This window comes from Bos taurus, chromosome 19, assembly GCF_002263795.3.
Source record: "Bos taurus isolate L1 Dominette 01449 registration number 42190680 breed Hereford chromosome 19, ARS-UCD2.0, whole genome shotgun sequence".
NCBI lineage: Eukaryota > Metazoa > Chordata > Mammalia > Artiodactyla > Bovidae > Bos > Bos taurus.
In genome coordinates, this window is record NC_037346.1 from 27013673 (window position 1) to 27067130 (window position 53458).

The 53458-nt window shown below is 55.6% G+C and overlaps 8 protein-coding genes across 28 annotated transcripts in view; 6 read left to right on the top strand and 2 right to left on the bottom strand.

Annotated features, from left to right (window-relative positions):
- The first annotated feature begins 1665 nt into the window (after nt 1-1665).
- On the top strand, nt 1666-6806 carry EIF5A (eukaryotic translation initiation factor 5A). 5 transcript variants are annotated; one of them, XM_015458612.3, is made up of 6 exons: nt 1666-1736; nt 4022-4207; nt 5380-5484; nt 5708-5839; nt 5935-6008; nt 6166-6806. In XM_015458612.3, exons 2-5 carry the CDS (start codon nt 4043-4045, stop codon nt 5995-5997), a joined length of 465 nt encoding a protein of 154 aa, XP_015314098.1. In that variant the 5' UTR covers nt 1666-1736; nt 4022-4042; the 3' UTR covers nt 5998-6008; nt 6166-6806.
- On the bottom strand, nt 6454-9622 carry GPS2 (G protein pathway suppressor 2). 2 transcript variants are annotated; one of them, XM_005220227.5, is made up of 11 exons: nt 9596-9622; nt 9238-9400; nt 8809-8918; nt 8622-8734; nt 8391-8470; nt 8229-8311; nt 7884-8037; nt 7702-7791; nt 7524-7603; nt 7344-7439; nt 6454-7170 (listed from the first exon to the last, which is right to left on the bottom strand). In XM_005220227.5, exons 2-11 carry the CDS (start codon nt 9329-9331, stop codon nt 7087-7089), a joined length of 984 nt encoding a protein of 327 aa, XP_005220284.1. In that variant the 5' UTR covers nt 9332-9400; nt 9596-9622; the 3' UTR covers nt 6454-7086.
- Nucleotides 9623-9875: 253 nt separating this feature from the next.
- NEURL4 (neuralized E3 ubiquitin protein ligase 4) lies at nt 9876-22499 on the bottom strand. 6 transcript variants are annotated; one of them, NM_001192661.3, is made up of 29 exons: nt 21422-21703; nt 20065-20509; nt 19805-19870; nt 19362-19660; nt 19078-19189; nt 18901-18989; nt 18093-18165; nt 17679-17943; nt 17279-17460; nt 16904-16989; nt 16619-16781; nt 16334-16532; nt 16167-16243; nt 15976-16054; nt 15495-15664; nt 15270-15401; nt 14695-14840; nt 14367-14591; nt 14171-14269; nt 13928-14089; nt 13568-13732; nt 12857-13015; nt 12326-12505; nt 12099-12186; nt 11899-12006; nt 11645-11789; nt 11382-11494; nt 11134-11299; nt 9876-10574 (listed from the first exon to the last, which is right to left on the bottom strand). In NM_001192661.3, the coding sequence occupies exons 1-29, from the start codon at nt 21701-21703 to the stop codon at nt 10370-10372; spliced, it is 4680 nt and encodes a 1559-aa protein (NP_001179590.1). In that variant the 3' UTR covers nt 9876-10369. The 6 variants fall into 6 exon arrangements, with proteins under 6 accessions (NP_001179590.1, XP_015314116.1, XP_015314115.1 ...); XM_015458630.3 differs by having other exon boundaries at nt 9878-10574; nt 15270-15398; nt 21422-22499; XM_015458629.3 differs by having other exon boundaries at nt 9878-10574; nt 15270-15398; nt 15489-15664; nt 21422-22499.
- Nucleotides 22500-22782: 283 nt separating this feature from the next.
- LOC132343038 (uncharacterized) lies at nt 22783-26042 on the top strand. 3 transcript variants are annotated; one of them, XM_059878483.1, is made up of 9 exons: nt 22783-23324; nt 23617-23724; nt 23831-23902; nt 24132-24217; nt 24313-24564; nt 24927-25127; nt 25219-25452; nt 25610-25762; nt 25899-26042. In XM_059878483.1, exons 1-9 carry the CDS (start codon nt 22831-22833, stop codon nt 25955-25957), a joined length of 1659 nt encoding a protein of 552 aa, XP_059734466.1. In that variant the 5' UTR covers nt 22783-22830; the 3' UTR covers nt 25958-26042. The 3 variants fall into 3 exon arrangements, with proteins under 3 accessions (XP_059734466.1, XP_059734467.1, XP_059734469.1); XM_059878484.1 differs by having other exon boundaries at nt 25219-25356; XM_059878486.1 differs by lacking the exon at nt 25610-25762 and having other exon boundaries at nt 25219-25356.
- A 472-nt stretch (nt 26043-26514) lies between these two features.
- ACAP1 (ArfGAP with coiled-coil, ankyrin repeat and PH domains 1) lies at nt 26515-41686 on the top strand. Of its 3 annotated transcripts, XR_009491510.1 has the most exons (23): nt 26515-26792; nt 27327-27384; nt 30824-30943; nt 31108-31161; nt 31244-31302; nt 31536-31719; nt 31849-31893; nt 31997-32092; nt 32194-32268; nt 32361-32470; nt 33633-33684; nt 33770-33870; nt 34157-34280; nt 34371-34582; nt 35166-35235; nt 35359-35453; nt 35553-35725; nt 36302-36474; nt 37004-37113; nt 37196-37306; nt 37656-37705; nt 38016-38234; nt 38881-41686. XR_009491510.1 is itself a non-coding variant. In XM_005220204.5 (22 exons), exons 1-22 carry the CDS (start codon nt 26740-26742, stop codon nt 38114-38116), a joined length of 2226 nt encoding a protein of 741 aa, XP_005220261.1. In that variant the 5' UTR covers nt 26515-26739; the 3' UTR covers nt 38117-41686.
- Nucleotides 38928-41686, top strand: KCTD11 (potassium channel tetramerization domain containing 11). Its single transcript, NM_001035421.2, is given in 1 exon segment — nt 38928-41686. A coding segment is annotated over 1 exon segment (699 nt). The 5' UTR covers nt 38928-39647; the 3' UTR covers nt 40347-41686.
- TMEM95 (transmembrane protein 95) lies at nt 41297-45376 on the top strand. 5 transcript variants are annotated; one of them, NM_001367291.1, is made up of 8 exons: nt 41300-41386; nt 41903-42116; nt 42343-42399; nt 42594-42674; nt 42776-42796; nt 42929-43009; nt 43125-43212; nt 43340-43928. In NM_001367291.1, exons 2-8 carry the CDS (start codon nt 41948-41950, stop codon nt 43365-43367), a joined length of 525 nt encoding a protein of 174 aa, NP_001354220.1. In that variant the 5' UTR covers nt 41300-41386; nt 41903-41947; the 3' UTR covers nt 43368-43928. The 5 variants fall into 5 exon arrangements, with proteins under 5 accessions (XP_059734208.1, XP_010814272.2, XP_002695846.3 ...); XM_059878225.1 differs by lacking the exon at nt 42343-42399 and having other exon boundaries at nt 41297-41386; nt 41903-42302; nt 43314-45376; XM_010815970.4 differs by having other exon boundaries at nt 41297-41386; nt 42776-42800; nt 43125-45376.
- Nucleotides 45377-49038: 3662 nt separating this feature from the next.
- The window catches only part of TNK1 (tyrosine kinase non receptor 1), a 10938-nt gene continuing 6518 nt past the window's right edge, over nt 49039-53458 (top strand). Inside the window, exon 1 of one of the 3 annotated variants that reach the window (XM_002695801.7) lies at nt 49039-51758. In XM_002695801.7, the coding sequence (XP_002695847.4) occupies nt 51728-51758 (31 nt within the window). In that variant the 5' untranslated portion in view covers nt 49039-51727. The other 2 variants (XM_010815974.4, XM_010815973.4) reach the window with 2 other exon arrangements.

Here is a 53458-nt window from a genome sequence, read left to right on the forward strand (position 1 = left end):
AACATCTTCAAAATTCATGTGGTTATAGCATACATTTATACTTCATTCTTTTGTGTGATTAATATTCTATTACATGTATGCACCACAGTTTATTCATTCATCTGTTGACGGATATTTGCGTTGTTTCCACCTTTTTACTACTACTGAATAGCGCTAAGTACTTTTCTGCAATGATTTGAGTACCTGTTCTTAATTTGGGGGTAATATACCTAGGAGTGGAATTCTTGGGTCATATGGACATCTTTGAGAAGAGCAGGAATTGGACTTTTAAACAATGCCTCCAGGAAATTTGTTTTTTTTCCCCAAAGGAAATGGCAGAAATTTCAGAAAATTGAGTGGGAGGATTTGGGGGTGATAGTACAATGTGCTACGTAAATGTATTAATTCAAGCTAGTGTTCGTAGTGGAGAACCCCACTCCAGTACTCTTGCCTGGAAAATCGCATGGACAGAGGAGCCTGGTGGGCTGCAGTCCATGGGGTCGCTAAGAGACACGACTGAGCGACTTCACTTTCATGCATTGGAGAAGGAAATGGCAACTCACTCCAGTTGTTCTTGTCTGGAGAATCCCAGGGACGGGGGAGCCTGGTGGGCTGCCGTTTGTGGGGTCGCACAGAGTCGGACACGACTGAAGCGACGCAGCAGCAGCAGCAGTGTTCGTAGTGCACATCTACCGTGTCACATCTTAAATAAGAACCAGATTCAGGATTTTGGATTCCAAGCCCAGCTATTTAGTTGCTTGTCTTGTTCCACAATATTGTCCACCAGTCTACGGAAGCAAGCAAGGTAGCCACGAAGGTAGTGCTGAAAACCTAGAAACTAGAGGTAGACGACTACAAATTTTCGGGAAAAGCAGCACCTTTCTTCCCTAGAACGAAGACCAGAGAAATTCATTGCGAGTTTCTGGTTTCATGGTCACCTCTTATGAAAGGGAACATCAGTGGAATTCGATATACCACACTTTATAGAGAATTCTTTTCTAAGGGTGTGTGCGTGCGTGTGAGAGTCGCTCAGTCGTGTCCGACTCTTTGCGACCCCATGAACTATAGCCTGCCAGGCTCCTCTGTCCATGGAATTCTCCAGGCAACAATACTGGAGTGGGTTACCATTTCTTTCTCCATTTTCTTAGGGTGCTCGTAGACAATTGTTTGGAGACCGCAAAGGACAGCTAAGGGAAAAGAGAAATGCCATGTAAATCTTATTCCAGGATTCAGGAGAATTGCCTCTATGGAAGCCAAAGGGACCAATACGGTCTAAGAATTTTAACAAGATGGTGGCTGGGACGGGGCCGCTCTATCTTTCCGGGTGAAACTCTATGGCAGAGTAGAGGCGCACAGTTTTAGAGAAGTGAAGCTGAGATGGGTGGTAACTCGACCACACTAGCGCGCGGGGAAGAGTGAAGCGGAAAGAGCTCTCTCGCGCATGTCTGGAACGGGGGAGCAGGGGGAGAGGGATGGGTTTTGCGACAAGGGGCCCACCCCACAGTACAAGTTTTCTGAAACGTGTGAGTCTTTCAAGTCCAGCTAAAGTCGAGGTGGGGCGTTTCCTAAGACGCATGCGTTCTAGACAAGACCAGCGATACAGTGGCGTGGTCTTTTCAACGCCTGGCGTACAGACGACGTCTGAGGTGGAAGGGGCGTTCAGCATTCCCAACACGCATGCGCCTTGAGGACGAGGCGTTTCCTTCAGAGGGTGTGGAGTGTAGGACTCTTTATCGCGCAGGCGCAAGGATTGTCCGGTAGGGCTGGTGGTCTAACACGGGGAGGGCAGAGGAGGTAGAAGGGATTAAAAAACCGGATGCGCCTGCGCGTTGCCTACTGGTGGGACGAACTTAGGATTTGTGAGGGGCGGGTTCACGTATGCGCGTCATTGGATGGGTAGGTGGGAGGGAGGGTGGAGAGCAGGGAGTATCTGTGCGCTTGCGCAGTGCGGGGGTGGAGGGCGGAGGAGATAGATAGCACGCTTGCGCGGCTGTCACAGGGCTGCTTGGTTGGTCAGTGGGGAGTCGGCGCCTGCGTACTAAGACCCGTGTGCAGCAGCGGCGGCGGCGGTAGAGGCGGCGGCGGCGGCGGCGGCAGCGGCAGCGGCAGTGGGCTCGGAGGCAGCGGTTGGGCTCGCGGCGAGCGGACGGGGTCGAGTCAGTGCGTTCGCGCGAGGTGAGAGCGGGCAGCGCGCGCGTGCGCGGAACCTTGACTTGGGCCTGGGAGTAGAGATGGAACTGCGCGAGGGTCGGGGAGGGGGCAGAGGGGAGCTGCGGCTCCGCCGCACGGGGTTCCGTCTGCGAGCCGCGCGAGGTACGGAGATACTTAGGCGCGCGACCCGGTTGGCGCGCGAGGTGACGGTTGGGGCTGGTCGGGTGACGTTGGAGCGACGCAGGGCGGGGGACGGCGAGCCGCGAGGCCGCCACGCGGGAGAGGCCGCCGGGCGGCCACGCCAGGGCGAGAGCCGGGGGCCAAATCGGCCCGCCGGGGTAAGGGTACCTGCGCCGTTGTGAACCGGGAGCCGCGAGGCCACGTGAGGTGGGGGAGGGGGCTGTTCGGTGAGAGGGCATGGGGGGGGGGTTGGCGGCTGGCGGGGGGGGGGGGGAGGGGAGGCGGCGTGGCTCCGGCCTGGCGCGGCCTTTGAGGAGGGGGCAGGCTGCAGTACCGGAAATGCCCCCTACGGGAGGCTGTCCTCGGGGTCGGAGGCCGCATGGCCGAAGGTGGACGGGGGCCGCATGGCAGCGCGGGGACCCCTCCCCCCAGGTCCCGGCCACCGGAAGCCCCGGGCGGCCACATGGTGGGCGGGAGCCGGCAACCCACGGCGCGGAGAGAGCTGGTCTTCGCAGGCGCCTAAGGGAGCTTGGAATTTTGAGGAGTGGGAGAGGCCGGAGGCCCGGATCAGGATCACCTCGGAGAGCCCGCTGTGGGCATATGTTACGGCTCCCCCCACCTCATGGATCTTTGGAGCTTTCCCCCTAGCCCTCCTGTGAAGTGAGGCGGCCAGCCAGGTGTAAGTGGCGCTCGTCCGTGCTGGGAGGCCAGAGAAATGGGGAAACGGAGGGCAATTGGACGGGAGCCCAACTCTTCTCGGACGTGCCGACGGCGCCTTAAAGTCCCAGGCAGATGAGTTACCCGCTGTGATAGGTGCTCTTCACCTTGTCACTGTTCTGTCGTGGTGTCTGACCTGAGAGTGCCTGGTTTTAGGGTCTTTAACTCTGCTAGCCTAGTATAATTCATACTACTCACTACTACCAGCCTTTTGCTTTCATTTTATTGTCATTCACCACTCCCCACTCCCCCACTTTGTACTGACTGTACAGGCCGGGCCTGAAAAGCCGACAGGACTGATGCATCCTGGGAAAAGTGGGAGGGCCCTTGAGAGGCTGGGTTCCTGGGTTCCCTTTGGGAAACCAGAGGTGTTTGGCAGGGAGATCAGTTAGAAAACAACTTTGCTTTCTCCCTCTCGGCTGCATCTGCAAATGCATGTTGGAGAGGCGGGAATCCCCCAAAGCGGCCTTGTGGTTTCCTGTACCAATGACGGGCTCTTGTGTGGATAGAGTGGGGGGGGTGTAACAGAGACGGGTGGGGCTCCCAGTCCTCCGGTCTCCACCCCCTCCCCCCCTACATTAGCCCCGCCTTTTTGCTGGCTCATAGCTGCTCACCTAATTATAGCCCTGGTTATGTGTGGGGAACAGGGGTGGTTGGTTTCAGTGGCAAGTAACACCTGAGTCCTCCCTCGACCAAGAATTAGGCCTTTGCCCATATCAGAGATTTGGGATCCTAAATTCCTGGAGCTTTTGGTATTTCAAGCCACTCTTTTAGTTTTCATATGGGGTGGGGATCCAGCTTATCTCCACTGCCATACACACCAGTTCTTCGTATTTTTGATCTAATCAGCATTTAGTCTAGAAGCTATTTTACGTGGGTAAAGGGATAAAGTGCTGGGGGAAAAAATGAAGCAATGTTTCTAGAGTGGAGTGGGATGGATTGGAGACCGTATTAATTCTTTCGTCACTGACCCTAGTTCTCTTCTTGACTCTAGTTGGAATCGTAGCCTCTTAAAATGGCAGATGATTTGGACTTCGAGACAGGAGATGCAGGGGCCTCAGCCACCTTCCCGATGCAGTGCTCAGCATTACGTAAGAATGGCTTCGTGGTGCTCAAAGGCCGGCCATGTAAGATTGTGGAGATGTCAACTTCTAAGACCGGCAAGCACGGCCATGCCAAGGTTAGAATTTCATTTCTGTACCTTGCTTTCCCCACCTGCTGTCGTCAGTGCTAGCCCTCTATCTTATTTAGCTCTTGTATTACTTATTACCATCTGGCTCCTGGTGGTCAGTACTCAGCCTTGGACACCTTTTTCAACTATTGCACCAGCCTTCAGCTTCCTCCTCGGTTACCCTCCTGTGCCCCAACATCCTTGGAGCCCCTTCCTTTCTCCATTTTTGTGTGTCTCCAATTTTTCTTCGTGGTCCTCTATGCTCTGGCTGTTCAGTTGCTCTGTTCTTTTTCCTGGCCTTTGCTTTTTGTATTTGTCTGTCTGAGTCTTTGTAGGTGCTCTTGTTTCCATTAGTTTGTCCATGTTTTCTCCAGTCCTAACATAAAATGCACCCCTCCCCTGGCAGGGCACCAGTGCACATCTCTGCACCTCTGTACATCACTGCTCCACTCTCCAGGTCCAGCTTTCCCATCACATCTCTGATGCAAGGTCAGAGTGCCTCTACCTGCCCCCTCTTCTTGGAGCCCGCTTGCTTACTTGGTCAGCATTTTCCTTACAGCTTTCCTTGTAACTTCAGACTCCCCACTTCCCCCCCACCCAAAACTTCAACCTGATTCATCTTTGAATTTCCTCTGCTTTTGTTCCTTAATCATTTTTTCTGTTTTCTATTGACTTGGCATTTGTCATGGGTTACCTCCAAATGTCTAGATCATTCTTTCTGGTTTCCTTATTTCCTATATGTATAATTCTGCTTTCTCCCAACTCCTTTTTATTTTCAGCTCTTATTCCTTCCTGTTTTTGAACTCTTTTCTTCCTACCTTCCAAGTTCTCGGCCTTTTATGCTGATGTCAATAAAAGGTCTTGTAAACTTTTACCTAGGTTCCTCCTACTCCCCTAGAATCTTGGTCTCTTGTTAACGTTTTGATAGCTTGAGGTAACTGACTGCTCCAAGGCTGCCCTACAACCTCACCTGTGTGGTCAGCTGCAATTTCAGTGGTGGTCTTTTGGCCTCAGGCTCTTTTTAGAGCCCTTTAGTGAGCCTTTTAGTGTTTTCCTTTTTGAGTTGATTGGTTCAATTCCAACTCTTCTTTGTCCTGACAACCTAGTGTGACTTCCCCCCACCCAGCCAGGGATCTCCTCCATCCTCGAGTATAATTGGATTTCTCTTTGATGTGATGTAGGTCCATCTGGTTGGTATTGACATCTTCACTGGGAAGAAATACGAAGATATCTGCCCATCAACTCATAATATGGATGTCCCCAACATCAAAAGGAACGATTTTCAGGTATGTAGGTGCCATGATTGTAGGTGGGTTAGTAGTAGCAGTTGGCAGGGGTGGGGGCGGGCAGTAGAAGTTGATACTGACCAAAGACCTTGTGCTGAGAGAAGGGAGATGGGCAAGAGAGGGTATTCGGTGTTAGCTGTTTGCCACCCTAGTTTGCCCATCACACCCTTCATCCTCAGGCTACTTGGGCCTATCTTCAGCTTTCTTCTCTGTCTGCCCCTAGCTGATTGGCATCCAGGATGGATACCTATCACTCCTCCAAGACAGCGGGGAGGTGCGAGAGGACCTCCGTCTGCCTGAGGGAGACCTTGGCAAGGAGATTGAGCAGAAATACGACTGTGGAGAAGAGATTCTGGTATGGTGCTCCCAAGTTTGTACCCAGCTTTGTTCTTTGTGCTTCTTCCCCTGCTTTGCACTCAGACATGACTCCCCTTCCCTGTGCTTTCCCAGATCACGGTGCTGTCCGCCATGACAGAGGAGGCGGCTGTTGCAATCAAGGCCATGGCAAAATAACTGGCTCCCAGGTGAGTGTGACTCCCCCCTTTCACATACTTTATCTCCATCAAACAGCTAGATTAGCCTTAATGGCTTATTTTCTGCCTCCTAGCATGGTCCTGCCCCCTCACCCTTTTCCCCTGTGAAGGTTTACCCTGTCTTACCTGGTTTCTCTCTCTTACCCAGGGTGGCTGTGGTGGCAGCAGTGATCCTCCAGCCTGCAGAGGCGCCCCCCCCCCCCCCCCCCCAGCCTGGCCCAGCTCTGGCCTGGCCCTTGGCTGGACTCCTCCTACACGATTTATTTGACGTTTTATTTTGGTTTCCCCTACCCCTTCAATCTGTCGGGGAGCCCCTGCCCTTCACCCTGCTCCCTTGGCCAGGAGTGAGTGCACCATGGCCTTGGTGAAGCTGCCCTCCTCTTCTCCCCTCGCACTACAACCCTGGTGGGGGAGACGGGGTGGGTGCTGCTTGTGGTTTAGTTTTTTTTTTTTTTTTTTTTTTAATTCAATCTGGAATCAGAAAGCTGTGGATTCTGGCAAATGGTCCTTGTGCCCTTCCCCAATTCTTACCTAATCTGACCCCTTATTTCCTCCATAGCCCTCTATCCCAAGCACCACCCCCACAGACTGGGGACCAGCCCCCTCCCCTGCCTATGTCTCTCCCCATCTAAAGATGGGGAGGGAAGAGGAGGAGAGGGGAGGGGACATGCCCCCTCCTCAGGCATCTGGGAGGGCCCTGCTCCCATGGGCTTCATCCTTTCCTGCGGGCTCTCTCCCCGACACATTTGTTAAAATCAAACCTGAATAAAACTACAAGTTTAATATGAAGTCCCCAACTCAGCTGCTTTTTCTAATTAAATGGGTATTTATTTGGAAATCTGAAGAGTACAGGTTGAATGAACTCTGCTGCTGAGTTCATTACAACCAACCCTGCTGTCACTCTGTGATTCCTGCCAGCCACTGCCCACCCTCTAAACAGTCCAGTGGGAGGCAACACAGACAGCAGCCAGGGGCAGTGGCAGGTAGATTTTATTGGCCTGGTACTGGGACACGGGGGATCCTCCCCAAGGGCAGAGGTTGGGGCCAAGGCTGAAGATAAATTTGATGGTCACTTGTGGTAGAATCGTGGGTTCTGGCTGTGCTGGATGAAGGGGAGCCGAGGGCCAGGCTGGCTGGTGGTTGCAAAGCCCGACTGGCAGCAGTGATGAAAGGAGGGCTTTGTCAGTGTGCACACCCTCCTGTCTACTCCACACCAGAGAGCCACCCCAGGGAGGGGAAGGGAAAACAGGGTGGGGGTCGTCTATCCCACCCAATGCTGTTTCCCTGCAATGCAGGGATTCTGAGGGGCTTGATCACCACCCTTACCTTTCCTGCTGGTTGCATCTGCACAGGGAGCTGGGGTGAGGCCAGGAGTCCAGGGGCGGGATGCAGAGCTTGGGGATGCATGGGACGCAGGGAGGACTGCAGAGAACAGTGTCAGCAACTGAGGCAGCCTGAGGCTCCCCTTAGCATAGGCAGCCCTTGACTTTTCAAGGCTCTACTCACTGAGTCAGAGAAGCCAGTCTGCTGGTTAGCATGTTCCATCTGCTTTTGTAAGGACAGGGCACCACCAGGCTGGAGAAACCCTAGGTGGGGAAGGAGGAGTGTGAAGTGAGTAGAGAATGGGGAAAGGAGAAAGGCAGGACGCATGGAACTGGGCCCCAGCACGGGGTGTTCCCATCACCTGTCTGGGTGGGCTGAAAGTGGCTGTGCACGGCGTAGGGCTGTGGCTGTGGCTGAGACAGGTACTGCACTGCAGGAAACGCGGAAGGTGCTGAGGAAGGCAGGAGACCATTAGAACCTCCTTGTAGCCTGTTCAACACTCCTCGCTTTGGGTCTTGAGGAAAATTCCTCTTCCCACCTCACCTCTGAGCTGCTGACTAGGACTGTAGGCAGGCTGCGTGGGTCCATAGTGAGGTGGGGGTTGAGCAGTCCCATAGGCACCACCTGGGCTACCTTGGAATTGCCCATGTTCCGGGGTCCCTGCGAAAGCAGCTGCTGAGCCGACGTAGTGCCGGGTCTAAGAAGGAAGGATGAGAACTCACTGCCTGTAAACTCCATGAAGCAGAAATTCAAGTGACTGCACCCCCATTCCCCCTATTCAGGATGTAGACACACTCAAAACTTGAGTGCTGGCTGGTGAAGATGCTAGGGTCTGGGTGGAAGTAGGAAAAAAAATTCAGCCTAGACACCCAATCTTCCTGCTCTTACCGTAAGCACCTGGGGTCCAAACATCTGTTTGGCTCTGTCAGCTGCCATGAGGGTGCCTGGGCGATTGTGTCCTCCAGGGCTCCCTAGAAAGGGAGAGGGGTGCTTCACGATGTTGCAACTCCCAGGAGGGCCCATTCTGACCAGTAGTTTCTTAACCCTCACCCTGCATGCTAAGGAGGTGAGTTCCGGTGTGAACTGTCAGGCCTTGCTGGTATGCTGCTGATGTCAGAGTGGTCAGGTCACTGGAGCGAAAGGAAAGCAGGTCAAAGACAAGTCTGTCGTGTCCCCACCCCCACACACTCCCCTTCCCATATGCCATTAAACACTGATCTTTTGTTACCTGATCCCTGTTACACTTTGGCCTCGATTTTATTTTTAGCTCTTTAATCTCACCTCTGCTCTTTTCGCCTCCGTTTTTCTTCCTCATGTAAAACTTTCTTGAGCTGCAGGAAAAGCTGATGCTTCTCTTCCTGTAGAGCTAAAAGCTTCTCCTGCAACTTCAAGATCTGGGGAGGGGGAGAGAAGATGAAAGCAGGAGAGCCAAGAGACGAAAGAAGGGAGAGATGGAGGAACTGCTTACTTGTTCCTTGGTCTCCTCTAGTGACATTCTTTCTTCCATCTCCTTTTTCTTTCTTCTCTCTTGCTCTTCCTTCATCTTCTGTTCCATCATCTTGTCCACTTCTTCCTCCTCTGGAATAAGAGGCAGAATGGGCAAGCAGGGTGTTAAAATATTAGAACATTAAGAACTGAAGACCAGCAAAAACTGGTTATTCCAGTGCTCTGGAACAGGCTTCATCACTGTTGGGGGCTGGAACGGGGAGGTTTATTAGGTGCTCTCCAAGGTCCTTCCCAGCTCCAGGCGTGGCCTGTTTAATTCCCACCACCATCACCACGGGGCTAGCTATCCCTCTGGCTTCGGCCGCCATGCACTGGTCTGCTCATGGGTGGGGGTCACCGTGGACCGCGGTGCGCCCGAACCGTGCGTCCTCCCGTTTTGGGCCCGGCTCACCCTGCCGCTTGCGTTCTCGCTCCATCATGATGTGTCGGTGCAACGCCCTGGCCATGGCGTTGGACAGCTTCGGACGCTCCAGAAGCGCAGGCATGGTGCTGCTGGGGACGCTCGGGCCGTGAGCGCCCGGCTCTGTCGCTGGCTGCCAGACCTCCGGCCGGGCCTGCGGGGAGGCGGCAGCTCAGTGGGAGCGCGCCGGGTCCAGGCGGAAGCCGCCGCCCGCCGCCCGCCGCCCCAGTCACGTGTCGGCCGCCCGGCCGGGCCCGCAGCGCGGCACTTTCGCGTGCGCGGGCCTGGGTCTCGGCATCCGCGCTCCCGCCCCTGCCCGCCACCCGGGCTCCTGCCCCACCCTACCCGCCTTATCGTCGCTTTCTCTGTGGCCTCCCGAGCGGCAGGGCCGCGGCGTCACATCCGGCCGCTGGGCCGAATCCTTCCGGAGTCGGGCCGCCGCGAGCTCGCTGGTTGGGCGGAGCGGCGCAGACGGAAGTGCCGGTGACGGGTGCCCGTGGCGTCCAAACCCCCCCCATATGCCCCACGAGACTCCCCAACCCGGCCTGCCCAGCGGGCGGAGCCCCTGAAGTTGGCGGGGCCGGGGCTCCTCCTGCGGGCGAGAGGCACGCGAAAGAGGGGCCGAGGCGGCTGCTCTTCGACTGCGTTTATTGGCTCCTTAGAAATCAGAGTCAGTAACAACTGTACAGAGGCCCGAGCCCCGGCCCCCGCCTTCCCCACTCCCGCCCGGGCCGGAACAGCAGCTTCGTTGGGGCACGGGGAGACGCCTCTGGGATTCACAGTAACCAGGGAACAGAAACGGAAATAAATTAAGTGTATGGGGGAGGAGTCGCGGGGAGTCATGCTCCCCAGATCAGTGCATGGAGAGGGTTTCCCGGGGTCTGCGGCCAGGCTCCCCGCTGCGCCCTCACCTCGGACGGAGGGAGGTCCCCTTCCAGCCGGGGCACGGAGCCAAGCAAGCTCCGCTTCCCAGCTAGTCTGAGAGCCTGCCCACACGCTCCTGTGCATCTGCCAGGCTGAGCACCATGCATGTCGCGGGGCGCTGGAATGACCTGGAGGCAGTCATCATTCCGAGTCCACGGGCCGAGGCCCAACTGTGCTTGTAGTGGTGCGGCCTCGCCCCTCACTCCACCCGTACCAGCAGGGCATAGAGGAGCGTGGCCCCTTTCTCCTTGGTCACCCACTCAAGTTCGGCTGGGCTGAAGTGAGGATCGGGAGGCTCTCTGAGGGCCGCAGAAGGGGGTCCCGGGGTGTAGGAGCCAGGGCGCACACACACCTGGAACGCCACCTGGGCCTGGTGCGTCCGCTGGGATTTGGGGTCCCGGAATCTGTCACGTAACAAGCAGAAATAGGGCAGTGAGGCCTCTGGCCCCAGTACCTCTGCCCCTTGGCACCTGCAACCACCTCAATTAGCAACAGGCCCTGCTGTTCCTGGTAGTCACTCCTTCCTTATAGGGGCTTGGCTGCAGCCTCATCTCTACCTGAAATGGTATTCCTCCCAATGCCTGCTTGACTGACTCCATCCTGCCCAAGTCTTTGCTCAGATTCACCTTCTTAGTGATATCTACCTGGACTACCCTATCTTGTGTGCTCCAACCACACTCCTGATCCACTTCACTCTGCTCTACTTTTCGCTTCCATAGTACTTACTTGTCACCTTTAAAAATACTAAATAACTATGGATAAACATTCTAGAGCAAGAGAGGACATAAGTTCCATGTGACCAGGGTTCCCTTCTTTGTTCTTTGTGATAGAACAAAATAAATGGCACTTGTACAAAGACTGTGAATGAAGGGCTGGCTGGAGACTGAGGCACTAGGGAGACAAGGTGGACAGGAGGGAATCATGGAGACCCATGTGGCCCTGGGGCCCCTCCCGTGTACTCACTGCACTTTGGATGCCAGGGTCTCAGCCCCAGCATATTGGAGGGAGGGGGAAAGCAGCACTGGAGGGGGCTGCTCCTCCCGGGGAGGCGCACAGTTCTCTCCAGGCTCCTCAAACCCTGTCCCAGGCTCTCCCTTCAAGGGCCGGCAGCTCAGGATGGAAGCAGTGCCTGCGAGGGAGAAGAGCTGGGTCAGGGTGGCCCTCCTACCACCCACAGGCCCACCTGCCCTGCGTCCGCTGGCGCTACGTACCTGCCCCCAGCTCCCCTCGGTCCAGCACCCTCCGGACAGCCGCCACATTGCTTCCATGGTAGGCCATGTGCCACTTCTTGGTTAGTGTCCCAGCCTCCAGGCGGGGGTTCACCCTAGCAGGTGGACAGACAGGACAAAGGTTACTGGCTCCCCAAGGTCATTCCCCAGACAAGAAGTTTTGTTTTCTACACACCCTCTCAGGACCTTTTCTCAGGGTGGGTAAAGGACAGTGCGGGAGGCGCATAATCCTTCCTTCTACATACCTGAGGTTGAACCTGCACCAACCAAAGGGCAGAGCATATTCACGGGGGGGCTCCCCTCGGCGCCTGTGGGCCTCATCTCCTCGAAGTTTTCGGCAAGACTCACAGTAGCACAGGCTACGCTTCGGCGGAGGCATGAAATAGTCCTCTGTGGAGAGTGAGCAGCAGACTTTGTGGCATGGCCCCCACCCTGGGGCTCAGCCACAGCCCAGAGCTGGGCCGGGAATAAGGGAGGTTCTGGGGGACTGGGGACTCACCAGGAAGCAGCAGCAGTTCCTGGAAACGGGAGCAAAGGGCGTGATACTCGCAGCTTTTGAGGGGGCTAGTGGTGGGCGGTGGGCCCCAGCACACACTCTCCTTGATACCTGAGGGAGCAGAGTGGGCCCATGTCACAGGGGCTGGAGCCAGAAGTACAAAGTCAGGGTGAGGTGGGCCCTGGCCCCTTGGGCTGGCTCACCATCCACCATGTCAGCTTTCTCCATGTCCCCTTGGGTTCCAGCACTTTTCCCACTGGCAGCCCCTGGTTCAGGGCTCACGATTGTCACCTGCAGAGAAGAGGGGTGGTCAGTCAGGGTGTGACCAGCCCCCAGGGCCTGCTGATCCCTTCCATGAACTACTGGCTTCCCCTTTCCTGGGACCGCCCAGCCTCCCAGGTACCACTCCTCTCCTCCCACGGCCACTCACCTGCTCACACTGCCCATAGAGGTCCACGAGCGCATGGCATGGCTGGGGGACATCTGGCACAGCCACCCCCTGGTCCATCCCGTTGATATGGAGGTGCAGCCCCCCAGAGCTGTCCAGCCGCAGTCCCAGGATGGTGCCTTCTGGACATGTGTCCAGATTCGGCCCAAATTTCTCACAGATCTAGGAGGAAAGATCTATTGTCTTCAGGGAGATCAAACTCCCCACTGGCAGCAGCCACCGCCGCCCTTCACTAAGCTTTGCAAGTCCCTGGGTTTTGCCTCTACCCTTGCCCACTGCTTCAGTTACCTAAAGTCCACCTTCCCTTTCCCCCCTTGTGACATTCTCAATGGCAGGGATGTCAGAGGAGGCAGTGAGCCTGAGACTGTCCAGGTAATGGCACTCACAGCTCTGCCCACCTGCTACAGGGCCACTATACACCTGTGCTCCTACCTCCAGGGCTCGGGGCCCCTCTTCTCCCTCAGCCAGCCACTCCCTCTGAGAGGCAGCGCCCTCTCCCTGCTCCCCACCCACCTTGAGGCCATTGTGGAAGACCCCTCGGCCCCGCAACAGCCAGGCTGCCCGTTTGAGGGCACAGGCAGAAGCAGGGAAGTTGAGCCTCTCCGGTGGGCAGGTGATGACTCCCAGGACAAGGGAAGATGTCCACTGCCGGTTCAGGAAGTCTATCCGCACCTGGGGAGAAGGCAACTGCTTCACAATCATAGCCTCCTGCGAAGAGGCCCCCCATCCAGCAGGACTGGGCTCCTCACCCCTGCCAGGGAGAGAAGACGGCACCCCAGAGTGCAGCCTGGGATGCAGCCCGTTCTGATACCTGGAGGGACCCGAAATGGCCAATTTGTTTGTGTCCTTCCCTGTTTCAGCCTTGGTCTTGCTATAAAGGATTCTTGTCCCTGGGGATTTCCTTCACCTGCCTAAATGACATCTTCGCAGCATAATGCCCCCTCCCCTGGAAAGCATGCCCCATTCCCACATACAGGATCAGGAGCCTTCCTGGCCTCCCCAAGCCCCTCCACACTGTTTCCCTCATCACAGCCCTCAGGTGGGTACTTCCTGGAAACTGATCTACAACTCCCACCACAGGATATGAGCAAACACCCAGAAAGCTAAGGGGCATGCATGCCTTCCACTTCACCCTCCACTTGGGAAAAAAAAGCCTTTCTACAGGAGAGTTGGCCCTGCGTCACCTGGAGCAAGAGGAGCTGGGGATAAGGAGGTGTAGCTCACCTGGACCAGCAGCTGGGGCACCAGGGGCTGGTTGATGACAACTATGCCCTGGTTGTAGCTGGCCACTCGTGTGGCTGTACGGTTCCCATTGGACAAGAGAATATTCTTCCCATGGTTCTCCAGGAACTCAAGGGCTGTGGGCATAATGGCCACTTGGTTCTGGCCCTGGTAAGGAGGAGAGACTGAGCTGCTGGGAGTGCCGACTCAAAACCGAAGCCACCCCACCAGGATGGACATAGAGCCTGCCAATAAGCCTCTGGCCATCCAGGACTAGATCAGGGAATCCGAAAATGACCTGGTGGCTGATGGCCCACCAACAGTCCATCCCTGAGCCCAGTGGTTCCTGCTGCCACCTCTTACTTCCAGGCCATGCTCCTCGCCTTCGTCGTCCTCCTCACCCTCACTGCCGGTGTCTGAGCTGGGGGAAGGAGGCTGAGTGCCTTCTGGCTCATCCAGACGGGTGGAACTGACAATAGAGACACTCCGCACTGGCCCATATAGATCCAACACAGCCCACACACTCTGTGGGCACACAGACCAGAAGTTAGAAATTAGCAGAGGACCTTGATCCTCCTCCAGGTCCATGGAAGGTCTGGGGTCTACCTTGGCAATGCCGGTGGCTGCAGGACCCATATCCTCTCCATCTACCAGGATGTGCATTGTGTCGTCTGCCCCTCGGCGAATGCCCACACGGCTTCCCACCTAGGGCCAAGGCATGGCAAGGACAAGGGCTCAGCCCACCTCTCCCCACTGCCCCCACTCCCAGGCCCACCTGCGGCCCTGGGGTCAGCTGCCTCACCCCCAGCCTCTCCAGGTTCCGGCCATAGTTCATCCTCTGGAGTTGCCCGTCGCGCCTCACTTCACAGCTGGACACCATCCAGGTGGTCTTTGTCCGGAGCTCTGGCAGGGAGGGAGGCAGTCCCGGGCCCCCACCTGCGCCGGGCCCCATGTCCCCAGGCGCTAGCGTGGTCAGCCCTAGGCGGAGGGAGCCGGCCCACTTCTCATCCAGCTCCTCCACCTTCACCTGGGAGACAGAGGAACCCTCAGCGCACTGCAGGAGGATGGGAAGCAGGCTGGCCCTTCCATGGAGGTTTGGTGGCCCCCTGGGTTACATCGCCACAGCCCACCTCGAAGATTTCCTCACTCTTGAGCTCCTTGGTGCTGAAGACGAGGCCATGGGCGTAGCCGGCTGCTCGCACTGCCCTCGTGCCGTCTTCCTCCAGAGCGATGTTCTTGCCACAGATGCTGTGGAATCGGTGGGCCACGCCAGCCACTGTGGGAAGACAGGACCAGAGGAGGGGGAGGATTGGGGCAGCAAGCTTCAGAGAGGACAGGGCGAGGCTTTCAGATGCAGCAGGAAGTCGACATGATGGTCCCACCTCCGGTCTTCCCTCAAGAACTTTGATACCTCTTTCACCACAGCAGGACTCAGTCCCAAACCTGCCATGCCCAGCGATGGTGTCCCAGCCCTTTGGTGGCAGGGAAGCATCCAGGCCCTGTGTCCAGGTGGAACTTCCTCCCCTCTTCTTGGTGCTCCCCACCAGGGGCTGAGCCCTCCCCCTTCCCCTTGGTCTACCACTGCTGCAGCCAGCCTGTCTAAACAGCTTGCCTGACCTGGAGGCTGCACCCCTCAGACCCACCACAGGCAGACAGAGCCCTTCCCCGCTCCCTCCCTGCCATCCTCCCTCTCTGCCAGCTAAACCTGGGGAGTGCAGGGGGAACGACTTCTCAGTGGCGGAGTTGCTGGTCGCCAGGCTGTTGTCCATGGGGCCGGTGGCATTGGTGATGGACACTTGGACGCACTGGCCGTACAGATCCACTACTGCATACACTTCTGAGTAAGAACAGAAGGCGTCAGCAGCCCAGTAGCCTGGGATGGAGTGGGCCGAAGGTGGCAGGTCGAAAGCCACAGAATAGTCACCTTTACCGGGAGGCAAGCCTGAGCACGCAGCGCCTTGGTCCTGGCCATTGATGAAGTAGTGCAGGTCGCCCTTGGCCGTGCGCATCATACCGATGCGGGCGCCAGTGCCCAGCGCGTCAAGATCACACCCGTAGTTGTTGCGCATGGTGTTCCCATCTTGCATGATGGCTGTGCCGCTGCAGGGATAACAGAACGGGTAGATCGGCCTCCCAGCTTCCTCCCCACACAGGCCTCTGCCCCATCTCTGCTTGTTGGAATCGTCCAGGGCCTTGGACTGTGATGTTAACCTGGGGTGTGAGACTCAATCTTGTCTCCTGCACCCTGGAAACCCCCCAGGCAAAAGCAGAAGCTACCCTAAGGGTCTATGGGGAGGGAACAGCCAGACCACCTAGGTCTGTCATGGTCTACACCTACCATAGGCCCCAAACCCTGCTTCCCTCATCCCGGCCAGCTCCACCAAGCTGGCTGCCAAAGCAGACAGCCCAACCTCAGCATCCATGTGTCATAGTCAATGTCTGTCATAGTGTTGGGGAATTCAAGGTCCTCCGGCCGAATAGCGGTCACTCCTAGAAGGAGGCAGGGGTGGGTCAGAGCCGAGTCCCCAGCCTCTGGCAGCCAGCACCTCCCCAGCACGTGTATACGTACACACACACACACACACACACACACGCCCCTCACCAGCCTCAATGGAGCCTGACCAGCGGTCCACCATCTTCTGAATGACGATTTCAAACAGCTCGCCATCTCTCAGGGCTCTGCCAGGAGAATGGCCGTCAGACAGGCCCCACTTGGGTGGCTGATGCTGAGCAGTAGGGAAGTAGGGACATAAAAGTCCAGACACTGACCGGTTGGAGATGACAATGGCATCGTTGAACTCGCTGCGGCAATTGTGGCGGAGCGCAGTACGGCCCCCGTTGGTGATGACCGCATTGCTGCCATGCAGCTGGTGGAAGCGGAGGTCCGAGCCCCCAGCCCCAGACGATGGGGAGCTTGGAGACACCTGGTTGTTCCCCTCAGGGAGTGGTTCAGGGACTTGGGGCACCTCTGCAAATGGACATCACCCTTTAGGCCTACAGTCATCTCTGAGGCCTCCCAAGGCCACCCCAGGCCCTGCCCAGCTCGGCCCTCACCCACGTCGTCCACAATGGTGGCCTGGGCCGCCTGGCCATAGAGATCCACTACAGCATAGACTCCTGGGGGCACATTCCAGGCAGCGGGACCCTGAGTCATGCCATTGACGAAGAAGTGGAGAGTCCCGTCCTCCCGCCGCACAACGCCCACCGTGTCCCCTGCCTTGGAAGAAGGGGGGCTGGAGTGAGGAGTCAGGCCGAGTTCCTGCCTGGGCTGGTCCTTCAGCAGCTCCACCTGGCCTGCCTCCCCGCTACCGACAGGTGCCAGTCCCCCCAGTCTCCCACCTTGAGTCGGTCCAGGTTGTGCCCGTATTCGTCCAAGATGGTCGTCCCGTTGTGCATCACCCCATTCCCTGTCATCATCCAGGTCCCTAGTGGACAACGAGTGGTAAAAGCCATGAAGAGGAAGCCAAGACTTCTTTCCTTTACACAGTAGTCCCCCAGTTACTTCCGGAAGCTACCAGTCCAGCCTGCCTTTTCTTCTCAGGGCAGAGCAAGAAAATTCTGCAGTTCTCACACCAACCACAGGCCCTATCCACGTGGCATGCCTCAGGCACCGAATGTGTCATCACAAACGTGACAAGTGAAAGAGGGTCTGGAAAACAGGGACGGTTTCCCCCCTAGCATCTTATCCTGGCCCTGCCCTTCCTGGGAGCTCACCAGAGCGCAAGTTGGTCATGGTGGAGGGCAACTGGAGGTAGGCAGGGTTGTGGGTGGTGACGCCAATCTCAATGGAGCCAGCCCACTTGTCCACCATCTTGTCGATGCGCACCTGGAACACCTCTCCATCCCGCAGGGCTCTGCTGCTCAGCACCACACCATGATTGAAGTCGTCGGTGGCACTGAGGGGATGGCAAGTGGGGACTCAGATCCCGCCACACACAGTGCCCCAAAGCTCAGCCCTGCAACGCTCAGTGACACCCACTGCCCAGGTCAAGCACCCACGGTCCTCACTCCAGGAGGCCCCCCGACCAGACTCCCACGGCCTCCCATTTGCCCACCCCTCCCCCAATCCCCTCATAGCCCCTCCGCAGGCTTCTCCCCACCCCATGGGCCATACTGGGGCCTCAGGGCAGTGCGTCCCTCGTGGGTGATGGCTGCCTTCTGCCCACAGTTGGGGTGGAAGAGCAGGCGCTCAGGTTCTGCCTGGGTTGTAGGAGCAGCCCGGCGGAGAGCACCCTCAGGGGACAGAGCCCGCAGGATGGCATTGTTCCGGCGAAGGCGGTCACTGTGGTTGTTATTGTGGACGATGGTCACCTTCACGGCCATCCCATACAAGTCCACCACACCGTACACCACTGGGGGTGTCAAGGGGGTCGCCACACCTGCAGGGGTGGAAGGCACAGGGAATGGAGGAATGACGGCCGTCTCATTGTGCATGGGACGAGGGGAGAAGAATCAATAAAGGGAGAATGAGATAGACCCCCCTCAGTGAAAGCCCTGGCCCAGCCGCCCTCTCTGAGCTTCTCCTTACCCTGATCAATGCCATTAATGAAGAAGTGTAGGGCAGAGTTGGACTTCCTCGTGAGACCAATGTGATCACCCTCCTATTCAAAGCAGAAAAATAAAAACCTGGAATCTTTCGACAGCTAGGCTCCAGACTTGTCTTGGACACTGAGAACAGGGTAGTCCTCCAGCCTTCCCATCAACCAATGCGACAGGGGAACAGCTCCAACTGGTTCCCATGCATCTCAGACCACTCCGAATGTTCGAGGCAAGTCAGGCACTATGTTAAACTATCTTATCAACACCAACTCAACCTTCATGGCACTCTATCCAATAATACTAACAGGCTCATTTTCAGACATTAATAAAAAAAAAAAAACTACCCAAAAAGATGAGCTTCTGGCCGCAGGTCACCACCACCAAAGGCCAAACTGAAAGAAGAATGGAACCCATCTGACTGCAAAATCTGAGTGCTTAACAGTTGGGCAGCCCTGCCTTCTCAGAAGGAAAAGTGAAAGTCAATCATTTGTGTCCAATTCTTTGTGACCCCACGGACTGTAGCCTGCCAGGCTCCTCTCTTCATGGAATTCTCCAGGCCAGAATACTGGAGCGGGTAGCCATTTCCATCTCCAGGGGATCTTCCCAAACCAGGGATCAAACCCAGGTCTCCTGCTTTGCAGGCAGACTCTTTACCATCTGAAGCCCTTCTCAGAAGGAACCTTCAGACAAAACATAAAGGGCCTTCCTCCACATCAGAGAGTATGGGGCCCAGGCAGGACTGCTCGGTATATACTGGGGTGCCCCTGGAGAGAGGCCGGCGCTGTGTCCACCCTCACCTGCAGCTCATCCAGGCTGAATTCACAGTACTCCCGGCGGGTGCCCTTGCCATTGGTCAGGATACCACAGCCGCTCATCATGATGGTACCTGGGAAAGCAGACACCTTGGTTAGGGTATGGGCTCCCTGCAGCTTGGTGACCACAGGCCACGCCCCCACCATGCCAGGGGCTGGTACCTGACTGCAGGTTGGTCATGGTGGCTGGGTACTCCAGATTGTTGGGGTTGTGGGTGGTGACACCAATCTCAATGGAGCCTGACCACTTATCTACGAGCTTATCGATGCGGATCTTGGGTGGAATGACAGTGGAAGGGAGAGGGGAAATATAAACGCAGAGAAAAAAATCTCTCCACCCTTTGAGTTCCCTAGGCCACCTCCACCCTCTGCTAGCATTGGGGATCGAGCCCCATCTCTAGTTCCCAGAGGGTGAGACGCTGGCCAGGCCCCAACACCTTGCACACCTCAAACATCTCATTGTCCCGGAGCGGGCGATTGGTCATGACAACCCCGTTGTTGAATTCATCCAGGGGCCGGCGGCGCTCAGCGGTCTTATTATTGTTGCTGAGCTTGATGAGGGTTCCACACTTCTCATGGAAAAGGAGAGCATCGTTGGAGGTGACAATGGGCGAGGTGGCAGCACCGCTAGACCCTGGTGCTTCCCCTGCTGGGGGGGAGCTCAGGTTCACATTCAGGAGCCCCCCGTTGTACGCAGACAGGATGGCATTGCTCACCACCTCGGAGAGCTCCATGCCGGCAAAGTCTGCAACAGCGGGACACAGGAAGGAAGCGGAAATGAGTCTTCTCAGTCTCAGGCTCACCATGCTCTCCCTACCCCTCTCCTGAGGTCCCCCCACCGTCCACCTCATGTCCCGCTCCCCTTCCCAGGCCTCCCAGGAACCCTCACCATTATGCGACTCAAGGCTGTTAGGAAACGTCTCCGGTCGGGCCTGCGCTGGGGATACCATGAAGGCTGGGGACCAGGTGGAATGGGAGGGGAATAAGGGTTCAGCTCCTGCTGCAGGGACCACAGCCAAGAGACCCCTCCACTAGCCCCTGCTCTCCCAGCCCACATCCAGCCTCACTTGTCATTGCCCTGCCCCGCCCCCTCCCTTCAGCCATTCCCTCTGCCCTGTCCCCCCACCACTGCCCTAGCTGCATTCTCACCTTCATCCCCAGAGGTCCCTTGTTCAGCCAAGGCAGAATCTTCAGCGGGGGCGGAAGGCTCAAGGGGAGGCGTGGGGCTGGGAGTAGGGGGGCTGAAGCCCGGCTCAGGGGGGAGCACAGTGATCTGGGTGCACTTGCCGTAAAGGTCCACGACGGCCCAGACACGAGCCGGAAGGCCCGTGGCAGCCACGCCGCAATCCCGCCCATTCACCCAGAGCCGCAGCTCCCCGGCAGCCGTGCGCTCCACGCCCACACGGTCCCCTTCGCCAAGCTGGTCAAGGTCCTGCCCATACTCCTCCAGCACAGACCGTCCATCCCTCAGCACCGAGCAGCCCGACACTACCCACGAGCCCCCCTTCAGCCCTGTAGCGCTGCTTGGGAAGTCCAGCACATTGGGGTCCAGTGCCGTCACCCCAATCTCAATGGAGCCACTCCAGGAGTTGACCTGTGATGGGGCGGTGGACAGTGGCTCAGGGTGGGCTACGAATGGGTCTCCCGCATTTCACAGGCCACTGTGTCCCCCTCTTCCCACCTCTCAGACAGCTAACCGGGCTTTGCTCTCTTGAAATACGAGGCATCCCCAATCCAGAGATCCAGTCCCACAAAGTATTTTCTGGACTCTGGTCTCAGGGAATGATTAGACTTGCTCTCCTTTAGTAACTCTCTTCTGTACTCTGGGTGCACGCTGTCTATGATTCCATGCTCTTCCCACGCTGGCTCACCAAGCTGGCTAAATTCCCTGGCTCCAGGCTCCTGCCATCTCTAACTGCTCTGGTCTCTGTGGCTCCTCAACCAAATTCACAGCTCTCCATACTTGCTGGTATATTGCTCGCTCTCTCTCTCTGGGCCTCTCTCCTAGGCTATGGCTGCACTCAAACTCACTCTCCTCCCAAATTCTACCTCTGTGCACCTGGTATTTCCGCCGCATCACCGCACAGGCACACACATCTCTTGCTTTGAGTATCTCTCCTCACCCATCTTTCTGTCCCCTTCGGTGTGCTTTTGTTCTTCAATGGTTGTTCTTTTCTTGGTTATCTCTCTTTTTCCATCACATATCTGACATCTCTCCATCCTCCGTCTCCCAGAAATTATCCCAGGAGCATTGTTCTCTAATCATTATAGTGGGTGGGGCCCCGTGTCCCTTCCCTGCTCCTGGATCTTGACAAAACTTAAGCTCTCCTTGTCTCCTTCTCTTTGTGACAATGTTTCCGCTTCATGCTCCCTTCCTGCTCATCACCTAGTGTTCTGGCTAGCGGTTCCCTCTCGGTAGTGGGCTACCCTAGCTGTCCTCCCGCATCGCCTTCTGGTCCCCTCCCACCACCCTTCACATCTCGCTTCCGCGGCCCCAGCTCCGCACCTTGCGGTCGATGCGGACGGTGAAGACGCGTCCATCCCGCAAGGGTTCCCGACTCAACACCAGCCCGTGGTTAAACTCCTGGCCTGGCTGCTGCCGCCGCGCCGTACGCCCACAGGCCGACAAGCTCACCAAGCGCCCGGTGCGCGGATGCAGCTCCCCGCTGCTGCCCAGACTCCCGCCGGACCCCGGCCCTGGGCCGCTCCCGCCGGGGCCACCACCCCCACCCGGCCCCGGCCCGGGGCCTCCCCCGGAGCCCCCATTCCCACCCGACCCCGCCGCCATCGCCGCTGACACCGGGGCCGCGCGACAGCCGCGCTTGGCGGCACCGTGGCAACCGCGGTGCACGGACGCCCTGGGGGAATAGGACTCGGGGGCTGGGGCCAGATATGCTTTACGGCAGTGCCGGGCAATAAAGCATCCCGGAGTAGGGAACTAAGGACTACTACAGGGGGAAGAGAAAGGACGACAGAGTCGGGCAGGTTTGCTTTACGGCACGGGCGAGGTGACGGAGTGGCTCCAGAGGGGCGAAAACGGGCCGGGAGCTTTTGCGACAGTAGAAGAAACGACTGCCGCAGGCACTTTTACGACTTGGGGGTGGTGCCCAAACACTTTCAACTTTGCGACACCGACGACCCTGCCTTCTTTGAGGACAGGCAACACTTTGAAATATTCGCTTTACGGCAAGAGGAGGCGGGGTCTTTCCTTCGCTCCACGCGCCGCGAAGCGGTGTGAGCGGGCCCTGAGCACATAGAGGTAGCTTTGTAAATAAAGAGGGTCACACTCCGTACCACTTGAGACCGGATATGTCTTTCGACAGTGTCGCAATCCCTCCACTTCTCCGAAACAGAACGGGCTGGCTTTTGGGGCGAAAAGAGTTCGCGGATGTTTCTAGACAAGCCCATCTTGAACTCTAGTTCAACCAAACTTAGGTTTTAAAGCCACGAATAAACAGTCCAAAGGAGCCCTGGCAGGTAGTTTCAGGTAACGACGCTGTCAGTCCTCAAAGACCGCCACCCCCAGAGCTATCAACAACCCCCCAGCAAGACTCCCCAGACGCTACGCTTCAACTGGACTGTGTGTGACGTCACAATTAAGTTTCTGGACACCTGACTATGATTGGATAATTCGGATGAGAGTGGAGATGGGGGAGAAGGGCGGGAACAAATCCCAGAGACAAAGAAGGGTTTTAGGGTGGGACAGAAAGGGAGGGGCAACCTGAGAGGCTTCCAGTCGGAGGTCCCTAAACAGTTTTGATTCCGCCCCCCACGGCTCCAGGGAGCGGTGGGGGAGGGGACCCAGACCTCGCCCAAGTGTCCCCCTCCCGCCGCGGTGGGGGCGGGGCCTGGGGCGGGGCTATGTGGAGCAGGGAGGCGGGGCGAGGTAGCTGAGAGTGGCCCCCTAGTGGGGCCATGGAGAAGCAGGAAAGTCTGGGGGCTGCTGGCGGCCTCAATGGAGAATCCCCTGGTGGGGGTATCAGCGGGGTGCCAGGAGGCATCGGAGGAGTCGAGTCAGGCGCCGGGTTGCTCTCCGGAGTAACCATGTTTCACGGTTCTGGGCCTCCCACGCACAATGGGGGAACTATAATTCGCAGTCTTGATTCTAGCCAGCCCTCCGGAGGGACAGCAGTCCTCGGTTCCGGGCTCAACCAGCATCCTGGGGAAGTCGCGGGCCACAGCTTTGGGTCCCGTACACAACCTGTCGGGTTTAATCCCCACTTCCCTGGAACCAGTGTATCCGGGACGTTCAACCCGGGGTCCGGGGCGTCTGGGGTGTACAACTCGGCAAACATTACGCTATCCGAGTCAACTTGCACGCGCCAAGACAGACCCTGTGAGGACCGTCCCCGGAGCATCCTAAAAAACAGCAGCTCCATCATGGTGCACAAATCCCCCGGGGCGGAGAAGTAAGGAGCCGGGGAGGAAGAAAGGGATTCCAGACACTGGAGGAAGCCAAGGCAGGGGAAGGGGGTGGAGTCTCAAGAACTAAAAGTGAGAGTAAGTGGGGGTAATTGGGTGGGAAATCCGAGGTTCCTAGCCTTTGAGAGAGCGGCTGGTACAGGATAAATCCTTGATTACATAGCACGTGATTATCGTCAGGTGTGACCCCACCCCAGCCTCCTACAGGTCGGAAAAGGTTTTGAATAACTGAAAGAGGGAGTACTCTGCCCTTCTTTTGTATCCTTTCCTCACCCGAAGGAGAAAGTCTCAGCACTGGGATGAAATGAATATCCTGGCGACCTACCACCCTGCTGACAAGAACTATGGCTTTATGAAGGTGGATGAGCCCAGCACGCCCTTCCACAGGTGCGAGTCTGCAGCTCTAGCCCTTCAGCTCCTACTCTTTTCTCTACTCAGAGGAGGGGAGTGCCTGCTGCCCGCTCTGAGGCATTGCTTCCTCCCTCTCTTGCAGGCTCCAAGACAGCGATGAAGACCTGCTTGCCGGGACCTCTCATGCAATGACTCCTGAGAAGTTAGCAGAAAGGTGAGAGTCCTGCCAGAGGTCAGTAGGGACCTGTGGCCTCCTGCCCCCTCCACCCCTGAACTAGGGTCTGAGCTAGCTCTGCTTTTTGGCTCTCCAAATGGGAGGTACTACAATTTGGATCAGGACTCACTCAGGCCAAGGTGGGGGAGTCAGCCAGCTTGGCCCCAGCTACCACATACTCCCATTTTTTGTTCTCTCTGTGCCCATAACTGGTCTCCCTCTCCTTCAGGTTTGCAGCAATGGACAGTTTCTGCCCCAAGGTCCTGTACAGCGATAACAGAAGCTCGGGGTCTTCAGACAGCTTTTCCAAGACACGTGAGATGAGGGGTGGGGTTAAGTGGAAGGGGAGGTGGAGTGAGAGCTCAGTGGAGAGCCTGGCAGGAAAGCCATGCTCTGACACTGGCCCACAGAATCCGATGATTTTGAAAAGCGCCGCAAGGCACACTACAATGAAGGAAAGTTCCTGAAACCTCAGAAAAACCCTCCCTTGGATAATAGCGAGAACAGCAGTGTGGGTAGCGTGAGTATGAGCAGTGGCAGTCGAGGTGCAGTGCTGGACTCAGAGCCCAGGCCTGTGGAAAGAAGTGGGGCAGGAAGAATGACTGGAGGAGTCAAGGACCAGATTGGCCTGGTGGCCAGAAACCACATCCTAGAAGCCAAAGGTTAGCTATGGTGGGGCCCCAGACACCCAAGGGAATTGTAGTCCAGAACCTTCTCCACCATAGCTTGTCTTCCTCAGTGGGTGTCAGCCCAGGGCCCTGCTGCCTAAGAGGGAAGTCGTGCTGGCTGGTGTCCCCAAGGTAGACAGAGGGCAGCTGGGGTAGGGTCCCCATCAGGATAGGCCCCAAGGAAGGCTGGCTGGGAAGGAGGAACAGAAAGCCCAACAGAACTCTGAGGGGGTGGAAAGGTCACTGATGTTTTTCTAAAATGGGAGGAGGGGATAGAAGTGAGATGAGAACCTGAGGCTTGACCTTCTCATGGCTGCTCAGGGGTCACAATGAAGCTGGTGCCCTGTATTCTCTAGGTGTCCTTATGACTCAGACTGATTTGGGTGATTCCTCAGCTTCCCCTGCTTTCATAAATCTGTCCCCAACTTCATCCACCACTGTGGTGTTGGAGAAGGAAATTGGTCTGCAGCGCAAGGAGTATTACAGCAAAGGAAGATACCTAAGGTGCTGGCCCCACCCCGAGCTTGAGGAGGACACAGAAGATGAGCAGCAAAGCAGTGAGAATTCAGCCGGGTCAGCCCAGGAGCGGGAGGGCTAAGAACCAATAGACTGATGGGTGTGCCAACCCTGGTCCTCTGATGCTTGCAGGCTCCACAAACTTGAACTGGGTGACTGAGAGTCCCATGGGCACTGAGGTCCGTCTGGTGGACCACACAGGAGGCTCCTCCCAGGATTTCCAGGCCACCGAGAGCTCCCAGAAAGTGATAGTGACATCATCGAAGCCTGGTGAGGGCACCAGGCCACCATCTCACCAGGCCTGGCTCTTGGCAAGCTCCCATCTTCCCAACCCCCGACTCCCTTCAGGCCAGCGGATCGGTAAAGGTGATGAGAGAGGCCTTCCACATTCTTGTGTGCAATGTGGATTTTATGGAGAGGACCCAGGGAGGCTCAGAGGGATGGGTACCAGCCCCCCAGCTTGGTACCACCGCTGCCCCCATGCCTCCTCCCTGATTCCTCTCTGCCACCTACCCTGCTCCAGGTACTGCCCAGTGCTCCAAAGATAGTGGGTCCCAAGCAATGTCTGACTGGTGTCAGTGGCTGGTATCCAAAGGGCTGAACTGGCAAAGCATGGAAGGCTCAGAGAGGGAACCTGGAAGTCACCCAAACTTCCCAAACCAAAACCAGCACAGACGTGAGCCTGAGCAGGGGCAAGGGGATGGCCGGGGAGCGCGAGGGGCTGAGTGGGTAGGTTCTAGGGAGTCTGGGGATCGTGGCCACATCTTCTGCCTGTGGCAAGAAAGCCACTAACCCAGCCCCTCCTCTTCCAGATGAAACCCTGCAGCTCCAGTGGACTCAGGAGGAGGAAACCAAACAATGGAAACTGTAGCCAGCTGGGGATGGGGTGGGAGCCAACTTTCCCTGCCCTCACCACCCTCGGTCAATCGGGGTAGACAATAAAGAGAAGAGCAGGAGTCTAGGTGCTGTGAATTGGGGTCCCAGGCTGATCCTGAGCTGTCGTTGAGGAGAGCGGGGGCAGAGATGAAAGTTCACGTGCAGGAAACCACAGGCAGAACAGAGCAAAAAGCTTGGCATAGCCAGGGGGACTGGACTCAACAGGCACCCAGGAGCCCAGGAAGACCCACCTGCAGTGGGCTGACAATGACTTGTGTGATTCAACCACACACTTACCAGTATTGTCTTTAAAAAACCACCCTGGAGGTAGGAGTTATCGTCCCCATCTTTCAGATGAGGAAACTGAGGAATCAGCTTGCCCAGGGTTAGGCAATCAGGATTTGAACCTGTATCTCTCAGGCCTCCACGACTCAACCACTGAAGGAGACCAAGCGGAGAGAGACCAGGGCCCTAGGAAGGTGACTGTAGATAGTCTCCGAGGGCGGGGCTGTGGCTTCTCTGATCTCAGGCCCTTCTCCACCCCTGGGCCCCGCCTCCACCCCTCCCAGCACTGCCTGAAAGTGAGGGGTGAGAGCTCCTCCTAGGACACCCCTTGCACCTAGGGAAAGAATCCTTTCCCCCACCCCCAGGCTCTACCCAGGGGAGGACTTTCCCTCCTCCCTCATCAGCACGTCCCCAGGCCAGGGGAGTGCCTGTACTTGCAGCTCCACCCTCCAGGCCCGAGGGCCCACTGGCCCCGGAGCGGGTCTAGCTGAGATGACGGTCAAGCTGGATTTTGAGGAGTGTCTTAAGGACTCACCCCGCTTCCGGTAAGTGTATACACAGGTGTCCAGGGGCAGAGGTGGGGAGGTCCGACAGTCCCTAACATACACAACCTTCCCCATGTCGGACGGAGGATGTCTTTCCAGGGCGTAGGTCTCAGAGGGGCGAGATCCAGCTTAGAAGTCAAAGCCGTACCTCTGGTATCAAATCCCGTGCTCTGATGCTCGCCACCCTCTGCCAGTGTGGAGGGGGTCCCTCCAGCCTCTCTCAACCCCAGAGCTGGCACTCCCTCCTCCCTCTCTTGGGGACCCCTCCCCTCCCCCAGCACCTGCTCTGGGCGGTTAGCAACTTCCTGCCCTCGCCACATCCACCCTCTTTCTACCTTCCTGCTCTGGCCTGGGCCTTAGTAGCTCCCACACTGTGCAGAGTGAGTGAGCCAGAGCGGGTGGGTGGGAAGTTCTTAACCCATCACCTTTTTATGTCCGTACCCTTGGCCCCCAACCCCAGCCCCTAACCCTGCCAACTGGACAGACCAGATAGGCCCAAGCTCTGTTCCCGTGACACTGTCCCTCCTTTCCCAGAGCCTCTGTCGAGCTGGTGGAAGCCGAAGTGTCAGAATTGGAGACCCGGCTGGAAAAGGTGATCCGAATGTGGAGGGGTGACCTGGGGTGGGAGTGAGACGAGAGGGGTAGGGCCAGGGAGAAAAGTAGAGACCAAGTATAAGTTCTGGAGATTACTGAATGTTAACCAGGTTGGGTAGATACTGGGGGCTACAGAGAAACCAAAAGGTGGTTCTGTATCCTTAAGGAGCTCGGAATCTTGGAAAACAAGACTCATCTGTGAACTTGCTTCTGAAGACTTGAGTTATGCGGGACCCTGAGCCCCCAGAAGTTTCTGCCCTCAGGCAGCTCTCAGACTGTGGGCAACAAATCCGTAAAACACTGACATGATGCAGTCAGGCCTTCCTGGCTGCTCTTTACAAAAGCAGCAGACTCCCATCCCCCTTATTTGGCTTTTTTTTTCCCCTCTACAGCATTTATCTCAACTATGTTATGCGTTTACTTGCTGTATTAGTTTTCTATTGTATAACAAATGATTATGCATTCCGTGACTTCAAATAGTGCACAGGTATTAGCATAGTCGTGGGTCAGCACAGCTTAACTGTGCTCTGCTCTGCTCAAAGCAGAGTTCCAGTCCTTGCTGTTGTGGGATTGAGGCCCTCATCTCCCAGCGGCCACCCACAGTTCCCTGGCCCGGGGCCCTGTCCATAGGCAGTTTATTTCATAACAGCTTGTGTCTTCTTCAAGGCCAGTAGTAGGCTTTCCCAAGTGTGTGCTGACAAGATGCCATCAGTTTATATCAGAATGTGATCATGGGGCAAATCCGTCACCTCTGTCATTTGGGGGCGCCATCCTATTGCTCTTGCCATGTGTTGAGAAGCATAATCCTCACTCACCCACACACAAGGAGTGAGGATTACGCAAAGGTGGGAGTCACAGGGCTTCCCTTAGCCTGTGTCTGTCCCACTTGCCAAGTTTGTTTCGTGTGTACTTTTCCCTACTGGACTGAAAGTATCATGAGGGACTTTTACATTTCCCCCTCCCCTGCCCCGCCTCAATCCCCAGGGCCTTTGCCATGACCTGAAAGTTAGTAAGTAACCAACTAATAGATACATTTATTAATGAAATAGATACATTTAAATTGGTGTATAGCTGATTTACAACATTGTTAGTTTCTGGTGTACAGAAAAGTGATTCAGTTGTACACATGAATATATACATACATTTTTAAGTTAAACTTTTTATTTTTAACTAATTGCAGATCACAGGAAGTTGCAAAAATAGCACAGAGAAGCACAGGTACCCATCTCCCAGCTTCCCCCAATGGTAGCATCTTCCATAACTGTAGTCTACTGCTCAAACCAGGAAATTGCTTCTGGCATGATACAGTAAGCTGTCTAAAGACTTCACTTGGATTCTACCTGCTTTGCATATACCCTTAAAAAAAAAAAAATCATTTCTTTACTTAGCTGTGCTGTGTCTTAGTTGCTGCACATGGGATCTTTAGTTGCGGCATGTGGGATCCAGTTTCTGACCAGGGATGGACCCTGGGCCCCCTAACACTGGGAGGACAGAGTGTTAGCCACTGGACTCCCCCAGGGAAATCCCTGAATATACTCTCTTAAAAAAAAATCTTTGTGTATAATTCTGTGGCACTTTATCACATGTATAGATTCTTATAACCAGCATCACACTCAAGATACAAAACTCCTATCATCACAAAGAAACTCTTTTGAGCCGTTTTTTTGTAATGGTACCCTCCCTCCCCACTCCCTTCCTTATCCATGACAACCACTCATCTCTTTTCTATCTCTAGACTTCTCATTTCTAGGTTATCTAGGTGGAATCATACAGAATGTGACCTTTCAAGATTGGCCTTTTTTTTCCTCTCAAAATAATGTCTTTAAGTTTATTCAAGTTGTGGCTTATCAGTAGTTATCAGCAGTTCATTAATAGTTGATGAGGAGCTCATGCCTTTTACATTGCTGAGCCCGTGCTATTGTATGGATGTACCAGTTTGTCACTAGTTCAGTCTTCTGAAAGTTCCTTATTCAACTATTTGGGCAGGCAGGGTGAAGAAGGAAAAACTGGACACTCAGTCTCCCAGGGGAGTTGTGATCCTCTGGGTCCTTGTCCCTTATTATGGACACCCAAGAGTGACATCTGATAAAATTTGATCGTGGTCTGTTTCCTGACTGTTACTGACCCTGCCAGCCATCTTCAAGTCAAGCTATAGTTCCCTGAAGCCTTCACTAGCCTGAAAAAGTGTTTTTCAGTTCAACAAAAGTTCCGTGAGCAAACCTCTGTAGCCCATGTTTTCTGAGCCCCTGCTACCCAAGATTTCCTCATAGAACTGCCCTGGTGGTCTCTAGATCCCCAGGCTGAAATGACAGGCTCCATCAACTCTTGCTCCTTCCCAGATACAGTGACTCAGGGTGGAATCAATGGTGTCATCTCTAGGAGCCATGCAGTTTCTGCAGGTGAAAAGAACCAGGGGTCAGAAAACCTAGCTCTGGCTTCTCAGTCGGCCACCTCAAGGAGTGAGTTGGGAGGGAAACCAGTCTTCAGGCTATTCCTACTGCCACAGGGGCCTCCCAGAGACCCTCCTCAGGCCAATCACTCGTCCTTTGTTTATGAAGCCTCCTAGGCAGGTGGAATGAACTGGGAGATTGGGATTGACATATATATTTAAACTATTAACACTGTGTATAAAATAGATAATTCATGAGAACCTACTGCATAGCTCAGAGAACTCTATTCTGTGGTCTTTGGTGCCCTAAATGGAAAGGAAATCTAAAAAACAGGGATTTATGTATATAAACAACTGATTCACTTCGCTGTGCAGCAGAAACTAACATTATAAAGCAACTGTACTCCAATATATTTTTTTTAAGCCTCCTTGTTTGTAATTTAGGGCCAGACAGAATAGGCCCTAAGAGCACCGTCTCTGACCCTATGGCCTGGCTGACTGATTACTATTTATGAGGAAATGTTCACTAAGCACAGAATGGACACCTCCAGACAGTAAATACTGTATAGAATTTTTTTTTTTTTTTGCAAGGCATGTGGGTCTTAATTCCCCAACCAGAGATCATACCTGCGCGCTTGGCAGTGAGAGCTCAGAGTCCTAACCACTGGACAGCCAGGGTATCCCCCATTTCTGTAGAATTTAATACTGAGCAGATAAAGCTCAGGTTTCATCCTGAGGGCCAGACAGTGTTTGAGGATGGCGTTTCTGGGAACTCTGGACCCAAGCAGATGTTGCAGGGCAGGAGAGATGTCCAGGAGGTGAAACCGACTGGCTCCGCTGTCAGACTGGGAGGAATTTTGATCCAGGCCCAGAGCAGTGGGAGGAAAGAAACCAAGATGAGAAAGCAGCTGTGTGTATTAGAAACCAGACTGGGCCACAGAGAAGTGTAGGTTGGGGAGGGAGGGGCACAGCCCTGGGAAAGGGGAGACAAGTCAGACAGGAGAGGAGCAGTACCGGCACGACTCCCTGTTGCTCTGTTGTTTCCCAGCTCCTCAAACTGGGGAATGGCCTCCTGGAAAGTGGGCGGCACTACCTTGCCGCCAGCCGGGCCTTCATCGTGGGCATTTGTGATCTTGCCCACCTGGGACCACCAGAGCCCATGATGGCGGTATGTGGAGGGTCTAGACCAGGCTGTGGTGGGGTCTGGGATGTGGAAGAGACCCTGGGGAAGGCGAGGGAAGAGTCGGTCTGGGGTCTGCCGGTCCCGGGTCTAGGGGTGGGAGGACCCGACTGCCCTTGTCTGGTACTCTCTTTCTGCATCTTCTTGCCTAGGAGTGTCTGGACAAATTCACTCAGAGCCTGAGCCATAAGCTGGACAGCCATGCTGTAAGTTGGGGGGTGGCCTGGTGGGGGGAGCAAGGAAGTCTGTGGTCCTGACCCCCCACCTGCCAACTTCTGCTTCCCTCAGGAGCTTCTCGACGCCACCCAGCACACACTGCAGCGGCAAATTCAGACCTTGGTCAAGGAGTGAGTTGGGAAGGAAACCAGTCTTCTGGCCTCTCCCACTGCCATGGGGGCCTCCCTGAATAAAGGAGTTGTGAGATTGGAGGCTTCTGGTGGCCTGATCATTATCCCCTATCTCAAGGATCCCCTCAAAGTCCTGAGTGTCCATAGCTACAAGGCTGTGAATGCACCTTAGGGATTTCTCTGCTGGGGTCAGTGAGTGTATGGGTAATTCTGTGTTATTCCTACACCTCCAGAGGTCTCCGGAGCTTCCGAGAGGCTGGCCGGGATTTCTGGCGGGGGGCCGAGAGCCTGGAGGCTGCTCTTACCCACAATGCAGAGGTTCCCAGGCGCCGGGCCCAGGAGGCAGAAGAGGCTGGAGCTGCTTTGAAGGTTGCTCGAGCTGGGTACCGGGGCCGGGCCCTGGACTATGCCCTGCAGGTGCCTGCCCCTACCTGTCCTCCTGGGGTACCAGGGCCTCAATCACCTTGAGTCTGGAGTCACTGGTGTGCAGTGGGAGGGGTGGGGTCTGTGTCTTCAAGACTGACCTGAGATCTTTTGGGCTCTCAGATCAATGTGATTGAGGACAAGAGGAAGTTTGACATCATGGAGTTTGTGAGTCGAGGTGGGGGTGGGGGTGGGGGTGGGGAGGAGCCTGCTGATAGCATGAGGGACCGGGGAAAGAGAAGGGTCTGCCTCCTGCCCACCTTGTCCCCAGGTGCTGCGTTTGGTGGAGGCCCAGGCTACCCATTTCCAGCAGGGCCACGAGGAGCTGAGCCAGCTGGCCCAGTATCGCAAGGAGCTGGGTGGCCAGGTAGAGCCCCAGGGAGCAGGAAGGTGGAAGAGGGAGGGAAGGCGCTTTGAGATGACTCTGGGTGAGGGTGGGGCCATCTGAGATACCCTTCCTGTGCTTAGTTACACCAGCTGGTCCTGAATTCAGCCCGCGAGAAGAGGGACATGGAGCAGAGACATGTGCTGCTAAAACAGAAGGTGAGGACTGGGGCTGCAGACAGGAGGCGGACGACCCTGGGGCCTTGGTCTCTGCTCACTTCAGTTGCCCTTTGACACTTTTGTGCCCCCAGGAGCTGGGTGGGGAGGAGCCAGAGCCAAGCCTAAAGGAGGGGCCTGGTGGCTTGGTCATGGAAGGACATCTCTTCAAAAGGGCCAGCAATGCATTTAAGACCTGGAGCAGGTGAGGAGTGAACATCCCAGTCGGTTTTGGGGGTTTTTTTGAGTGGTTATAGTGTGTTAAATGGGTCTTCCCAGGTGGTTCACTGGGTAAAGAATCCTCCTGCAGTAGAGGAGACCTGGGTTCAATCCCTGGGTTGGGAAGATCCCTCTGAGGAGGGCATGACAACCCAGTCCAGTATTCTTGCCTTGAGAATCCCATCGAGAGAGGAGCCTGGTGGGCTATAGTCCATACGGTCACAAAGAGTCGGACATGACTGAAGCAACTGAGCATGCATGCATGCACACACCATGTGTTAAATGCAGCCAGGAAAAACAGACAGACTGCCCCTACCCCCCCACCCCACTGCTTCCTTCAGAGACTTTATATTCCATCAGCAAAGATACACAGTGATATGGTAATTAAGTGAATTACGTGTTATCTTAGACGGTAAGAATACCATAGGCAAAAAACAACAAAGAAGCAATGTGGACACAGCCGGAAAGGAGCTGTGACTTTGAGTAGGGTGGTCAGTCTAGACCTCCTGGAAAGGTGACTGCTGAGTGAGGACTGGAAGGATATCTAGGGGGAGAATGTTCTAGGCTGAAGGAGGAGCCCTTCCAAGGCCCTGAGGAACCTGGAGGGTTCCAGGAACAGAGGGGAGGCCCTGGGTGTGGACAGAGGGAGGGAGGAGGAAGTGGTAGAAGATGCAGGTGGAGCTAACAGGGTGTGAATCATGATGGCCTCGTTGGCTGTGCTCTGAGGGAAGTGGGGCGCCATGGGAGGGTGTGGAGCAGGGTGGTGACCTGCTCTGACGTGACCCCTTCCCCTTCCAGGGCCACCGCCGGCCCCTGAGAGATCTTTGTGCAAATTAAGAAAGGGAGCCCCTTCTCCAAGATACTTATATTTGCCAAAACGTTGTAGTAACTATTTTATTAGACAAAGCATTTTTGCTGCCATCTGCTGGAAACTTGTCTTTGTGAGTCTATCACAACTGGGTGCTGAGATGTGATCAGCACCCCTCACAGGTCCCCGGCTGCCCCTCCTCTGCAGCATCTCCTGGGACGGGCAGCCCAGGACTCTCTCTTCTCAGTGAGATTCTATGAAGCTGAGAGCACCATATTCCTCCTGTCCCTCTCCTGAGCCATTACCCCCACATCACAAATGCTATTTCCACCTCTTCCAGACGCTGGTTCACTATTCAGAGCAACCAACTGGTCTATCAGAAGAGGTACAAGGTGAGTAGGCTGGGTCCTGGGTACTGGGCCCCAGGAGGACTCAGCCCTGCTGTGGCTGCCTGGACATCTGCCCTCCCCCCGCCAGGACCCTGTGACCGTGGTGGTGGATGACCTTCGTCTCTGCACAGTGAAGCTCTGTCCTGACTCAGAAAGACGGTTCTGCTTTGAGGTTGTGTCCCCCAGCAAGTGAGTACAGTGCCCAGGGCTGATGGCCTGTGTGTCTCAATCTTACTGGCTGGCAAGGGTCTTGGAGGCCCCTCATGCTGCCCCAGATGTTAACCCTTTGGTGGTTGACTGGGGAGGAGAGTATAGGGCAAAGGGGCATATCTAGAAGGGTATTACCAATTGGTGCAGAGGTATTTCCATATGACTGGCACCAGCCGCACACTTGCTGAATGTCAGCTTGCTCATCCTGCCACTTGACTCCCCAAGCCTCAGTTCTCTCCCTGCTCTCCATTCCCCTCTGGTCCAGGTCTTGCCTCCTGCAGGCTGACTCAGAGCGCCTCATGCAGCTGTGGGTCAGCGCCGTGCAGAGCAGCATCGCCACAGCCTTCAGCCAGGCTCGCCTTGATGACAGCCCCCGGGGTCTAGGCCAGGTACCTTAACTGGCGGTGCAGGGCTGGGCTGCCCAGCGAGGTAGGACATCCCTTCCCTCAGAGTCACTCTTTCTTCCCCTGTCCCCCCAGGGCTCAGGACACCTGGCCATAAGCTCCGCTGCCACCCTGGGCCCTGGTGGGTTGACCAGGGGAAGGGAGCCTGGGGGAGTGGGGCACGTGGCAGCCCAGGTGCAGAGCGTGGACGGCAATGCCCAGTGCTGTGACTGCCGGGAGCCTGCCCCCGAGTGGGCCAGCATCAACCTCGGCGTCACCCTCTGCATTCAGTGCTCTGGCATTCACAGGTCTCTCCCCACAGGGTCCCAAGCGTGGGCCCCTGCTCCTCCTGGGTTGGGGGCGGGAGACTTGCCTGGGTTTCCTCTCACACTCTGCCTGTTACCTGGGCTGAGCCTGTGGGGCCCAAGGTGGACCCAGGTGGGCCCAGCCCCTCGGTATCCTGGTCTGGCCAGGGCAGGAGGACACCCAGGGGAGTTGATCGACTTGTCTGGAGGAGGGGTGGGGTCAGGACTGCTGAGGGTTGGGGAGCTGATGAAAAGCAGAGAGAGATGATGTTATGAGGCCTTAGCAGGTCTATACAGCCCTCAGGGGGGGAGAGGGGAGGGGAGTGGCATGGCAAGAGTTGTCCAGGCCAAAATACCTGGAGAGAGGGGAGGTGGCTGGAGAGGATGAGGAGAAGGGAGGAGAGGGAATGGTGAACAGGCGGAATCCAGCTCCATCCAGGTCAAGACCACGTGGCCCTGGCTGCCCTCTGCCTCCTGGCCCAGCGCCTCCGCCTGGGCCCCCGCACGCAGGACCTTGCCCCTAAGTCTTTTCAGGAGTAGCAGCTGCCCCCACAGAGGGCCTGACATATCTCCCCTTGCTCTCCAGGAGCCTTGGAGTTCATTTCTCCAAAGTCCGGTCTCTGACCCTTGACTCATGGGAGCCGGAACTCGTGAAGGTGACTTGGGATGCTGTTGAGTGTGTGGGGGTGGGGTAAGGGCAGGGCTTCAGAGTCCTGAGGGCTCAGACACTCACCCACACCCTACCTGTCTGTCTCTGCCTCTACCTGGGCTGTCTGCAGCTCATGTGTGAGCTGGGAAATGTCGTCATAAACCAGATCTATGAAGCCCGAGTGGAGGCCATGGCTGTGAAGAAGCCAGGGCCCAGCTGCTCCCGGTGAGGCTGGGGCCACCCTCCATGTGGGGAGGGAGGGAGGAGGGCCCAGGACGAGAGGAGGAAAGACTGTCTCCTTCCCCTGCAACACTCCCCCGCCAGGCAAGAGAAGGAGGCCTGGATTCATGCTAAATACGTGGAGAAGAAGTTCCTGACCAAGCTTCCTGAGATTCGAGGGCGAAGAGGTGGCCGGGGGCCCCCCAGGGGACATCCTCCTGTGCCCCCAAAGCCAGGGCTTATCAGGCCCAAGCCGGGGAGCTTCAGATCCAAGCCAGGTATACAGTTGGTTGGTTGGGCATCTGTGAGTGCCTGCTGGGCACTCAGCACAGTGCCAAGCCCAGTGGGGAGGCACAGAGTCCCGGGTCCAGGTCTTCCCCTTGAGAATGTTCAGGGGGCCAGACTGTACCAGCACTGGTTTTATAAGGCAAGAGTTTCGGGGATTAAAGTGAAGGATGGGAAGGACCATGGGGCTGGGAGGAAGCAGGAAGGGCTGTGTGAGGGTGCCAACAACCTAAGATGAGTCAGGAGAATGAGTGAAGGTCTCCAGAGGCCTGTGGATGAGGGTGAGAGCTTGGCTGGAAGAGAGGGAATCAAGAGAGCTGAGGTTGACTATCAGCTCACCCTCAACATCCCCTCCAGTTGAGGTGGTCAGACAGGAAGAAAGTGAAAGATGTGACTATTCTATATGCCTAGGCACCTGGCCATATCCTCTCACACCTTCCATCACCCCCCACCACAATTCCTGGTCTTGGAGTCCTTCCCACAATTGAGAAGTGACCTATCCCGTCACAATGTCAGGGGTCTGTACTGAGGGTTTTCTTCTCAGATTCATAGCTGGTTCCCCTTCACAGAGCCCCCCTCTGAGGACCTGCAGAGCCTGCACCCTGGGGCCCTGCTCTTTCGAGCTGCTGGGCACCCTCCATCCCTTCCCACCATGGCTGATGCCCTTGCCCATGGAGCCGATGTCAACTGGGTCAACGGGGGTCAGGAGAATGCCACACCGCTGATCCAGGCCACAGCTGCTGTGAGAGTCTTGGTGACCTCCCTACACCACCTTCGGTCTCTCTTCCCTCTCCTGACCTTGGTCCCAGCTCTTAACCCTCTCCCCAGCCCCTAGGGAGTGATAACCAGTAGAGCCTGATTGCTAAGAGGGTGAGATTTGGAGGCTGAGAAACCTGGTTTGGATCCAGACCCTCACCACTTACAGCTGTGAACCTCCTTGTGCCTCAGTTTCCTCATCTGTAAAATAGGGATAACATGCCTTATTAGGTTGTACTATGGATGTAATACATGTAAAGAGCCAGAGCAGAGGGACTTCCCTGGTGGTGGTCCAGTGGTTAAGATTCTGTGCTTCCAAGGCAGGGGCTGCAGGTTCAATCCCTTATCAGAAAACAGATCCCACGTGTCCCGTGGTGTGGCCAATAAATAAAGCTTAAAAAAAAAAAAAAGCAGAGCCTGCCATCCCATACCACTGAACTGACCCGACTCCAAAATATCTTTTAATTTGTCTCTAATTTGCCACATCTCTCCCCCTTCTCTATTTCTCCATGCAGAATTCTCTTCTGGCCTGTGAGTTTCTCCTCCAGAACGGGGCAAACGTGAACCAGGTGGACAACCAAGGCCGGGGCCCGCTCCACCACGCGACAATTCTTGGCCACACGGGGTAGGGACAACAGGGATGATGGCCTCGGGAGGAAGGCTCCAGACGGGGTGAGGGGCCGGCTGAACTTGGCTATCTTGTCCAGGCTGGCCTGCCTGTTTCTGAAACGGGGAGCCGATCTAGGAGTTCGAGACTCTGAAGGCAGAGACCCCCTGACCATCGCCGTGGAAACAGCCAACGCTGACATCGTCACTCTGTGAGGGTGCCTGGGGAGGCGGGGCTCGCGCTTACACTATCCACTTGGGCGGGGCTTACGCCAGACCCCAGCTTGCCAGGCGGGGCCTGGGGAGGGGCGGGGCCAGCTCCTGGACCAGACTGAGAAAGGCTCCTCCAGGTGTTGACTGAGGCTTGGAGTAGGAAGGGTAAACTCACCTTCCTTGGTGGATTTATTCTGAGAGAGGCATTATTCATTAATTGTCGGGCATCTTTAAAGTACTAGACCCTGAGGAAACAGGTGAATGAAACAACCCAGCTCAAAGGATGGGAAGGTGAGGGTGGGGGTGGGGTGAGAATGTCATTCATTCCTTAATCCTCTCCCCCTTCAGGCTACGATTGGCAAAAATGCGGGAGGCCGACGCAGCCCAGGGCCAGGCTGGTAAAGTACACCTCCCCTCCGCCCTGCACAACATTGTAACTGTGGGCTTCTGGCCCCTGGTGACCTGTCCCCAACTCCCTGTCCTCAGCTTCATTGATCAATTACATTATTTATTCAACAAATACGTATTGGGTGCATCCTACGCTCCAGGTCCTTGAAACAAAGCAAAGAATAGGCGAGGGCGCTGCCCTGACAGTACAGACATCTCCTCCACCCACGTTGGAAGCGCGTGCTCTTACCAGGCCGGGCTGTCCCTATTGTGCTATTCGTGCTAGGACCCAGCCTCTCAGCCCTTTCTCCCTCCCCGCAGGAGACGAGACATATCTTGACATCTTCCGTGATTTCTCCCTCATGGCATCCGACGACCCGGAGAAGCTGAGCCGGCGTAGTCATGACCTCCACACGCTTTGATCCCAGGCCTTCAAGGGCTGGGACCCCCATCCCTTCCCTCCCTACCACCCGCCCTTTCCATTAAAGCCTTTGTGCTTTGCTCTTCAAAGTTCATTTATTGGCCACCTCCTTTCGGCTGGTGAGATATAGGGCACTGCGACTCTTGGGGTGCAGGAGCGATTGGGAGTTTTTGAACTGGAGTCAATGGAGGGGCAACTCCTGGGAGTGAAGTGGGAGCTTCGGCCTCTAGAGCGGGGGCTCGCGAGCTCAGGCGACGTGGCCCGACCCGTCCGGCTAAGCAGAGGCCGCTTGCGTGGCGTGGGTTGGGTCTAGCCTTGGGAAGGGGGGGCGGCTGGCATCCGGGCTCAGGCCACCCTGGCCCGGAGGCATCCCTGGAATGTGGATGCTCAGCACCCGCCCCCTCGGGAATTCCCCCGGGGAGTGACAGAAAAGGAACAGGTCCTCAACCCCTGCCGTCCGGCCCTCAGTTTCTTGAGCGGCGGGATAGGAGATGCCGGCGTCCACTGAATTGCAGACGTGAGGTCGGGCACACCTGGGGGCCCGTGGGGCCGTCGCGGGTACACCCGGAACGACGTGACTGAGTCACCCTCAGGACCCCACCCCCGCTAGCGTGCGCTGGTCCAGCCTGTCGGCCCCGTCTCTCTGGTTCGCCATTCGGCTTCCACCACCACCCTAGCAGCGCTAGGCCGGCGGGGCGGGGGCGAGGGGCGGGGCGCCCAGGGGGCGGGGCTGCCTCTTAAAGGGCCCCCGGCCGCTGCCCTTAGGCCACTTCCTGGGGGCGGAGAGGACTTAAGCGGTTGCAGAAACCAGAGGAAGGCGTCGGCGCCCGGTCCCGAGACTCCCGGCTGCTTCCATCGGAGTCCTCAGACACTCCCAGCTTGTACTGAACGTGCATCTGCGGTCCCCAGCCGATACAGAGGCACCCCTCGCCATCGGCTCCGATCAGCCTCGCCTCCATCTCCTGGGACCCGCGCCAGAGTCAGGCAAGGCAAGGCCTCAAACTGGCCCCCGGAGCCCTGCGTGGACTTGCCCACGGTGACAGCGATCTGCCCGAGAAGCTGGACCCTTCAGAGTCGGCCTTGTGCTCGCCACCGTCACCTGCTGGTTGGATTCTGGAAAGCCACTGTCTGAAGACCACAGAAAGGAATCGCTGACCACCCAGAATCGGATCTATATCTCCCGTACCTGACTTCCCTCAGCTCTTTTCATCCGTTGTCTCGACCTTTCCGGCGTCTCTGTGCCCAGAAACCATCCCCCACCACCAAGGCAGCTAGGGTGAGCCCCAAATCTTGCTGCCTTGTACTCCAACCTGTGCCTCCCACTCAGAGACAGTCTGAACCTTACCACCCAGTTCTGCACACACCCAGGAAGTTCTACCTTTTCTTCTCTTTCGGTGTCTTCTATACTCCTCAAAATTTCTCCTCCTCCTGTGCCCTCTTCGCCCCCCTCCTTCGGGGGCCCCGTGACCCTGAATGTCGGGGGAACGCTATATTCCACCACGTTGGAGACCTTGACTCGATTCCCAGACTCCATGCTGGGGGCCATGTTTAGGGCTGGTACCCCCATGACTCCCAACCTCAATCCCGAGGGAGGTGGCCACTACTTCATCGATCGAGATGGCAAGGCCTTCCGGCACATCCTCAATTTCCTCCGGCTGGGCCGCCTAGACCTGCCCCTTGGATATGGGGAGACAGCGCTTCTCAGGGCAGAGGCGGACTTTTACCAGATCCGACCCCTCCTGGATGCCCTGCGGGAACTGGAGGCCTCTCGGGGGACCCCAGCTCCCACAGCCGCCCTGCTCCATGCAGATGTAGATAGCAGCCCCCGCCTGGTGCACTTCTCTGCTCGTCGAGGCCCACACCACTATGAGCTGAGTTCTGTCCAGGTGGACACCTTCCGGGCCAATCTCTTCTGCACCGACCCTGAGTGTCTGGGTGCCCTGCGGGCCCGATTTGGTGTGACCAATGAGGACAGGGCAGAGGGAGGCCCACATTTCCGTCTGGAATGGGCTCCCCGCCCCGCGGAACTCCCCGAAGTGGAGTACCGCAGACTAGGGCTGCAGCCACTGTGGACCGGGGCACCAGGAGAGCCACGGGAGGTGGTGGGCACACCCAGCTTCCTGGAGGAGGTGCTGCGGGTGGCTCTGGAGCATGGCTTCCGTCTCGACTCTGTCTTCCCTGATCCTGAAGACCTGCTCAACTCCCGATCTCTACGCTTTGTTCGGCACTAGGAACTGAGACCTGGGAATGCTGCCCTCAGTTTGACTTCAGGGAGGGGCGGGGGAGGGGGGAGAAAGAACTGGTCATTAAAGGGGTTGAAGATTCTCCTGAGGCCTTTTCCTAGCTCTGCTCCGGGAGCTGTGAGAGTCAGAGGCCCCACTGCACCTGACTGGAGAGCCCAAGTATGGACAGGAATCCCCACACTGGAGGGAGCCCACCAAGAGCCCACAGGATCAGTGGGTCTGGACTGGAGCCGATCCTAGGAGGGCTGGGGAGGCTTCCCTGGCTGGTCCTGCCTGAGTCTGGGGACCTTCGGTGTTTCCTTGCTTGGAGCTCAGTATTCAGAGTCAGGAAAAGCAGGTATGCTTCTCTGCCCAGGCTCAACTTAGCAGGACTATGGAAGGATGATGAGGTCTGAGGGAAAGAGGAGCTTTGGATTGCTCTAATGTGGTCTCCTGGACTGTGACTTCTCCTGGAGATGGTGGCCTCGCCTGGCCTGACAAATGAGAGGTCAGAACACTGTGAAATATGGGAAGGGAGGTTCTTTGCTGTGCCCTAAGCCACCACTGAGGGAGACAGGGAGGGCTACGCCCCACCTTAGGTTGGCATACGGGAGCTAGGAGAATCCCCATTAACTGTGGGGCTGGAGCGTCCCTCTGGAGTTCCAGGTGTTTTAAATAATCCCATGTTGAAGGTGGGGCTGGCTACAGGGAGGAGTGGGGCATCTTCTTGGGTCCTGGCCTTCCTTCCTTCATGTGTACGTGCCTGTCAGCCAGTGGCTCTGACTGATGCGTGGATCCCTGCATCCTGGCTCTCAGCCATGTTGCTGGAGGTGGTGTCTGTGTGCTGGTCTTTCTGTGGCCTCTGCATGTTCAGGCCTGTTTGGGGTTGCCCAGCAACTGTTTTGGTACCAGGTGTGTCTGTGGTATGGGTATGAGTAGACTGACAATTAGTTTAATCACAAGGGGTGTGTGTGCACATGTGCTTCACACATCCACGTAGGCAGGAGGGGCCTGCTGAGCTTTGAGTCACTAGGATCTTCTAATGAGAGGTAAGAGAAGTCAACTGGGCTTAGCTAGGCCTTGGAGGCCTGTATAGAACACTCTGTTGCTAAGGCAACCATGAGCCTGTTGCTAGGAGATAGCTGGGGAAGGCCCAAGGCTGCTCAGGGTGAAGAAGAGATGAACAGAAGAGTTTGAAAGAGTGGGGGAGGATGTGGACAGGCATGGGTTTCTGAGTCCCTGGGGGTACGGAATACTCACAAACAGCTTCTTCACTGGGGAGTCACTTACTATTTATCACTGGTCATGATTTACAGGAAGAAAAATAAAATTGCTTTTGGAATCACCAACTCATGAAAGCTGCTGAGGGCTAGGTTGGGGGTATAGCAGAAGCCCTGCTTTCTCTATCCATCTCCCACTAGAAGAATCTTCTTCCAGTCCTCAATTCACTGGGCCCCAAGTTTACCCCAGCCAGAGATGGGGCAGTGTCGCTGTGCTAGAATGCTCTAGAACCTCCAGACAAAAGGCTGGAACCAGGATCACAGAGCATTCCAATGCCTTCCCAGCCTAGGTGGGGCCAGCCCTCCCTCCAGCAGCCCCCAGCAGGCCTCATGTGGACACTGGCACTAGGTGGGATCTTCCTGGCAGCCGTTGAGGCCTGTGTCTTCTGCCGCTTCCCAGACCGTGAGTTGTCGGGCCGCCTGGCCCGGCTTTGCAGCCAGATGGAGGTCCAGTGGAAGGACTGTGAGGTCTCCTGGACATTCTCGGCCTTTGCCTTAGGTAAAATCAGACATCCAGGGATGGGCCTAACAACAATCACCCCTGTGCCCCAAGGGGCCTGCAAGTGGCCTCACAGCTCTGCCTCTCAGCCATCTCCTCAGTCCACAGCCCTCTCTGGACACACTTTCTGCTCCCTCTGGGAGAGCTTCTTTGGACCCTGGGAAAGGGCCCAGAACCTTCTTCCAGGTCAGTGAGGGAATCACCTGGTCCTTACCCATCTCCACAGATGATGCATCCTTGAACAAAATCACAGAGAAGACTCACAGAGTCCTGAGAGTCATGGGTGAAGTCAAGGGGGAAGGCACAACCTAGGGGCTTGGAAGGCACAACCAAGGAGGGGGCTGGGGAGGTGGAGTAGGGACGGGTGGAGGGCAGATGGAGACAGGAGAGTGTGATGGGGTGGTGCTGGGTGAAGGGGTGGAGGTGAACCATCCCTGCTGAGGCCCTGGGCACTCTAGCTGCTTTCTGCCTCCCCAGAGATCAAAGGGTCTCTCTACTCACTCCCTTCATATTGGCAATGGCTTCGAAAGACCAAGCTCCGGGAGTACAACAGAGAAGGTACGGATGAGGGGAAGGACCAAGGGGTGCCTAGGTCCTTGGGCAAAGGGGTGTATGGCTGAGCTCATCCGCCCCCCACCCTGCCTTGTCTTTCATTTCAGCTCTCTGCCCTCCCTCCTGCCGTGAGTAAGAAAGGGAAGGGGTAGAGAAAGCCGGGGGCTTGGGGCACTTGAGGAGAGCAGCCACGGAGGGCGGTGGGAGCAGAGAGGAACGGAGGCTTCCCGCCGCACTGCCGGCCCTACTGTCTCCTGCAGGGGGCAGCACCATCCTGTACAACTGTTCAACCTGCCAGGGCTTCGAGGTGTACTGTTGGCCCCGAAAGCGCTGCTTCCCAGGTCCTTACTCCCCACCTCTGCCTCACCCCCACCCAGATCTCTGAGCTCTGAGGCTTCCCCAGCATCGATGGGTATGGTCCCCGGGATCACTCACTGCTTCCTGGGTCCCCTATAGGAAGTCACGATCTTTGGGAAGCTCGGATCCTGCTCCTCTTTGTGTGCGGAACTGCCCTGCTCCTGGGTGTCCCGAGCCTCGCGGTGGAGTGAGTTGGGGGATCAGGGCGGGAGACAGCCTCACCACTTCCCACCAGTACCCCCTCATCCTTCCTCCTGCCCTCGTGGCCCTTCCCTCCTCCCTTCCCAGGCCTCCCACCCTCTGTTTTCCCTCAGGTACAACTACTTCCAAGCAAAAAGTTGACTTGTGAAAACGAGGACAGAGCCTAGCCTCCAGTTCTAAGGAGCTCGTGTGCCCACAACATCCACTTCTCTCTTGGGGTTGGGGGTGGGGTGGGGAGGGCGGGGGACAGCCAGACCCTTAGTTCCAGCCCCAAGTGGTTCAATCGTCCAGACCCTGATACTTAGATATACCCCATAGTCCCAGTGTCAGATGGTCCAGGGACCCAGGCACCCACAGCTGGAAAGCTCCTCCCCTTCATCCCTCAACCAATCAGACAGGGGCAGTCCCCGTGCCAGGAAAATATCTACAGAAGGAAAGAATCCCCTCTGCTCACCACCACTCCCACATCTCCTTCTGCCTGTTCCCGGAACGTGGGGGCTGCCAGGCCCCAGAAACTCCTCTTGGCCCTCCTGTGACTGATTGGGAATCCGGGAATGAGTGTTCTGGAAAAGTCCCTCCCCCTAGAATGAGACCACAGCAGTCAGCCTGCTGGCATGCTCCCCTTCCATTTAACATTGTGAAGCCTCCCACAGAGAGAGGCCTCCCTCCTGCCAGGCCCAACTAAACGTGCTGTCAAATGGCCTCCGCCTCTGCCTGGCCTCTGTCTGCAACTGGGGAGGGCAGGGGGAGAGGGAGGCTCATGTAGCACAGTGGTTCTCAACTTAGGGAGGTGGGGATTTTGCACCAGAGGAGATGTTTCTGATTGTTTTGATGGGGGTGGGGGGGAATGTAGTACTGGCATCTAATTGTTAGAGACCAGGGATGCTGGTAAACATCTGAAAATGCATGGGAATGTCCTCCAGGACAAAGAATGATCCGGTCTGAACAGTCAGCAGTGTGTGGTTGAGAAACCCTGGTGTCTGGTCCCTTGGTTATCAGGAGTTTGGATTTGGGGGATGGGAGATGGGACATATAAAGAAGAGGCCTATCTCCAACTATAAGTCACAGTCCAAGGGCCTAGGCCTGGGAGGGATCCTTGCCTTCACACAGCCCCATGGTTTTCAAACTGGATACTGAAGTTCAAAGTGGATACTGAAGTTCAAACTGGAACCGAAGCTCCCAGTTCTCAACCAGCTGCGTGTGTGTGTACTAAGTCACTTCAGTCGTGTCCGACTCTACGACCCTATGGACTGTAGCCCACCAGGCTCTTCTGTCTGTGGGATTCTCCAGGCAAGAATACTGGAGTGGGTTACCATGCCCTCTTCCAGGGGATCTTCCCTACCCAGGGATGGAACCTGCGTCTCTTAGGCCTCCTGCATTGGCAGATGGGTTCTTTACCACTAGTGCCACATGGGAGACCGCATGTAGAGTCATCTGGTCATCTTAAAAAAACTACCTGTTGCTGGGTCTTGTCTCCAGAGATTTGGAGTTTAGTGGTCTCATATGGGGCCTCAGTTAATCTAATTTACAGCCAGCCAGGGTTAGAACCACTGTTTGGGGGAATCTGTAAAGGTACTGGGGATAGAGAGAAAGGAGTAATTTATCCCTTCTGGGGAAACATCTTCCATTTTGTTTTACACATTCTAGTCCAATGCTTTCATTTTATACCGAAAAATGGAACCCAGAGATCATATGGCATGCCCAAGCTCATACAACAATTGAAACATTCACTCATTTGATAAATACTAAGTGATTGCCAGCCAGGCACCGGACAACGCTGCCACCCACACTGGGGTGAGAAGCACCCTGCTCACGCCCCAGCCACAGCAGCTCTCCTTTGTCTCTGGGAGCTGTCTCAAGCCCCCAAGAATGTGCCCTCTTTCCAGGCTCAGCATTTCAGCTGTCCTCCTTCTCACACCCAACATGCAGTGGGTCAACAGCTTTGCCCATCTCTGAAGGACCTTGCTCCTCTCTGCCCCTCCTCCTGCTCTATGGATCCCAGCCCTCTCTGGAACCCTCTTTCTCCCTGTGGAGCCCAGTCTCCCAAATGTGCATCTGACTCTGCTAACTCCCCTAAAGCCCACTCTGTACCCTTAGCAGCCACACTGGTTTTGTTTTGTTTTTTTAAATATTTACTTTATTTTCCTGGCTGTGTTGGATCTTAATTGTGGGGGTGGGGACTCTCTAGTTATCGTGCATGGGCTTAGTTTGCCTGCTGCTTGTGGGATCTTAGTCCCCCGACCAGGGCTCGAACCTGTGCCCTCTGCATTGGAAGGCAGATTCTTAACCACTGGCCCACCAGCGAAGTCCCCACACTGGTCTTCTTAAAACTCCACATCACTCGACCCTCCTGTCCAGCATCAAATGATGCTTGAAAACTTAGGCTCTGGAGTTGGGCTGCCCGATTTCAAATCCTGGCTCTGGCACATACCAAACCTTGGGAAAGTTATTTTTCTGTTCCTGTTTCCTCCTGTTTTAAATGCGGATCATGTATTTCTTTGATTCCTTGGCCTTTTTTCCTTCGATCTACATTTTAACATCTCTGAAGAACCCATTTTAAATTGAAGACATGTCATAGCATAATGGTATATATTACAATTGAAAATATCTTAAATTCAATGCAGTGGCACTTTCCTTACAGAATGACTGTGAGGTCCAAATCAGTTCATATAAAATGCTTGGGACTTTGCCCAACATGTAATGGGCCCTCATGAAGTATTAGCCATTATAATCTCTTACTTAAAATCTTCCCTAGCTTGTCTTTGCCTATAGAATATAGAGTTGGCCCTTGATCCTGACATTCAAGACTCTCTACCTGCAGCTCCCCTCATCTTCTTTAGTCCTCAGGCCAGAACTGTCCAGACACAGACCTGGAATCCTGCTTGAACACCCCACAGGCATCTCAGACTCCACATGTCCACCTTTCTAGACCTATCTTCCTCCCACTCCCGGGATTTCTCAGGTTTAATGGCATGGCCGACAGGGTCACAGTCATCCTCCTCCCCTCATGCCATGCACCCACTTCTTACCAGTAAGTGGTCTACCTCGGTAGGTAATGCTTCTTGGAATCTGACCCCCTGGTGTCTCCTGGGGCTTCACCTCAGCTCTGCCCACCCCACAGCCACTCTGAGTCACTTCTAGTTGCCCAAATACTGTTATCTCATATCTCCTTCCTTTGCCCAGGCTTGTTCCTCTACCTGGAAAGACTTTCTCCTTTGGCTCAGATATCCCCTCTTCTGAGAAAACTTCTGTGAGCCCCCAAGGCTAAGTGGAGTGAGTCTGCTCCAGGCTTCTCTTGTGTGGCACCTGTTTACCTCGGGTGGTGGTGTTTCTTTACACATCTTCCTGCTGTACCACACACTACTCTCTAAAGCCACTGCTTAAGGTTCTGGGTCTGTTTCCTCAGAGCCTGGCACATGGTAGATGCCAGGAAGTGTCACTGATGACTGCAGCGCCTTCTCTGAACCCTTGTGATATGTCTTCCCTGGGTAAGCCCTTCATGAACACTTCGCACAGGAGGCTGGCAGAGTTAGTGTTTGTTTTGTGCACATGAGGCCAACGTACCAGAGTGTGGCCTGTCAGGGCAGGGACGGTTTTTCAGAGCCCCTCACCAATCAGGAGGCTTCTGTGGGTGTGGCAGTTTTAAACAATGGCCCCGTACTCTCTGACATGCTGCCTACCTAGAGGTAGGTGCTATGTATCCTTCCCTTGAACCTGGGTTCCATGGCTAGCTGGCTCACTGAATGTGGCAGAAGCGACACTGAGCCACTTTCTGAGCCCAGGCCTTAAGAATCTGTCACCTTCTGCCTTTTGGGACATTCACTCTGGAACTCAGTCGTCATGCTATGAGGATGCCCGGCCTATTTTAAGGGTCCCCATGGAGGGGTTTGGCCAAAAGCCAGTATCTGCTGCCAGATGTGTAAGTAACGCAGCCCTCCGCTCTCAGATCATCATCCCCAGATTGTCAGGTTTTCCACCCAAGGCCGCAGACATAGTAGAGCAGAGATAAACCATTCCCACAGTGTCCTGTTGGGGTTCCAGACACAAAGTCCAGAGCATAATAAAATAGTTATTTAATGCTACTACGTATTGTTACTCAACAATGGGTAACTGGATGGTGGGGCAGAAAGAAGAGCTTAGAACCTGGCACTAAAAGCCCTGGGTTGGGACTTTCCTTGGGGCCCAGTGGTTAAGACTTGGTGCTTCTACTGCAGGGACCTTGGGTTCAATGATCCCTGGTCAGGGAACTAAGATACTGCATGCCATGGTGGTGTGGCCAAAAGTAATAACAAAAAACAACAAAAAAAGGCCCTGGTTTGAGGATATGGCTGGCACTGCCACTTCCTATTAATAGCTGTATATGTACATGAAAAACATCAGTTCACCAGCCTGAGCTTCAGTCTTCCTATCTGTAAGATGGAGTTAATGATGGTTAACAGGTATGGAGACTATGTGTCAGACTATGTGTTATTTACGTATAGCTGTGTAACAAATTATTCTAAAACTCAATTGTCTGAAACAGTAAACCCTTATTATCTCATGGTTTCTGTGAATCAGAAATTCAGAAGCAGCTAAAATGGGTGTTTCTGGCTCAGAGTTTCTGGTTAAGGATGTTGTCCAGATGTAGGTCAGGGTTGCAGACATCTAAGGGCTAGTGGATCAGCCTTCAAGATTCCAAGATGGCTCACTCGAATGTCTGTCTGGTTGGTTGGTGTCAGCCGACGGCAGGAGCCCTCAACTTCTCGACAAGTGGAGCTTCTCCACTGGGCTACTTGACTGTCAGAACATGGTGGCTGGCCTCCTCCAGAGTGAGTGATCCAAGAGAGGGAGGTGGAAGCCACACTGCCTTTTACTACCTAGCTCTGAGGTCACACACCATCCTCACAATAGCCCATTGATTACACTCTTTGTGAACCCATGGACTATAGCATGCCAGGCTCCATGTCCATGGGATTCTCCAAGCAATAATACTGGAGTGGGTTGCCATTCCCTTCTCCAGGGATCTTCCTGACCCATGGATCAAACTTGTGTCTCTTGCATCTCCTGCATTGGCAGGCAGGTTCTTTACTACTGCGACACCTGGGAGCCCCATCGATTACACAGATCATTGTGGAAAGGCATGACACTGTGATACCAGCTGGGGAGGTTCACTGGGAGCTGATTTGGAGACCGGCTACCACACACATGGGCACAGTTAATTCTTCAATAACCCCACAAGGTAGATACTCCTAATAATCTCATCTTGAAGATGAGGAAACAGAGGTGTACAAACATGAAGTAACTTGCCCAGATTTATAGGATGGTAAGTGATCAAGCTGGGATCCAAACTCAGGTAGTCAGACTCCGAAAGTGAGCTCTCAGCTGGTTTCAAAAATAATAATAATTAGGCTGCAATAGATCTTAGTTGCAGGACATGGGATTTTTAGTTGCAGCATGCAAACTCTTAGTTTCGATATGTGGGATTTAGTTCCTGGACCAGGGACGGAACCCGAGCCCCCTGCATTGGGAGCTTAGAGTCTTAGCCAGTGGACCACCTGGGATGTCCCAGAGCTACTGTTCTGTAAAGGCCCTCAGCTCCATTATAAGCCTGTCGGAATATGGAAGATTTAAGACTGCTTCCACTTTGGAAAGAAAACCGTCAGACAGATACAAGGTGGTGGGCTGGTGACTCCATTAACTAGTGAGCAAATGTAAACTGGAAAAGAATAGGACCTCAGGGTCCTGGGAGATGGAGATGGGGTGATGGAACAAGAGGGTGTTACTCAAGGGCCTGGGGAGAGCTAACTATGTGGGGCCAGGGAGTGTCACGGGGGGAGGGGGCAGGGTTGGGTTCACCAGGAGAACACTTATGGATTAAGTCTAGAAACTCCCATCCCCATCACTCTCACCAAAGGAGCTCCTGATGTCAAAAATCTCCTTTGCTTTACTCTATCCAGATGACTCTGTCTCGTCCATTTGTTCAACAAAGGTTATCGAGCACTTATCATATGAGTCAGAACCATACTGGGCATGGGGGACATAGCAATGCCCAGACAAGATGAAGTCATTTTCTACCTGGAGCTTGGAATCTAACAGGAGAGATAGACAAGTTACTGGCAAATTCTATCAGAGCAATGAGTACATTGAGAAGAAAGCACAAGGATCTTAGGGTGTAGGGGAAGAGTCCAGACCAGATTAGGGGTAGGCTGCCTGCACTTAGCAAGGCCAGATTTGGAGAAGGGTGGGAAGACTTTCAAGAAGAGGGAATAGTCATGCAAAGGCTCAGAGGAGAGAGAGAACCAGAATGTTGGGGGGCTTTCCTCTGCTGAGAGGTTGATGTGGTCAGGGAGAAGGGGAAAAGCTCAGTGATCTCAGGGATCAGGGCAGAAAGGGAGAAGGCAGAGGCACCAGGATGGTTCCTGCAGAAGGATGGGTCCTACCTGTCTGCCAAACCCAAGGTGGGGGAGGGGAGGTTGGCCACCGGGCTGCCCTCTCTGCTTGTCCTCCTGGTTCTCTGCCCTTTGGGGAAAAACTTGGCTCTGGTGGTGTGAATGTGCTCATCTTTCTCGGATGCAGAGCCTGCAGGGCCAGGCAGAAGTTGGGGAAAGGCAGATGGAGAGGGTGGAGGGGGTGGTGCTCTGGGCCTCCAAGTTTAAGTGTTAGCTGGATGCCCCATCTCAGCCTGGAGGCAGGCCTCCAGAGGCAGAGTGAGAATCATCAGGCTCTGCTCCTCCAAACCGCATCATCTTTATTGGCAAAGGTGGGGGAGGAGAGACGCTTAACTCCAAAAATAAGAAACAAAGGGGGATAAAGAGGCCTCTGATTTCCTGGGGTTTTTCCAAGTCAAAGACAAAGGTGGGTGGAGCCTCTGCCTCTGGTTTCCTGCTGGAGCACAGAGCGAACCAGGCCAAGAGTTCAGTCAGGAGCGCCCCCTCCTCAGTCTCCTTTCCATCCCACGCCAAGGATGGCAGGGCAGCCTCTCTCCCCTGAGCCAATGGTCAGAGTCTCTTCCTTGAGTTCCCTCTTTTTTCTCTCTCACCTTTTCCCAGCCTCTTTACACCTCAGGTTGGTTCTGTCACTCCCCTGTTAAAACTTTTCAGGGGGTACCAAAGCCCTAAGGAAAGGCCTGAGCTGACCGCATTCTGCAAGGCCCTGCAGACTGAACCCAACTAGGTCAGGGATCGTGCCAGCTTGTTCACCTGGGTCCCCAGAACCTGGCACAGTGAAAGCCTGCTGGAAGGATGATCTGACACCTAGTTTGGCTTCTGCCAGCCTCTCCGGCTGCATCGGCCTTCATATCCCACCATGTGCTCTACATGCATGTATTAATTCATTCAATACCCAGAGGACTTCCAGTGCACCCAGATCTGTGAGGACACTGGACATCCAGAGGAAAATCAGGTTTCACCTGCTCTTTCCTGAAGATGCTCATGGAACTGCTGTTTCTCCCATCAAGAAATTGGAAAAGGGACTTCCCTGGTGGTCCAGTGGTTACGAATCTGCTTGCCGATGGAGGCGACACAGGTTCGATCTCTGTGCCGGGAAGATCCCACATGCCACAGGGTAACTAAGCCCACTGGCCACAACTACTGAGCCTGTGCTCTATAATTTGCGAGACTTAGAGCCCATGCTCTGCAATGAGAAGTCACTGCAATGAGAAGCCCAACCACCACAACTAGAGAGTAGCCCCCTCTCTCAGCAACTAGAGAAAGCCCTCCCGCAGCAACAAAGACCCAGTACAGCTAAAAATAAATGAAAATTTGGGAAAAAAGAAAAACCCCAACCAAACAAAAAAATGTTGAGTGAAAGAAACCAAATGCAAACAGTAAAGTGTGTGATTCTGTTGACTGAAAGGTCAAGAGCAGGCAGAAACCATCTCTGGGTTTTAGAAATGGGAATAGTAATAGCTGGGGAATTCCCTGGAGATCTAGCAGTCAGGACTCCACACTTTTCACCGCCCAGGGCTTGGCAGTTAGACTGAGCAGACTTCTTCATAGACAATATGCACTGTACCTATTATAGGCCTACATTGTCCCAGGTACCTTAGGACACCTGACAGATCCAGCCCCTCCAGTGTGGAGCCAGTCCATAGTAAATCAGAGATGAGACATGTGCAGGGAACAATCACATCTGTTATCTGCCCTGGTGGGAGGGCAAGAGAGCTGGCAAGAAAACCACAGAACTGTGAACTACGATTTTCCCATCGATGCTGGAATTTTCCATGATTACCAAGGTGAGGGGGCTTTGCCCCTCACGGAACTCTGCAGACTACATTTGCTATGCTCACACATCTATCCCTGGGACAGAAGGACGTAGGCCAGATGGCCTAAGACTGGTCCTGAGACCCGTGAGGGAAAGGGAGAGGGCATACTCCTTCTCAGAGCCTTCTTGGAGCCAGACTATGTCTCCGCCCCACAGGGCAAGCAGAAGTGTACAGAACCCTGGTGTCAGCAGAGGTAACAGGTGGGAGGGGCCAGAAGGAGGCCAGGAAGTGCCAGAGATGGGAAGTTGTGCCCTGAGGTATGGAGCGCTGCCCTGGATCACCAAGACCAGGTACCAAGCTGGAATTGGGCTGAGGAGCCACTCAGAAGCTGTCTCCACCCCACTTGCTCCAGAGCCCCCTACATGTTGCACCTTGGGGAGCTCCCCAAAAGGTCCATTTCGGGGGCAGCACATGAGACCGGGAAAGGACACTCAGAGCAGGGGGAAAGGCCAAGGGCTTTAATCTTAGCGACTCCGTGCGGTCGGTCTGGAGCTGACTACCTGCGCCACCATCAACACCTCGGTCGTGGCGCCATTTCACAGCCCAGAAAGCTGCTCCAGGCCGGCTTTCTGCATCAGAGTGCCATGAAGCCCTCTCAGGGACTCTGTCCTGTTTAGCTTTATCCCCGGGCCCTGGGCGGGTCTCTCTACCAGGGGTTATTCATTTCGTGGGTGGGGCGCTGGTTGAGGGAGGTGGAGGATTCGGTTGAAGTGGGCACGGGGCAGGGGTGAAGGGGGAACGAGACACCGATGAGGAAGTCTGGGAAGGGGTGAGAAGTTCTTTGGAGAAGTCTGAAAAGAGGGCGGGAAGGTGGAGAGAGGGTGGGAAGGGGGCGAGCAAAGGACCTGCGAAGGGAGACCCCCCAGGGTCTGGCCTGGCTGGCCGGCCGCCAGCACCAACCCCCACCTCATCCACCCCCTCCCCCGCCCCCCGCCACCACCTCATCCCTCGGGGAACCCGGGCCAAGCCGCCAGGCCCCGCCCCGCGGCTTCGGTCCTGCCCTCCCCGGGATTTAGTCCCGGCAGCCTGGGCGGCTCCCCAGCCGCTGCTTCCGCCTTCGCCAGGTGAGGGTCCGAAGAGGCAGGGGCTCTGGGGGCCGGGCTGGCGGGGCGGCCTTCGTTTGGGGGCGCGTCCGGGGGTGCGAGCCTCCCCTCCCCGGTCCTTCTCTTCCGCGGCCACGTTTCCTCCTGTCCCCCATCTCGTGCTGTCCGTCCACTTCTCACCTGGCCACTGGTCCGGATGTGCTTAGCACCCTGAACTTTCTCCTCCCCCCGCCCCTGCTGTGGCCCGCGGTTCCTCGCCACTTCCGAGCGTCCCTCGGGACCCAGCCTGGGGCCCTTCGCTTCCTCCGGGCTTAACTAAGTAGGGGTGGGAGGGGGGCAGGTGTGTGTGAGGGAGAGTGTGCGCAGACAGCCGGCACCGAGAGCCTTATTGAATAAAGACTGGTGGAGTTGCCTGGGACTCCCGTGTGCCAGCCGGGCTCTGTCTCGGGATCTGAGCTCAGGTGGGTGGGGAGGGGACTGTGTACCTGGCAGCCTGGGTGTCTCTGAGCAGTACCTGAGGTTTACCGCCCGTCACAAATGCCCGATTTGATTTCACATGTTGCTGCCTAGGGTGTGGAAGAGGCAATGACTCTGGGCAGAGGGGGCAGCCTACCGGCATATCTCAGGTACATGTGGACACCAAAGCTTGATGTCTTGTGTGTTGTGTGGACCTAGGTGTCTCACACGTGAGGGCCGGTGAATCTTGAAGGCAGTAAACTCAACATGTCTCAAGGGGGTGTGTGAGGGGTATGTGGCAGGAAGCCTGGTGTCTTGCGGCAGCTAATATATGCCTCAGCTGGGAGTGGACATGTATCATGTGTCTCTGGTGTCTTTTGCATCATATCTCTAGGGGATCTATAGGTGTGATGTGTGTGTCTGTTGTACCTCTGTGTCTGAAGTGTGGTTAGTGTATCTGGGCATCTCTGGAGTGTATGTGGTGGATCAGA

What these genes read in the sequence shown, in the direction of transcription:
- ACAP1 (XM_005220204.5), top strand. Translation starts at nt 26,740, where the DNA reads ATGACGGTCAAGCTGGATTTTGAGGAGTGTCTTAAGGACTCACCCCGC. An exon ending in TCTATCAGAAGAGGTACAAG is followed by an intron (nt 33,685 to 33,769) that starts GTGAGTAGGCTG and finishes TCCCCCCGCCAG; the next exon opens with GACCCTGTGACCGTGGTGGT. An exon ending in AACGCTGACATCGTCACTCT is followed by an intron (nt 37,307 to 37,655) that starts GTGAGGGTGCCT and finishes CTCCCCCTTCAG; the next exon opens with GCTACGATTGGCAAAAATGC.
- GPS2 (XM_005220227.5), bottom strand. Translation starts at nt 9,331, where the DNA reads ATGCCTGCGCTTCTGGAGCGTCCGAAGCTGTCCAACGCCATGGCCAGG. An exon ending in TAGAGGAGACCAAGGAACAA is followed by an intron (nt 8,735 to 8,808) that starts GTAAGCAGTTCC and finishes CCCCCTCCCCAG; the next exon opens with ATCTTGAAGTTGCAGGAGAA. An exon ending in TTGGACCCCAGGTGCTTACG is followed by an intron (nt 8,038 to 8,228) that starts GTAAGAGCAGGA and finishes CTTCCTTCTTAG; the next exon opens with ACCCGGCACTACGTCGGCTC.
- LOC132343038 (XM_059878483.1), top strand. Translation starts at nt 22,831, where the DNA reads ATGGAGAAGCAGGAAAGTCTGGGGGCTGCTGGCGGCCTCAATGGAGAA. An exon ending in AAATCCCCCGGGGCGGAGAA is followed by an intron (nt 23,325 to 23,616) that starts GTAAGGAGCCGG and finishes CCTCACCCGAAG; the next exon opens with GAGAAAGTCTCAGCACTGGG. An exon ending in CCTGAGAAGTTAGCAGAAAG is followed by an intron (nt 23,903 to 24,131) that starts GTGAGAGTCCTG and finishes CCTCTCCTTCAG; the next exon opens with GTTTGCAGCAATGGACAGTT.
- NEURL4 (XM_005220232.5), bottom strand. Translation starts at nt 21,703, where the DNA reads ATGGCGGCGGGGTCGGGTGGGAATGGGGGCTCCGGGGGAGGCCCCGGG. An exon ending in ACAACCTGGACCGACTCAAG is followed by an intron (nt 16,782 to 16,903) that starts GTGGGAGACTGG and finishes CCTTCTTCCAAG; the next exon opens with GCAGGGGACACGGTGGGCGT. An exon ending in GTCAGGCTCCATTGAGGCTG is followed by an intron (nt 16,055 to 16,166) that starts GTGAGGGGCGTG and finishes GCCTCCTTCTAG; the next exon opens with GAGTGACCGCTATTCGGCCG.
- EIF5A (XM_015458612.3), top strand. Translation starts at nt 4,043, where the DNA reads ATGGCAGATGATTTGGACTTCGAGACAGGAGATGCAGGGGCCTCAGCC. An exon ending in GCAAGCACGGCCATGCCAAG is followed by an intron (nt 4,208 to 5,379) that starts GTTAGAATTTCA and finishes GATGTGATGTAG; the next exon opens with GTCCATCTGGTTGGTATTGA. An exon ending in TCAAAAGGAACGATTTTCAG is followed by an intron (nt 5,485 to 5,707) that starts GTATGTAGGTGC and finishes GTCTGCCCCTAG; the next exon opens with CTGATTGGCATCCAGGATGG.
- TMEM95 (XM_010815969.4), top strand. Translation starts at nt 41,948, where the DNA reads ATGTGGACACTGGCACTAGGTGGGATCTTCCTGGCAGCCGTTGAGGCC. An exon ending in GGCCCAGAACCTTCTTCCAG is followed by an intron (nt 42,303 to 42,593) that starts GTCAGTGAGGGA and finishes CTGCCTCCCCAG; the next exon opens with AGATCAAAGGGTCTCTCTAC. An exon ending in CCGAAAGCGCTGCTTCCCAG is followed by an intron (nt 43,010 to 43,124) that starts GTCCTTACTCCC and finishes GGTCCCCTATAG; the next exon opens with GAAGTCACGATCTTTGGGAA.